The sequence below is a fragment of the Oncorhynchus tshawytscha genome, linkage group LG16, assembly GCF_018296145.1.
Source record: "Oncorhynchus tshawytscha isolate Ot180627B linkage group LG16, Otsh_v2.0, whole genome shotgun sequence".
Lineage (NCBI taxonomy): Eukaryota > Metazoa > Chordata > Actinopteri > Salmoniformes > Salmonidae > Oncorhynchus > Oncorhynchus tshawytscha.
This window is the reverse complement of record NC_056444.1, coordinates 57,184,602-57,246,908: the sequence shown is the minus strand read 5'-3', so window position 1 is coordinate 57,246,908 and position 62,307 is coordinate 57,184,602. Positions and strand designations below refer to the sequence as shown.

Genomic DNA, 62,307 nt, shown 5'->3' with positions numbered 1-62,307 from the left:
CAGAGGAGGTTGGTGTGAGGAGCTGTAGGAGGATGGGCTCATTGTAATGGCTGGAATAGAATTAATGGAACGGAGTCAAACGTGGTTTCCATATGTTTAATGTGTTGGATACCATTCCGATTTTTTTCCATTCCAGTCTTTACAATGAGCCCGTTCTCCTATAGCTCCTCCCACCAGCCTCCTCTGGTGTTGTGTATCATGCTACTTTATTTCCACACTAAATGTTGTGTCTCTGCATATGACATGCCATCAGATGAGGTTGTATGACAAATGGTAAATGCGCTACGCTTAGTTAGCGTTGGGACCAGAGGGATCCGTTTCTTTGCCAAACAACATTATGGACACACCTGTGTTTAGTACGTCTGCTGTGGAGGTTTAGGCATTGCTCTGAGCTTGTTGAGAAGTTTGTGAAAGCTTGACAAATGTAGGAAAGCAAGCCCATGGCAAACACCATAGGTCCCTTGAAAAGAGCAAGCAGAGACCTCTGTCTTGTGCCTTGACATTACTCTTCAAAATAAAGGTCTCTTTGTTTTGTAAATCATTCAAATGTATCCACATTATTTTTGTATAATTATAACTGTAGAAAATATGTTTTAGAAGATATAATACAAAAGTGTTGTGTTATTTTCAATGATAGCATATTATATATAGAGATATATTGTCATAGTGCACAACTTCACCTTTCCAATGCTTGAGTTGTCCAGACTCCCTGTTGCCTGGTACTAAAATTACATGCATGGTCAGGCTGGCTGTGTAAGGTGTTCTGATGTGTCGGATACGGAGGGATTGCACAAGGTCCTGGTCCCAGTTTTCCACATTTGACTGGCTCTGGGAACGTAGCCCACACTTATAAGCTACCAATTACCTATCCGGCAATTCTTCCGCCACAGTGGAAAAATCCTCCCAGGGTTGTTATTCCATGGACCATCGCACCTGTTCTTATCACTGGGATCACAGTCACTGAAAAGTCCAGGAGTCAGTTGCGGTGCCACTTTACGGTTTACAAGTGATCCTGACACCGTTAAGGAGAAGTCTCCAGGCACATCATTTGTGTTTGATTAGTTCCTGCACGGCTCAGCTGCTCCTCCTGAAATTGTAGCACCTTCCCTCAATGGGTCGTTGCCATCTGTGGTGATCCTTCACTGTAACAGACTACCAGAGTCTAATTCATAAAGAGTAACCCAACTTGACATGAGTGAGACTGGAGTGACAGGGCTTCGCTTTAGCGTAACCAACACTGGCGTCCCATTCATGCTGCCTGTCAGAATACATCCCCACCAGACACTCCACACTGTAGCATTTTTTATTAGTTATGAATGAATCACATCTTTAATTTCAGGGTGACATGGTTTGCCTAGAAGGCCAGCATCCCAGAGTCACCTCTTCACTGTTGACGTTGAGACTGTTTTTTTGCGGGTACTATTTAATGAAGCTGCCAGTTGAGGACTTGAGGCATCAAACCAGACACTCTAATGTACTTGTCCTCTTGCTCAGTTGTGCACTGGGGCCTCCCAGTCCTCTTTTTAATCTGGTTAGAGCCAGTTTACGCTGTTCTGTGAAGGGAGTAGTACACAGCGTTGTACGAGATCATCAGTTTATTGGCAATTTCTCTCATGGAATAGCCTTAATTTCCCAGAACAAGAATAGACTGACGAGTTTCAGAAGAAAGTGCTTTGTTTCTAGCCATTTTGAGCCTGTAATCGAACCCACAGATGCTGATGTTCCAGATACTCAGTCTAAAGAAAGACAGTTTTATTGCTTCTTTAATCAGAACAACAGTTTTCAGCTGGGCTAACATAATTGAAAAAGGGTTTTCTAATGATCAATTAGCCTTTTAAAATTATAAACTTGGTTTAGCTAACACAACGTGCCATTGGAACACAGGAATGATGGTAGCTGATAATGGGCCTATGTACGCCTATTTAGATATTCCATAAAAAATCTGCCGTTTCCAACTACAATAGTCATTTACAACATTGACAATGTCTACACTGTATTTCTGATCAATTTGATGTTATTTTAATGAGAAAAAAAAGTGATTTCATTTTTTTTTTTTTAAGTCATCACGAGTGGTTCACGACTTAAAAGAGTTGCCAAGACTTCAAATGTTATGTTGTCTCAACATGTATCTTATAATGCAACTAAGTTGACATAAGAAGGTAACTCATCCGTTGAAGTTAAAACGAGTACACATGTTTTTCTGTGTACTGTATACATCAACTAACTGTACTACAGTAGCTACGTCTTTCAGGACGGCAGCCTAGGCCGCTCGAGTTCCCGATGCGGTCCATCCTGGCTCCGAAGCACCCTGTGAAAGCTTTACTCCTGGTGGCCATGACCAGGTCCTGCAGCCGGCTCCTCTGACTCTGCACCCCGCTGTAGCTCCCTTCTGCAGCTGGCTCCCGGACGTCTGAGAGCAGAAGCCTCTGTGGGGCCTCTGGGGCCACGTCTCTCACCCTGGGCTAGCCTGACTGTGTTCGTGCTCTGGGTTGGCGCCCTCGTAGTCCACCGCAGCCAAGGTCTCCTCGAATCGCTCCAGTAGATTCTGTACAACAGGGAATTGACATGGACGTCACAATATTTCATGACTCGATTAAGTTGCAGTATCCTGGGCACTGTTTTGATCATCTACCACAGACAAACAAGTTCCTGAAGCCATTGACATGGAGGCAATTCAAAATGTATTTACCTTTAAATACAAGAAACCTTCATTCCAAAATAACTCTTTTTTTTTAAACTCAAAAACTTACTCAAAATATGGTTTTGAAGAGCGCATATTAGGTCAGACATTTTGTCTTTGACTAGCTGTTTTTAGATCACAAAAGTTTCCAGGCCATTTGTCAAACAACCATCCATCAATCTAATTCAACACAACTTTATTATCAATTCTATCAGGGGCAAAGAATCAGTGTGCCCTACCTACATCAACTGACTGGACTAGTAGCTACCTATCTCCAATTGGGCCAAATTGCTAGCAGGATAGGGTCAGCCCAACACATGGACTGCCACAGAGTCCCCATGAGGTGGCCTTCCTCGCCATGCCTGATTCCGTTTAGGTTCTGGTTTGTTAGTGCTAAGGCAGGTTGTAGTGCTAAGCCAAGCACGCTCTTATATAGGCACTTAGACATAAACACACACACACACCCACAGAGGAGACGATCTGGTGTCAGTGGCTCATCATTTTGTGCATTGTCTGAAGTGCATTCTGACACCTCTGTCTGATAAGGCTGCTGGTAAAATGTAATTTTAAGTGGCCGCTGGCTGGTGACTGATGTGTGTGTGTGAGAGGATACTCATGGTAGGGCCCGGTCACACAAACAGCAGTCTTTTTGGCCTGCGCTCAGACATGGCCGTGCGTTGCCGGGAATCCATCCACTACACAAATACTTGGCATTGCTCTCGCTACAAACCCTAAATATCCATAGTGGGTTAAAAGCATGCTCTGCTAGTCTATATATAGTGGGGGTTTATTCATGAAACATTTCTCCAGGTTAGAATATGTGTTAGGGAATGTTGATTGCATCATACTGGCTTACTTGGCAAACATAACATATATAAAGACATTACAAGACATAATGGCAAGGCAAAAATACGCAATTAGTAGGTGTTAGGTATGGTCCTAGGAAGCCTGTAGGTACCTCATTGAACATTCAATAACCTTTAGCTCTGTCTAAATGGTGTGTAAATCCACACCTTTATCTGAACAAGCACTTACATTGGCCTAGTTTAGAATGGTTAAAGCATCCTTAAAAGAAGCAGAATATCTTCCTTTGAGTGTGTGGACCCACTTTATAGTGTTTTCTCTTGGAGGAGTTTCCTAATTGTCTTGCATGGCCCAAGAGAGAGAGAGAGACCTATGAGAGGCAATGTATGACTTAATTCATCTTGAGTGGTGGTATTTACGAGTCGTCAATAATAAATAGTCGACTTGTGTTGTGGCAATAGTTACCATGCCCTCCTATCAGTATTATGGTAAAGCATGTGAATTGTCCGCTAAGGGGACTGTTGTTGGGCATTCACTGATATATGGATGAGAATCTTGGGTGCTAAATATCAGACTACATATCTCATGTCCTATCCATGTCTGGCCAGAGTCATGGGTTTGTCAACGTTGTGAAATCATGGAACTATTGAACCAAAGTATAAAGTTACACGTCAAAAATACGTCTGGATGAGTCAGAGGGGTAGCCGAAGACTATTTCCCGAGCGTTCTCTCTCCATGGTGCTGAAATAACAATAGCAGTGCCGAAGACTATTTCCCGAGCGTTCTCTCTCCATGGTGCTGAAATAACAATAGCAGTGCCGAAGACGGCGTTGAAGCAAACCTCGAATTTGAGGTTTATTCCTTGTGATTTTACTTAGAACCAAGTTGTCACTTCTGTCGTCCCCTTAGGGGCGCCAGGCTGCCCTGCATCACGCACTCCCATCATCCATTACGCACACCTGCCTTCCCTCGTCACGCGTATCAGCGATATTGGACTCACCTGGACTCACTCATCACCTGTTATTTCCTCCCCTATATTTGTCAGTTCCCTGCTCTGTTCCCCGCTGCTGCATTCATTGTTTTTTGTTTGTGGTACTCGTTTGCTGACGCTGTTCCCGTCTCGTTCCATGTCTGTTAATTATTAAATGTTTTACTCCCCGTACCTGCTTCGTCTCCCCAGCGTCAACTCATGTGACACAAGTCGTTTTTATTTGCGTCTCCCGTAACTTATTGTTCTGTGTGTTTTTATTGTTTTGTGAGGGTCACCCTGCTAGGTCTCTTGTGAGTTAGTGGGCTATGGTCAGGTCATCCCAATTGATAATCACCTGACTCAGTTTGGCTTATGATAGGCCTATGAATAGGATCCCAAGGTGTTTAGGCAAACTTCACATCTTATTATTTTCTCATTGATTATTCAGCCTGAACCTATGACTTCTGGCATTCTGTCATTTTGAATAATTCATTTTTCCTAATGGATGGTATAGCAAGTAATCAGACAAAACATTTCATGAGCAATTGGAAACATTTATTGTACACCAATGACACCATATAAAGAGAACATCTTGCATTGGTTCAAATAAATATATTGGCAATAAACAAAAATGTAATAAATTGAAAATAAATAGGTAGCCTACAGACTATAAATAAGAATATCCCTTGGTAAGTATTGACTTTGCTGTTCCAGGTAATGTGTAAGACTTCATCTTCTCTTTGGATCTGAAAATAGAGAAACAAGAAATTAGCCAACACAATTTTGTCTCTTAACATAACTCTCACAATGGATATTAGTCAAGTTAACCACGCGGTTTTGGAGTCGACTACTTGGACCCTATTTGATTAAGAGATTTTGTCTGATGCACAGTAGTCTATGATATTAACCTTAACTATACCCACTGTATTTGCCAACCGTGTTGCATCCAAGAGAGCTCATTGAGCCGATTCGGTCTAGCCTTCGCCCGAAGCAGCCCGAGTATCTCTTCGATGTTGAGTCGTTTCGGACAGTTTTCAAGTCCCGAGCCGAGAGGAACTCTCTTATTGCGGATTTGTCGAGTCGGTTTTGTTGTTGCTCACGCTCATCCTCTGCAACCATTGCGATGGCTTCGAGAGTCATGTTGTCCAACTTTTCTGTGGCGACCCGCTCGACCTCGCTCCGCTCAGGAATGGACTCTCCAAGTCGATGGAGAAGTACCTAAAATGCCAAAAGCAAGTTTCAACAAACGTTTTCAATGGTGTCTATCCTTGGGCTTTAACGTATAGGAAATATGAACTACAAGATCTATCCACAACAATATCTCTCAAAGGCGTAAGAATGAGCCTATAGGCCTATAGCCTAAAAGGGACTCACCTTTAAGACATCCATGTCGTCATTGGTCAGTAACCCGTTGTAGACAGGATATGCGCTGAGCAGCGGCAGATTTAAGAACAGGATAAGGCCAAAAAGAGGAATGTTGGAGAGCTGCATTATTCTCTTTCTTCTTCAGTGAAGGTGAAGTGGTGTGTGAAGCTTATCGATTTTCCTCGCCGTTGTCGTTGTTTCGACACACCTACCGCATGGTCTTTTATATCTAGTCTGACACGCACAGTTATGCGAGGAATTGGAGTTGCATGCCAACACCTGATTGTGATAACAGTAGCTGTCGGAAGCAACTCCTTTTAAAGCGTTGTCTTCCTAGATAATGGGGCATACCCATGACATAGGCCTAGTCAGTTCAAACCTTTCTTTAGAAACACACGTTCATACATTTTATTGTAAGAGATTGTTGACTTGGAGTAGGCCTACAGGAAGTCATAGGCTTAACACGGGCTTTGCCAACAGTGTGCCGCTGTCTAGCATTGAGGACAGACCTTGCGGCTTGTTTATTGTTACTAAATGTGGCGATATTCATGATTAAGTCAGTTCTTAGTAAACCTCAATGATTCAATGATTATATGTCATAAGCCTAAATGGGTTTTAGGTAAACTATATGCATAAAAGTGAGTTTAATGAGATATACCCAGGGGTGGACTGGGACAAAAATGCAGCCCTGGCATTTCAGCCACATCTGCCCGTATCACTGCATGCGCCCACACAGTCAGTAACGCTACTGACACATAACATAGGCAAATATAGTACACCTTTTCTCAACTTTTACTGTACCAGTGACCAGTGAAACATAGTCATCCTTTTTTAACCAGCTCATGTTTTAAGACAAATACAACATGTAAAAGCACCACTACAACTGTGTCGCTCTGTCTCTGTCTGTCACTCTGTCTGTCTGTCACTCTGTCTGTCTGTGTCTGTCTGTCTGTCTGTCTGTCTGTCTGTCTGTCTGTCTGTCTGTCTGTCTGTCTGTCTGTCTGTCTGTCTGTGACTCCTAAGTGTTAATTACTATTACATACACTATAGAGCCAACATATTAAGGAACTGGCAGTGCATCTGTGTCTCTTTGTTTTCTTCCTACCTCCACTGCACTCACCTCTGAGTTGTCTCTGCTAAGCCTAGCATCCTTTCCCACAGCGCTGGCACCAGAAGACCAGGGGACCACACTGCCTGTGCTGGGCAAGCAACATCCTAGTTGTGAATGAATAAACACATTTCTTAGATACAAAATAAAGATTACTGAATAAATGCCAAATAGATGACCATTGGCTCATAATATCTTATGAAAGTATATAAGTGCCTGGCTGTCATACATGTTCTCCCCTAATTACTGTTACATATATACTATAGAGCCAAAATATCAATAAACGGACAGTACATGTGTCAGTGTGTGTCTCTCTCTCTCTGTCTGTCTGTGCAGTAACACTTTATTTTAAGGGTCCATAACAAACAAAATATAAGACATTTACAAACCGTTTGCTCACCATTTATTAATCATTATTCCCACATTTGTAAATGTTTGTAAGCTAGTTATTCACACATGTAAATACACTTCCTTAAACATCCTGTGTTGTGTGCTTGTTATTTTACCAGGTACTGCAGGAATGTCTACCAATGGCATGCCCATATGTTTGTGAGAAATTACACTGGTCAGTCAAAACATTTAGCAAGTACTTATAAAGTATAAATACCACTCACCTTAGATTAGGCACTGCAAAAATACTTCAGTATACCTACAGTACATTAGACAAAGAAGAAAATCACTGAATCAATCCCTTATAGATGACCATTGGCTTATATAATATCTTATAACAGCCTGACTACATATTTCAATTAGTGCATGTCAAGTGTTAACCCCTGTACACTTAGTTAATGTGTGCTGGGATGAAGCGGACACAGAATCTCTTGTCAGAAACACACTTTATTGAAATACCCTTATAAATTGTTTAGTGCATTCATGTTTCCCCATATATCTAGTCATTAATTTCTCCTAATGTCACGCCCTGACCATAGAGAGCTTTTTATTCTCTATGTTAGTTAGGTCGGGGTGTGACTAGGGTGGGTCATCTAGGTGATTATATTTCTATGTTGGCCTGGTATGGTATCCAATCAGAGGCAGCTGTTTATCATTGTCTCTGATTGGGGATCATATTTAGGCAGCCATTTCCCCTTTGTGCTATATGGGATCTTGTCTAGGTATAGTTGCCTGTGAGCACTACTTTGAGCTTCATGTTTTGTTTTTTCGCTTTATTGTTTTTTCTTTGAGTTTCTTTTCCTAATAAAGAGGATGGAAAGATACCACGCTGCATCTTGGTCCACTCCTTTCAAACGAGCGTGACAGAAGATCCCACCAACAACGGACCAAGCAGCGTGCCCTGGAGGAAAGCCAGTAGTGGAGGACATCCTGGACGTAGGACGAGATTACCACGCGCATCTTGGTCCACTCCTTATAATGATCGTGACACCTAAATGTATACATTGCTGGTCAAAAGTTTTAGAAAACTGTCACGACTTCCGCCAAAGTCAGCTCCTCTCCTTGTTTGGGCGGCGTTCGGCGAATAACGTCACCGGCTTTCTAGCCATCGCCGCTCCATTTCTCATATATCCATTTGTTTTGTCTTGTTTCATACACACTTAGTTTTCATTCCATAGTCACACTACATGTATTTAGTCCTTTGTTCCCCTCCATGTCTTTGTGTGTAATTGTTTATTGTTAATGGTGTATGTTCATGTGCTATACTTTTGTTTATTGTTCATTGTTTTTTGAGCACTTAGATGTCATTTTGAGCCTATTTTTTGACCAGAATAAAAGTGTGCCTGTTTACTCTACTCTGCTCTCCTGCACCTGACTTCGCCTCCCTTACACAGCCTTAACAGAATTACACACCCTACTATGGAGTCAGCAGGAGCAGGTACCCCGGTTTGAGGAGACGACGAGTGCGTCCAGGAACATTCCGCTATGTTACATCATCTTGGTACCATGATGGATCGCGTTGACCAGACTATGGACCGCTGGGAGAGACAGGAAGTCTCCCCAGTGCCTCGACCAGCGCAACCGGGGTTACCTCTACCCGTCCCGTCCAGAGCCAGTCCCAGTGGGATGCGTCTCTCCCTTCCCAGGGAGCATGATGGGACGGCAGCACAGTGCCAGGGATTCCTGTTACAACTGGACCTCTACCTGGCCACTGTGCACCCAGCTCCCTCAGGAAGGGAGAGAGTGTCTGCCCTCGTCTCATGCCTCTCAGGAAGAGCTCTGGAGTGGACAAACGCCGTGTGGGGAGAAGGAGACGCGGAGTTGGACCACTTTCGAGGAGATCACCCGTCGCTTCCGGGCCGTCTTCAACCATCCGCCCGAAGGTAGAGTGGCTGGGGAACGGCTCTTCCATTTGAGGCAGGGGACGAGCGCCCAGGAATTTGCTCTGGAATTCCGGACCTTGGCCGCTGGAGCAGGCTGGAACGACAGGGCCCTCATCAACCACTATCGGTGCAGCCTGCGCGAGGACATCCAAGGTGAGCTGGCCTGCAGGGATGCCACCATCTCCTTTGACCAACTGGTGGATTTGTCCATCCAGGGGGCTCTGTCGGTGCCATCTTCCAGCACCCCCGCTCCGGTGCCCATGGAGTTGGGAGGGGCTGCGCGTAGGGAGACTGGAGGAGGAGCCATCACGTGCACCATCTGTGGCCGCAGAGGGCACACTGCCGGTCGGTGCCGCGTCGGTTCCTCTGGGAGTCGAGGCAACAGGCAGGGCACTCTGGTGTCACCCCAGGTGAGTCTGAACCACACTCATCCAGAGTCATCTGTTGACCACGTGTTTGTATCTGTTTGTTTCCCTGATTTTTCCCCCCCGCATTCCCAGCATAAGGCACTTGTCAATTCAGGCGCAGCTGGGAATTTTATCGACAGAGCGTTAGCCCTTAGTTTAGGGATCCCTATTATTCCTGTAGTTAGACCTTTCCTAGTTCACACTCTGGATAGTCGACCATTAGAGTCCGGGCTAATCAGGGAAGCGACCATCTCCCTTGCCATGGAGAAGCAGGGGGGTCACGAGGAGAAAATCAGTCTTTTCCTCATTGACTGTCCTGCGTTTCCCGTGGTACTAGGCCTTCCCTGGTTGGCTCAGCATAACCCCACTATTTCCTGGCAACAGAGGGCTCTCACGGGGTGGTTGCGAGAGTTCTCGGGGAGGTGTGTAGGAGTTTCCATTGGTGCTACTACGGTGGAAAGTCCGGACCAGGTCTCCACCGTGCGCATCCCCCCAGATTATGCCAATTTGGCTCTCGCCTTCTGTAAAAAGAAAAGACTCAATTACCACCTCATCGACTGGGGGATTGTGTGATAAATCTCCTGGCAGATGCTGCGCTTCCCAGGAGTCACGTGTATCCCCTATTGCAGGCGGAAACGGTGGCCATGGAGAAATATGTTTCCGAATTGTCCTTTGGTCTGGAGTCCAAATTTGAGATTTTTGGTTCGAACCGCCCTGTCTTTGTGATAGGCGGTGTGGGTGAACGGATGATCTCTGCATGTATATTTCCCACCGTGAAGCATGGAGGAGGTGTTATGGTGTGGGGGTGCTTTGCTGGTGACACTGTCTGTGATTTATTTAGAATTCAAGGCACACTTAACCAGCATGGCTACCACAGCATTCTGCAGCGATACGCCATCCCATCTGGTTTGGGCTTAATGGGGCTATCATTTGTTTTTCAACAGGACAATGACCCAACACACCTCCAGGCTGTGTAGGGTCTATTTGATCAAGAAGGAGATTGATGGAGTGCTGCATCAGATGACCTGGCCTCCACAATCCCCTGACCTTAACCAAATTGAGATGGTTTTGGATGAGTCTGACCGCAGAATGAAGGAATACCAGCCAACAAGTGCTCAGCATATGTGGGAACTCCTTCAAGACGGTTGGAAAAGCATTCCAGGTGAAGCTGGTTGAGAGAATGCCAAGAGTGTGCAAAGCTGTCATCAAGGCAAAGGGTGGCTATTTGAAGAATCTCAAATATAAAATATATTTTGATTTGTTTAAGACTTATTTTGGTTACGACATGATTCCATATGTGTTATTTCATAGTGTTGATGTCTTCACTATTATTCTGCAATGTAGAAAATAGTACAAATAAAGAAAAACCCTTGAATGAGTAGGTGTTCTAAAACTTTTGACCGGTAGTGTATACTGTTGTTCTTTTCCTCTTTTGCCAGTGTCATGAGTATTTACTGAGCAAGGTTAATTATGTGTCTAGGAAATATTGGTCAAGTTGCATTGTAGCACATTTCAGTTTCATATTGAAATGCAGTAATTTATCCTTTTGCAATCCTCCAAGTGGATGCGATGTTCAGGTGCACATGGACACTTGCTACACTGACGAGAAAGAAGTTGTTTATTTCCTTATTGTAATGCATCCTGTGTTTGAAGTTCAAAAGTCTGTGAGCTCCATATCTTGTCTGTCATGTATGTGCTTAATGGGAGCACGGGTGGGTGCTCGGCTCCATAAGTAATACGTTTTGCTGCTGCTTGTTGACCTGCAGGACTATCATTATTAAATATGTATTCATTCATTGAAATTATTCCTGTTTTGATGATAAGCCAGGAATGTTTAAGATGCTTATTAGGACAGAATATGTAAATGTGGGTATGATGAAAATGCCTCTTACATGATTTAATGCCATATTTGGGTAAAGAGCTCCATGGTTAATGGTATGGGCCATAGGAAGGGGCCATGGGTGTAAAGCTATACCTGTTTCACCTGAGGGTTTCAGTTATGTTCAAGCTCTGGTATGTGAGCTGTGTGGGGAAGCTGTCCCTAGCCTCTATAATCCAATCTGTTATAGTTGGTTTGGCAGGATAGGCCTGATTGAGGCTTAGGTTTTTGATTTGTATTCAAACCTGTATTTTGAGTGTTTATTTTGTAAATACCTTTTGTAGATTATTTAAATATTAATTAGATTTCTCCATTCACCTGGAACCACCTTTCACTGATAATAAACTGGACACTGTTTTGCACCTGATCCTGCTGCCTCCTGCTAATTACTGCGCTTAAGGCTGCTCCAACATCTGGTCCCTTTCGCATGTGCATTTTAGTACATTTTAATCATTTAGACATAATTTAGCTAATGTGTGTGTCTAAGGTGTGGTGTGTCCTGGGCCCTGGGCAGATGCTCTCTCTACAGACCTACCATATAGATTTTGAAGTTGGACTTCTGTTGCGTTATTAAATGGTGTCATATCGATGTGGAATAATAGGCTACTGCGTCTGTCACATTCTTGTATCTGAACTTGCATTCATTTTTTTAGTGTCAGTAACTTTACTTTCCAATTTTCTGGTCCAACAGCAATAGTTGGGCTTATAATGAGAACAAATCCATTAACTGTGTCATGCTACTTGACTACAAGAATGCGAAATATTGTTGATAAATCGTTTTATCATAATAATCCTCCGATTATTTGGACCTCGTGTGCTTTCATTGCAGCGCATAAACTATTCCTTGTATTGCAGTAAGTAGTTCATTAGAAGGTATGACTTGAATTGATCTCATTATCTTTCTCTCTGTGTGACAACTAATGTGACCAACTATGGGAAGGCTGTAATGTATTTAATTCATAAGGAATATATGATATGATAATTGATATGATAATTAAGAAAGGTTCCATATCTAATCATTTATTACAAATAATGCCCTCTTACAACATGATCAAACATATACATCGATTTGATACACACAAGTGAACAATACTGTACAGGCGTCCAACACATAACAAAGGCGTTGTATTAGGCATTTCTGGAGAGTGCGATTAGGAATCAAATTTTCGTTTTCGTGGCAGAAATACAATATGCATGTCCAATTGTCACTGACAGTCTAGAAACCAACCAACACAGAAATTAAGAGATTTAATTTAGCATGTTTTAATATCGAAATTATTTAGTATAAATTCGTTTATGAAATACATATTTCTCAGTTTAGGACTATTGTTTAAAGGGGGAAAAATGCATTCCCCAGAATGCCAGTGAGAGTTCCACAGAGGTCAGACATGACGCAGTTTTTTTTGACGTCCATGAATGGGTAGGCCTACGTTGTTCTTCAGTTCCCAGATATTCTCTTCTTGTTACCTGCAAATACAAATTCAAATCATATAATAATTAATTGATTAATTTCATTTTTTTGTGGTTATATTGTTGTCGAACATCACTATGCAGAAGTTCAAGGCATAGCCCTAATTTATATCAATGAATAATTCATACACAGCAATTTCTTGATTATAATAATGTAATGGAGTTAATATCGATGTGTGTGTGATCTTGCAACAACCTTTATGTTATGTCTTACAATAGACAGAGCTATGCGTAAAATCAATTCGTGCGTAAAGCCAATACATTTTACGCATACCTTTTAGCCCCAAAGTATGGACTTTTTGCACACACATTGACATGACACTACATTCTTGTGCTTATTTGTACGTTTTTTAAAGGCATTCCACTCAAATAATTGCCTTCAAATATACCAGTCTCGACGTTATTGCACCCCAGTCCGCTCCACGAGCCGATTCTCTCAATCCGGTTACCGAAACAGCTGTTGAACGATTTGGCCGTCCTCAAACCGATTAGATCTTTCAGGCGTGACACCACAGGGCTTTCGGGGGCAATTATTTTGGCTGCGTTGATTACCATTCTCTCCTTCTGCCCCCGGATCGCCGCGGGCAAGTTCTCAATGTCCTCCATATGGGCTGCGACCACGTCCTCAGACTCTGACGGATAAACGTCATTTTCCTCGTTAACCGTCAACTTGTCCTCGAGCCGCTGGATCAGGTCCTATAAGTGAACAAATGGCGCGTATTAGTGTCACATAGTCATAACGTATTACTTGGAAAGGTGATTTTAATATAGAATGTAGGCCTGTGCGCATATAATGTATGCTGATGTCACCAGTTACACTTTGTCTGCCGAAATGACACAATTCTAAGAACTTAAATGAACTTGATTGCCTTTTTTTATGTTTTTGTACTGCTTGTAACTGTATATCCTACCTTCATATTTTCCAACTCTTGAACATTCCTACTGGCATATAGATTTCCCGAGCTCACACTGTGCGTCATTATTAATACGATATATCCAAGGAAAATATGAAATTTTGCCATTCCGATAACAATCCCCTGTGGTCTTTTTGAGGTGTTCCAGATATCCCGTTCAGTGTTTTAATGACGGGATGACTAGGGGCCCGTTTTATGTAGACCCCTTGCTTCAGATAGTAGCTTACTTATCAAGGACTGCATGTTGTGACATAATTCAGCTTGACATTCCATCGCCTTGACAGTGATAAGGGAGCAGAATTGTGTGCGACGCCCGGACCGACTGCCTTTTAAGATAATATTTAGTTTGGACCATTATTTGGACTGGATAGGCTTATTTTCTGTAGAGTCGATGGTAGCTGTTGAGGCGTCATGTTTATAGTTTGTCTTTGGGGGTCAGAGGAGGAGGATGAGGATGGGAGATGAAGAATAGGTCAGCTGGAGGATGGAGAGGTGAGAAGGAAGTTGCGATAGGCTACTGACCGCTGTTGGCAGTTATGATGATGATATTGGCAAGTCAGAAACAGATGCTTCACTTGCTTGAGTGAGGAGAGCGTAAGTCTCGGTATGCCAGACCATGATTGTAAAAAAAGACGGAGACAATAAAACTCACAACAAAGTAATTTATTATGCAAAATATTTATTTCAACGCATTAGGCTACAATCTATCGCAAGTCTGCACGTTCTCTTTCTTACAAGAAAATAAATAGATAAATACATACAACAATAGTATATTATAGCAAGAGACAAAAATGAAAATTCATCAGTATACAGTTCTAAAATAATAACCATTTAAATATTCCAAATGCGAACCACAAATTTAAATATATCTCATCACAAACGCCATTGTAAACTCTCAGTCGAGACTTTCTGAGGTGAAGAGGTTCATCCTTGTTGAAGAGTTCAAGTAAGGGTCGTTTCTTGTGCTCTGATCAACAGCCCAAACCCTGCAGAAACAACACAAAACATAGAGCTGGTCTTGAGAAACAATACTGCATTTATTTGATAGTTCAAATAAAGCCATTATAATATAAATTCAACTCCAACATACTGTAGCGACAGCTTGAATGGATAATCCCATTCGGTTAGATTGAAGCAGAGGATAACTATACCTGTCCTTTAGCATCCAAGCCCACTGAATGACCCAATTCGCTCTAGCCTGACGCCGAAGCAGCTTCTCAGTCCACCCTTCTTGAACCGGCTCCACGAGCGCTTGGGGGTCGTCATAATGTCATTGAGAAGACGCGCAATTACGTCCTCCTTTCCCGTCAGCGCAGAATTCCTTGCGTCTTCGGAGTCCCAAGGAGGCACCTCTTCCGCGATGTTCTCTGTATTCAAGTCTTTTCCATCCACCCCCATCTCCTCCGACGCGTAATATGGTAAACGACTCTCCTCCTCCAGAAGCTGTTTCAAGCTCTAACGGAGAGAAACCATGGAATTATTAACCTCAATGTCACTTAAAGCCACTTGAAACAGTCTTTCATCAATTACAATAATATATATATATATATACACACACACATCACATCAATCATGAATTGGTGGAATAAGAAGAACAGAAAAATAGCAATGATCAAGAGAGTTTGGCACATGACGCACCAGCTTACCTGTAGGTTTGACATTGGGTTGGCTCCGACCAAGTTCAGAAGTACAAGCGCAGTTAAACAGAAAAATTGGATATTTGAAATCATTTTCATGTAGTTCGTCTTCTCCCCTTCGCTCTGTAGGTAGACCAAATCCTTCCTCTTGCCTGTTCGCCTTTGGCAACTAAACGTCACCAGGTGCGCTTTTATACCTGTGCGTTTCGTCACAGAGGCCCAAGAAAACATGAACCGTGATTAATCTAGAGGGGAGCAGACAATGCTGTGGGAGTGTGTAGCTAATTCGACTGGATCTCCACCTCAATTGACATGTGCCTAAAACTGTGACGCCAAGAGGGCTCTACCCAATTACCCCTGTCTCCATACCCATGTCAAGAGATGAATAAAGGGGACTATACCTCCAGCTAAACGTTTTATATGTCTCTGTGGTTCATTTGAGATCATGCTGTTGTGTGATGCTTTCACAAGGAGAGACAGTGAGACAGACATACTAACAGACAGACAGCCTTCTGGGCAAAAACTGGTTGAATCAATGTTGTCATTTCAACCCCTATGTGATGACATAGAGAGGCAGCCAGACCGACAGACAGGTAGAAAGGCAGCCAGACAGACAAACAGGTAGAAAGGCAGACATACATACATACATACATACATACATACACGGACGGACGGACATACGGACGGACATACATACGGACGGACATACATACATACATACATACATACGGACGGACGGACGGACGGACGGACGGACGGACAGACGGACGGACGGACAGACAGACAGACAGGCAGACAGGCAGACAGGACAGACATACAGACAGGACAGACATACAGACAGTCTGAGTCCCAATGCGGTGAAGTGGAGCAAACAAAGAATAAAGAAAAAACTCAAGAGAAACTTGTTGATACTATTATATGACCTTGAACAACAAAGTGAACAACAAAGACCTTGAACAACATTTTATTATTTTTATTTCAAATTAAGTGATTGTCATTCATTGAATAGGCTACATACAGAAAAGTTTGGTATTGGGAGTTATTTCACAACCTATCAGTGTCTCTTTTCAGTTTCTTTTCAACTTTTATTGAACAAAAATTGATATCCAGGACCTGCTCAGGGACAATAGATATGTGTGTATATACAGTTTTCCTATTTGGCATTGTGAGTTACCAAAATTCTACATGCATTACAATCATTCTGATACGTTTTGTCATCTCATCCACAGGAGTGAATGGGGTTTACACATCACATTTTTATCAAGCTCAAGTGATCCTAACATTGCTTCTGTAACCTCCTCCACTCCTATTCAAGTCTTGCATTTGTTCTGGCATACTTGTTAAGAAGCATATGGATGTACAGCTGCTACTCCAGGCTGGTTACATTTCTCTAACTCAGTCTGGATCCCAGTCAATGAAGATGGAGTTATGATCTCTCCTCTCCTCTCCTCTCCTCTCCTCTCCTCTCCTCTCCTCTCCTCTCCTCTCCCTCTCCTCTCCTCTCCTCTCCTCCCTCTCCTCTCCTCTCCTCCTCTCTCTCCTCTCCTCTCCCTCACATTATATCCGTGAATAGTTACTCAGTAAGGCAGCGTTTTTATTTTTGTTTCTCTCCCTATCTTTGTAGGAAAGTCCAACCAGTGTCAATCAAGAAGTCATGAAGACATGTTGTTTTCCCCCTGTGGAGAAGTCTGCAGAAAATACCTTGAAACTAAGAACATGTATTGAGATACGTCTTGGACAGTGTTTTAAAGATGTATCTCTTGGCCTTCAGATACCAACCTTACATTTAATACTTGGCCAAAGAGTCAGACATTTGCTGGTCTACTGTTCAGTAATCCTGTCTCATGCAAAAGATACTGTTGAAAACAAATCAAATCATGATTGCCCTTGTATCCATGGATACAGAAATGGATCTAGCCTCTATAACAACAATGCCTTAAGGCTGCTTCTACTTTACGTTATTGAAACATAAAGTACCAAAACTGGAGAAAGCATCTATGCTATTATGATATTCCATAATATAATACTTTTCTATACTGTTTGAACTGACTTTTTTTGGCCCTTATTGCTGTAATGTCCAATATAGAGAAGAGTTGAGAGTTCACATATTACCAGTGATTTGTCATTTCAAAATGGGAAATCTGATGATGAATGTAACTGTATGGATCTGTGATGATGCTGAATGCTTGCAGTCCATGTTCATGAAAAGAACACAATAGAAATAAATGTGCATATGTTTTCATGCAACTTTATACATACACTACTGTTCAAAAGTTTGGGGTCACTAAGAAATGTCCTTGTTTTCAATGAAAACATACATGAAATGAGTTGCAAAATGAATAGGAAATATAGTCAAGACGTTGACAAGGTTATAAATAATGATTTTTAATTGAAATAATTACTGTGTCCTTCAAACTTGGCTTTTGTCAAAGAATCCTCCATTTGCAGAAATTACAGCCCTGCAGACCTTTGGCTTTCTAGTTGTCAACTTGTTGAGGTAATCTGAAGAGATTTCACTCCATGCATCCTGAAGCACCTCCCACAAGTTGGATTGGCTTGACGGGCACTTCTTACGTACCATACGGTCAAGCTGCTCCCACAACAGCTCAATCATGTTGAGATCCAGTGACTGTGCTGGCCACTCCATTATAGACAGAGTACCAGCTGACTGCTTCTTCCCTAAATAGTTCTTGCATCGTTTGGAACTGTGCTTTGGGTCATTGTCCTGTTGTAGGAGGAAATTGGCTCCAATTAAGCACCGTCCACAGGGCGTTGCCAAATGGAGTGATAGCCTTCCTTCTTCAATATCCATTTTACCCTGTACAAATCTCCCACTTTACCACCACCAAAGCACCCCCAGACCATGACATTGCCTCCAACATGCTTGACAGATGGCGTCAAGCACTCCACCAGCATCTATCTGAACATCTCAAACTTCATCTGTCCATAACACTTTTTTCCCAATCTTCATCTGTCCAGTGTCTGTGTTCTTTAGCCCATTTTAATCTTTTGTTTTTATTGGCCAGTCTGAGATATGGCTTTTTCTTTGCAACTCTGCCTAGAAGGCCAGCATCCTGGAGTCGCCTTTTCACTGTTGACGTTGAGACTGGTGCTTAATGAAGCTGCCAGTTGAGGACTTGTGAGGCGTCTGTTTCTCAAACTAGACACTCTAATACACTTGCCCACTTGCAAAGGGTTTTCTAATGATCAACTAGTCTTTTAAAATGATAAACTTGGATTAGCTAACAACGTGCCATTGGAACACCGGATGGATGGTTGCTGTAATGGGCCTCTGTACGCCTATGTAGATATTCAATAAAACATTCTGCCATTTCCAGTTACAAAATTAGTTTGCCACAATAACAATGTCTACACTGTATTTCTGATCAATTTGATGTTATTTTAATGGACAAAAAAAATGTGCTTTTCTTTCAAAAACAAGGACATTTCTAAGTGACCCCAAACCTTTGAACGGTAGTGTGTATTAGATGCTAGTATCTGTATATCCACCACATAATAGTACAGAACAACCCTAAACATTAGCAAACACAAAATACAGTATTTGTGCTAAGGCTACTGTAGCTGTGTTTAATCAAGGCTTTGATTTGAACAAACATTAGCAAACACAAAATATATTTGTGCTAAGGCTATGTATTTAATCAAGGCTACTGCATGCACCTATTGTTCACACACACACACACACACACACACACACACACACACACACACACACACACACACACACACACACACACACACACACACACACACACACACAGTACCAGGTTCAGATCCGCTAGTGCTGTGCATTGTTTATATGATGAAGCACTGATGTGCTAATTAAAAACGTTAATGAGGGGGAACCCCCGTTAGCTGGAACAGACACATTCTTCATCGGAGTGACAGTGTATTGTCTTAAATGTCACACAACGTAACTAGCTCTGGGGTAGTTATGTCGCTCGTGTTCCGCTATAGGTTAATGTGGTTCAAAAGCTGTAGTGATTTAGAAAAGGCAAATGAAACACATGGTTCTATTAAAACTGAATTGTATCCTCTATGGTCCGCATTGTATTGCCATTTGAGAGTTGACACATCTTTGTTTCCAACTGTGATGAAACGTTGACATCATTCATTTGGATTCATAATTACACTGAGTACACAAAACATTAAGAACACCTGCTCTTTCCATGACATATACTGACCAGGTGAACCCAGGTGAAAGCTATGATTTCTTATTGATGTCACTTGTTAAATCCACTTTAATCAGTGTAGATGAAGGGGAGGAAGGAGACAGGGTAAAGAAGGATTTTTAAGTCTTGAGACAATTGAGACATGGTTTACACAAACCAAAAAAGTGTGCCATTCAGAGGGTGAATAGGCTAGACAAAATATGTAATTACCACACCAATGGGTATGGTGGTAGGTTTAAGGCACACCGATTTGTGTCAAGGAATGGAAAACGTTCCTGGGTTTTTCACGCTCAACACTTTCCCGTGTGTATCAAGAATGGTCCACTAACCAAAGGACATTCAGCCAACTTGACACAACTGTGTGAAACATTGGAGTCAACATGGGCCAGCATCCCTGTGGAACGCTTTCGACACCTTGTAGTCCATGCCAGAACTAATTGAGGCTGTTCTGAGGGCAGAGGGATTGTTCAACTCAATATTAGGAAGGTGTTCCTAACATTTGGTATACTCAGTGCCTTCAAACTATTAGCACCCCTTTTCTTTTTCTGCATTTTGTATTACAGTGGGATTCAAATGGATTTAATTGTCCATTTTTGTCAATGATCTACACAAAACACCATGTAATGTCAAAGTGGATGAACAAATTCTAACATTTGTTTAAAAATGTATGAAAAATACAACACTAATATAACTTGGGGGGTGAGTGCAATTCAATACTGAGAAAGGTGTTCTTAATGTTTTATACACAGTGTATAATTGTATTATATTTTAGCTTAGAGAGAGAGAGGGCGGGAGGCAGAGACAACCTGACCTTGTATTTTTCAACAAATAAAAAATGTGAGTGTTTGGCCTGCCAGGTGCAACTTTTGAAAAAGTTGAGTCTGATGAACGGTCTTGGTGTTTCAAACCCCTGAAAAGTACATTATCGGCAGATGCCCTGAGACCTAAGTCAATTTGGCATGATAGCTCCTTGTGCCAAGAGGCTGGTGAATTGTCAATTAGTCCCCCTCCACCTCCAAACTGTGTGCCCCACATCCGAGGCGGCGGGAGGTGGTGGTAATCGGGCTAATCGCTCATAATTTGCCCTTGGTCTCTCTTCTCACTAGGGTAGTGTGTGAGTGTGCGCTAGGTTGTGGGGTTGTTTGGAACAAGCTTATAGTCTACACACATGCATGCGCACACTTACACATATAGGCACACACATTCATACCACACCAACACACACACGCAAACACGCATTCACACGCACACACTATTTCCAATAGAAGTGAAACTTCAAAACAGGAATGTGATTTACAGTAGACGGATTCATTTGTCATTTCCCCCCATGTTCTATTACAATCCTCTAGCCTAAGCTTTCACACAACAATGTCAGTAAACTCTTTAGCACAAACTGGGAGACACAGCATCAGTAAGAAAGTTCAAAATGCTGATTTGTGACAAAATGTTGGAGATTAGGGCCAGGATTCAATATGACTGCATGAACGTTGTCAGCTACTCACCTTTTAAAAAAGCAATGTTCCCGAGTTCGTGGAGACCACATATGTCAGCTCAATTGGAAATTACCTTTAAATGTCAAGTGCACTATAACACGGATCTACCACTGATCGGATTGAATCCCAGCCTAAATTGTATTTTACAGCAAAATACAATACATATTTTGCTGTACAACCATGTCAATATATAGCTAGCTACTAATAATATACAGTGTAAGATATTATAGCTAATGAACATTAATAACAAATCATTGATGATGATTACTATGACCACGATGCTAATGATTCCCCCCCGCTCCGACACTTGAATTAAAAACATGACAGGACGAGAATTTGTCACCTGATTAGGAACAGAAAGAGGCGGACGAGAGACAGACACTGAACCACGGATGTTCTCAACTAACGCAGTCTGTCAGCACTGTCCTCTCACTCTTCCGACACACACTGATTATCATAGAGACATTGCTAAAGCGCAGCGGGAGGAACACTCATTATCCCCGATTCACTGGATGTATACCAAATGAGACCCTATTCCCACTACTGTTGACCAGGGCCCATACGGATGAGGAATAGGGTGCCATTTAGGATGTAACTACTGTCTTTCTGAGAAAGGCTTTGTTTGAATCCCTGTCCACCCCCACACAGGAAATTGTCCAGTTGAATTTTCATTGTAACATTTCTAGTGTCGATTCAGGAGTTAAATTCACTCTGTAAGAGTGAATTTAACACTCAGTGGTGTAAAATAAGTGTTGGTGTTAATAACTCGAGTTATTGTTTTACACTGTGGAGAGTAAAACAGCCTTCATTATCATATTTCCCAGCATGCTCTATTGCAGGTAACATTTTTAGTATTGTTTTTTATATATGAGTCTTTGCATATACAGTTGAAGTCGGAAGTTTACATACACTTAGGTTGGAGTCATTAAAACTCATTTTTCAACCACAGAAATGTATTGTTAACAAACTATAGTTTTGGCAAGTCGGTTAGGAGATCTACTTTGTGCATGACACCAGTAATTATTTACAGACAGATTATTTCACTTATAATTGACTGTATCACAATTCCAGTGGGTCAGAAGTTTACATACACTAAGTTGACTGTGCATTTAAACAGCTTGGAAAATTCCAGAAAATGATGTGATGACTTTAGAAGCTTCTGATAGGCTAATTGACATAATTTGAGTCAATTGGAGGTGTACCTGTGGATGTGTTTCAAGGCCTACTTTCAAACTCGGTGCCTCTTTGCTTGACATCATGGAAAATCAAAAGAAATCAGCCAAGACCTCAAGAAAAATTGTAGACCTCCACAAGTCTTGTTCATCATTGGGAGCAATTTCCAAACACCTGAAGGTACCACGTTCATCTGTACAAACAATAGTACGCAAGTATAAACACCATAGGACCACGGAGCCGTCATACCGCTCAGGAAGGAGACGCAATCTGTCTCCTAGAGATGAACGTACTTTGGTGCGAAAAGTGCAAATCAATCCCAGAATAACAGCAATAGGCCTTGTGACAATGCTGGAGGAAACAGGTTCAAAAGTATCTATATCCACTGTAAAACAAGTCCTATATCAACATAACCTGAAAGGCCACTCAGCAGGGAAGAAGCCATTGCTCCAAACCCGCCATAAAAAAAGCCAGACTACGGTTTGCAACTGCACATGGGGACAAAGATCGTGCTTTTTTGGAGAAATGTCCTCTGGTCTGATGAAACAAAAATAGAACTGTTTGGCCATAATGGCCATCGTTATGTTTGGAGGAAAAAGGGAGAGGCTTGCAAGCCGAATAACATCATCCCAACCGTGAAGCACGGGGGTGGCAGCATCATGTTGTGGGGGTGCTTTGCTACAGGAGGGACTAGTGCACTTCACAAAATAGATGGCATCATGAGGGGGGGAAATGATGTGGATATTTTGAAGGCATCAGTCAGCTCACGTCTGAAGGAGAAAAAAAACACGCCCTGTTGAGAACTCTTTTTATTTATATCTATTGACAAATGGGTTTTCCAAATGAACAATGACCTCAAGCACACTTCCTAAATTGTGGCTAAATGGCTTAAGGACAACAAAGTCAAGGTAATGGAGTGGCCATCACAAAGCCCTGACCTCAATCCTAGAGAAAATGTGTGGGCAGAACTGATAAAGCGTGTGCGAGCAAGGAGGCCTACAAACCTGACTCAGTTACCTGACCAAACCTGACCAAAATTCACCCAACTTATTGTGGGAAGCTTGTGGAAAGCTTCCAGAAATGTTTGACCCAAGTTAAACAATGTAAAGGCAATACTACCAAATACTCATTGAGTGTCTGCAAACTTCTGACCCACTGGGAATTTGATGAAAGAAATACAATCTGAAATAAATCACTCTCTCTACTATTATTGTGACATTTCACATTCTTAAAACAAAGTGGTGATCCTAACTGACCTAAAACAGGGAATTTTTACTTGGATTAAATGTCAGGAATTGTGAAAAACTGAGTTTAAATGTATTTGGCTACAGTGTACGTAAACTTCCCACTTCAACTGTACATTGGCTGATTCATCTTATGCTCCAAAAAGATAAATAACATGCATTTTTCTAAACTAAACCCAATCAGTTAGTTAGATTCATTGCACCTGTTACTGTAATGGTTGTTCCAGTTTAAATGGTTAAGGTAGTCTCTTCTTATCAACTTTCCTAATCCTGACAGTCACTCTGAATGCAGGTTGCGGGTGAATACAAATTCCAACTGTTAACCATCCTGTAGGTGGAATCTGGGTGGATTCCAGTAGGGAATACACATCACTTTGCAAGCCATCATAATAGGACTTGCAGGCTTGATTTGGGATGCAAACCAGGAATTTCCTAACACCTCTGTGTTAGGGTAAAACTAGCCCATCAAAGTAAGGTCATTTGATATATGTCTTGTATTGTCATAGATTTTAATGATAGCATTTGCCTAGATACTCAGTTGGTGAAAGCGACAGGCCTTTCAAATGAAATAATTCAATAACCATGTCTCTGTCACTCACAAATACAGTCATGGGTGTTAAATATGCAAATTAGGCTCTGCTCCATACAGTGTTAAAACAATACTCCCAAAATGATTTACTGTAACATTGCAGGTGTTCATTTCTTGCACTGAGAAAGTGTTAGTGTCAGCACTAAGCAAAATGAGTCCAGTTTACTCTAAATCAAGTGTTATGTTTTACACTGTAGGTGGTATGTAATTACTCTACAGTAGAGTTATGCAAACACCACTGTCAAACTCATTTTAACACTTTAAGAGTTCAATAGGGAGTATATTTGAGTTGAATAGCTCATTTTAACACTTTCAGAAGTTTTATTTTCACACCAGTTCAGTGGGACTCATATGTTCACTGAAAATAGTGTACATTTAGCACTTTCAGAGTTAATCAATGTACACCATTGATTTTGTTGTGTACTTCCATATCCCTTTTAAACAATCATTCATGAAAATGCTAAAAAAAAAAAACTGGCGAAACCTTTTCAAAAATAATTAAGGTAATTTGAATGACTCTTTGACCGTGCGGCATGGGCAGGATATTTTGAAGACAGTATCAGTGTTTTCGGCTATGAATTGAGGGTATTGCTCACGGCACTTGTAAAATGATTGATTCACCACTGGGGGATCATTAGCTTGGCTGTTGAGGTGATCTGGTGGAGTGTGTGTCTGTGTGTGTGCGTGCGTGGGTGTGTTCGCATGTGTGTGATCATGATCAGGCGATTCCCTGATCCACCTCTACACAGACGACACCATTCTGTATACTTCTGGCCCTTCCTTGGACACTGTGCTAACTAACCATCAAACAAGCTTCAATGCCATAGAACACTCCTTCCGTGGCCTCCAACTGCTCTTAAACGCTAGGAAAAACCAAATGCATGCTTTTCAACCGTTCGCTGCCCGCACCCGCCCGCCCGACTAGCATCACCACCCTGGACGGTTCCGACCTAGAATATGTGGACAACTATAAATACCTAGGTGTCTGGTTAGACTGTAAACTCTCCTTCCAGACTCATATTAAACATTTCCAATCCAAAATCAAATCTAGAATCGGCTTTCTATTTCCCAACAAAGCGTCCTTTACTCACGCCGCCAAACTTACCCTAGTAAAACTGACTATCCTACCGATCCTCGACTTTGGCGATGTCATCTACAAAATAGCTTCCAATACTCTACTCAGAAAACTGGATGCAGTCTATCACAGTGCCATCCGTTTTGTTACCAAATCACCTTATACCACCCACCACTGCGACCTGTATGCTCTAGTCGGCTGGTCCTCACTACATATTCGTCGCCAGACCCACTGGCTACAGGTTATCTATACGTCTATGCTAGGTAAAGCTCTGCCTTATCTCAGTTCACTGGTCATGATAACAACACCCACCCGTAGCACACGTTCCAGCAGGTATATCTCACTGATCATCCCCAACACCTCATTTGGCCGCCTTTCCTTCCAGTTCTCTGCTGCCAGTGACTGGAACGAATTGCAAAAATCGCTGAAGTTGGAGACTTTAATTTCCCTTACCAAGTTTAAACATCAGCTATCTGAGCAGCTAACCGATCGCTGCAGCTGTACATAGTCCATCTGTAAATTGCCCACCGAATCTACCTACCTCATCCCCATTCTGTTTTTATTTGATTTACTTTTCTGCTCTTTTGCACATCATCATATGCTCATTTATCACTCCAGTGTTAATCTGCTAAATTGTAATTATTCACTCCTATAGCCTATTTATTGTCTACGTCCTCGTGCCTTTTGCACACACTGTATATAGACTTTCTTTTGTTCTGCTGTGTTATTGGCTTGTTTATTGTTTACTTCATGTGTAACTCTGTGTTGTTGTCTGTGTCACACTGCTTTGCTTTATCTTGGCCAGGTTGCAGTTGTAAATGAGAACTTGTTCTCAACTAGCTTACCTGGTTAAATAAAGGTGAAATTAAAAAATGAAAGTGTGGGGTTTTGTGTACAGTGTGTGTGTGTGTGTGGCTAGCCTCTGAAAGGCCAGGGAGAGAGAGGTGTGTGCACTGACCTCATAATGGAATGGCATTTGCAGGGCAGGAGATATGACAGGACTCAAAAGACAGGCATTTGTTGGACATATCACCTCAATATCAAAGACGCAGAAATGCAAACATATCCTCTAGAACATGAATACATGTGATTAAATACTCCCAGGGCAAGGAGTTTTTCCTCACCATGTGACTCATGTCATCTCATTGTTTCTGAGTTGGCCAGAATGTGTCAGCGGTTAGTGCCTCTGACCCCAGCACATATGCCAGTTGGCATTGGTTCGAATCCGGCCCACTGCCCTTTGCGTGTCTTAAACCTATATTTCCAGCCTTTATCCTATCCTGCACAGTTACATCACGCCCCGTGGTTTAACATAGATAAGGCTATTTTAACGTCAGAAACCTCCTCGCATATATATTTAGCATTAGTTCATGCTATTTTTTTTATTGTGTGTCGCTTAAACAAGCCAAGTACATTTTTCGAAATGGCAAAAACGCTGTTGTAAGGTTAAATATATGCTGGATTTGGATGCGTAGATTAGAATTTCCTAGTCCTCAGATAATTCCCATTTTTTTGCTGAGAAAATGTCACATGCAATCTGAATTCCATTGGGGATCCATTGGGGATTTCCACAAATACACCAGGTGAATATTGGCTGGTCCACTTTATACACGTTGCTTCACCACACAACAACATAAAAGATCCATTTCAATGTACCGCTTTTACAGTCAATGACCAAATGTGCCTCCAAGACATTCTGCGCTGGCACACGAATCCAAAAAGAGCTATTTTTTCAAGATCATTAAAATCTCTTTAATGCCTCTTCTTCCCAACACTGACCCCCCGTAGCTCACTGACATATATCAATGACGTTACCCCGGGCCACACGCACCCCTGCCGTGGCTAATGTCAGAGGAACCATGCGCAGTAATGATGAAAACACTGTGTCCACTCTACGTAAGCCCCAGGCTACTTTCAGACTTTTCAGAGGTTGCCAGCTTTCTCCTCAGAGAGGGGAGTCAGGCACGGTTGGCACAATGTACATAGAATTTTTGTAAAGGTGTAATGTGAAATTGTTTTTTTAATGGCTTAAAAAAACTCACCTGAAAGACATTTAGTGTGTCCCTGTGGTAACGCATTGGCTCGTTATCAAAGCCCAGTCCACAGGGTTTCAAACTCATGAGTAATTAGCTATGAATTCTGGCTTTTGCTGTTGACATGACCTACTATGTCTGGGCTGGTGGCTTTGCATGAAACCCACCTGCGACGTCATCCCGTACAAATCTTTGAAATTATATTTTATAATTTTATATTGTGCACCAATATTGTATTCTAAAAGCCTGTTATATTAGATGAAGTGACCATTAATATAAACCACATGGAGAATTCAATACATCAGATTTGTAGTAATAATAATATCTCACTGATATGAAAGATAAGGTCCTTATGCTTCCGAAACTGTACCACAAGTGAAGCGTGCTAATGTTCAGACTGACCATCGGGGCTCTTAACAAAACTGTACAGAAGACGCCTTTGTCCAATGACTATTATGTGTAATGTTATGGAACTGAGAGCCATGATCAAGGGCTACCCTCAAAGCCGCCCCGCTCATTAGGCAGGATTAGTGTTGGTCCCATGTTTCATGAGCTGAAATAAAAGATCCCAGAAAGTTTCCATACGCACAAAAAGCTTATTTCTCTCAAACTTTGTGTACAAATTGGTTTATATCCCTGTTAGTGACAATTTCTTATTTGCCAAGATAATCCTTCCACCTGACAGGTGTGGCATATCAAAAAGCTGATTAAACAGCATGATCATTACATAGGTGCACCTTGTGCTGGGGACAATAAAAGGCCACTTTAAAATGTGCAGTTCTGTCACACAACACAATAACACAGATGTCTCAAGTTTTGATGGAGCGTGAAATTGGCATGCTGACTGTAGGAATGTCCACCAGAGCTGTTGCCGTAGAATTTAATGTTAATTTCTCTACCATAAGCCGTCGCTTTAGAGAAATTGGCAGTACGTCCAATTGGCCTCACAACTGCAGACAACGTGTAACCACGCCAGCCCAGGACCTCCACATCTGGCATATTTTCTGTAGCATACAGGCTGGAGATAAAATGAATGACAATGTAATGAGACAGACACATTTTACATCATGCAGGTTTCTAAAAAAAAAAACTAAATGGCATCCAATCAAATAAAAAATGAGCTGTCATGTTAACAAACAACGTATCCTACAAACAGGACAGCTCAAAGTAAAATGGACAATATGGAATGGACAATCACAAATGTTGTCAAGGGGTTTCACCCCATTGTCATGATCAGTGGTTTCAAGTGTTTATCCGTCCAAGCTGATCATAGCAACAAAACAAAAATACTTCTGCATTTCCGCTGTGTAAACACATTGCCAATAGGCCCACAATAACTCCTGATAAAGTTGGGTAGCTGATATTTAGAGCTTAGTCAAATTCATTAGTCACAGGAATCAGGACTAATAAAGCCAATGCAATGGCCTGTTTTACAAATGGTGGGCCTACTACATGGATGGGCATTCATAAAATTCCTTTGGGGAGACATGGTAGGCTATACCCTAGTAAACATGAGCTGTTGTCTTTTGGACATCTTGTTGTTGGTGTTTTACAAACGGTAGGCTTAACACAACAATTTCAGGCAACATTCTTTGCTCTCACCTAGTGTGGCAGAGAGTAATGTCAACTGGACCTGGCTCATTTCAAGGAGACAGAACACGAATCCTTCCTGAGCAGTATGATGGCTGCATGGTCCCATGGTGTTTATACTTACGTACTATTGTTTGTACAGATGAACATGGTACCTTCAGGCGTTTGGAAATTTCTCCCAAGGATGAACCAGACTGGTGGAGGTCTACAATTTTTTTCTGAGGTCTTGACTCATTTCTTTTGATTTTCCCATGATGTCAAGCAAAGAGGCACTGAGTTTGAAGGTAGGCCTTGAAATACATCCACAGGTACACCTCCAACTGACTCAAATGACGTCAATTAGCCTATCAGAAGCTTCTAAAGCTATCACACCATTTTTCTGGAATTTTCCAAGCTGTTTAAAGGCACAGTCAACTTAGTGTATGTAAACTTCTGACCCACTGGAATTGTGATACAGTGAATTATAAGTGAAATAATCTGTCTGTAAACAATTGTTGGAAAAATGACTTGTGTCATGCACAAAGTAGATGTCCTAACCGACTTGAACATATTGCCAAATCATGTCGTTACACCCTGCATGAATCTGCTGGGAGCTAACCAAACAGGTTCAATGTTAGCTAGCTAACATTAGGTTCCAACTACCAAAGCAAACGGTTCTGGGAGAGCAACACTTATGCAGCTCCACTACACGATAATAAAAAAAAGCCGTGCTCGACAGGAATACCAACACAGACTGATCAGCTCAAATAGACAGAAGTCCTCTATATGGCAGACCAATCCGAACTCCTCTCTTGGCATGTCCAGCCCACTCAGTATCTCAGCCAATCATGGCTGGTGGGAAGGTTGCTGGCTTTTTCAACAAGGCTTATAATTTAACAATTTTATTCGTATTTACAGATGGCATTCAAGTTTGTTATTAAGGCACATGAAAGTTCACATGATCCAGAGGCATTTCTGCCAAGAAACGCATTTCGATTTTTGAAAAATAATGTTCAAATGGCTCTCCTGTGAAGTCGTGACTTGCGACATACGCCTAGTTTCCTGAAACGGGTCACATATTCACAGACTTCCACAACTTGTCTTACTGGAGGCAGCTGTTCTATCTTGCCGATGCAGCGTAAACCCCGCCAGCAGAATGTTATCCGTGTAGTCGTTCAGCCACGACTCGTTAAAACAATAGATACGTTTTTAATGACCCGTTGGTAGGATATTCATGATCGTGTTTCGTCTATTTTGTTATCCAATGATTGTACGTTGGCTAATAGGACTGATGGTAGAGACAGATTACCCACTCGCTGTGGGATCCTTACAAGGCACCCCGACCTACGACCCCGATATTTCTGTCTCTTTCTCATGCGAATCACAGGGATTTGGACCTTGTCCGGTGTCTAAAGTAAATCCTTCGCGTCCGACTCGTTAAAAAAAATCTTTGTCCAGTGCGAAGAGAGTAATCGCTGTACTGATATCCAGAAGCTCATAAGAGACGGTAGCAGAAACAGTTTGTACCAAATATGTTACAAATAACATGAAAAAACGCACACGATAGCACAATTGGTTAGGAGTTCATAAAACGGCAGCCATCTCCTCCAGCGCCATTCTTCTCCCTGTCACAAGGAGATTTATGGCTGATTTAAGATGAAATCATCAACCCTGTTACTGTCAACCGTGTTACTTTATTTGGCACTTAAAAGACACTTACATAATTTATTTATTTCACCTCGAGATGGGAAAATGTGCATTTAATTGGAAAACACTTTTAAAAAAGGATGTACTACCTTAAAAGTGTCCAATGAATATGCATATTTTTGTTTTCCTTTTTCAAATTATTTTCTGTTTCATTATTTCTGAACACACTCCCGGGCCCTGGCTCCTGTGTTGGGACCCTGAGTCAGACACAGGGTGGTGTTTCGGCTCACCCTATCTGCACAACACCACTGCCCTTTTTGGGGTGGAATGCGTTTCACAATTTTTTTGCCAGAATGTCACACATGGAGCCTGGTGACTGGAACAGAGGTCTGAAGTAAAGAAAATAATTTAGACAAATTTCTCACTTTTAGAAGAACAGTTACCTTTTTAAAGCAGAGATGCATTAAGATATGTATGCTGGGCATGGAACACTAAGCATTGAGAAGTAACAGTGATCTCTCCTGAAATTGTAATACCTTTTCACTGGTCCTGGGCAAAAACCACTCAGTACCTGATAGACAGTAAGAAATCAAGACTCTCCTTTCCCTCAGTAGGTTCTGTTGTAAACTTATACAACATTGGACCCGTTTTAGAGGACGTACGTGAAACAATGTCACATAATATAATATAGCAGTCACAGAGAGGTGTGCATATGACGTAGATGGCAGCAAGGTCTCTGTGAGTCAGCACCTGGGGGCAGGAGAAAGAGAGAGACAGAGAGAGAAGTAGAAACAGAGAGAAAGAAACAGAGAAATAGAGGTAGAGAGACAGAAAGTGATGTATAGAGGTAATACAAGAGCGGGCAGAGAGAGGGCAGTCATCAAGCTGTCCCCTTCGTGACACCTTTATTATCAGGGCACTGCCAGTGAGTGTGGTATGACACAGAGGCGGTGTGTGTGTGTACTAGGTGGAGGAAGTATTAGAGGGGGTGTCGGAGGGAGGATTAGAGCTGGAAAGGTAAAGGCCCATCTTGACTTCTTTGAGAGCCTTTTCTATCAAATGGCTTAATTTGTTCAAGTTGATCGTTGGGACACGTTACTGTGGTATGAAGTATCAGCATAATAAGGTTGACATTTATTGTCATGAGTGCTGTTTTGGTGAGATGGCTACCATGCTGGGAACAGCATGAAGCAAACTGTGTGTGACATGCACAGATACTGTGTGTGACTGTGTGAGAGCAAAGTGTTGCATCTCACTCATCTCAATATCCTAGCCTATTTATTGATGATAGGCGCTGCTTTACTGAAGTTGCGAGACATTGCAAGCCAAGAAATTGCGAGATACAGCATTCCTTTGCTGATAGATAGCCCTAGTGCATGGTTCTGACTCCGTCTGCCTGGTGGCCGACCTGCCTAAACTGTGCCCCTCCCCTCTCTCTCTGTCCCTCGCTAGCTCACTAAAAATTCAAGTGTTTGTGTTCTCGGAAGTACGACAACTAATCAGTCTCCTCTGTTCCAAAAATACTGAATCTTAGGAGTCGATTCCTAGTGGAATCGAATCTTGACACATAGAAATGGGAGCCGTCATACAAAGAGTAGAGGAATCAATTACTTTGGAGTTGACTCTCCACCACTACGTCATTTGAAAAATGGCAGAGAACGGCAACCGCCAGCAGAGTGAAGTCCTGTATGGAAGTACGTTGAGAAGTTAAATGAGAAGGAAATGCAAACTTTGTAAGATGGATTTGAGGTACAGTAATAATAGCAGGGGTTGGAACCGATTCAGGGAACAGAACCGAAAACCGGTAAATAAATAGATAATGCCTATGATCACAAGACGCCCAGCGCTTCAAGCCAAGCCTCCTCCTCCACTCGCTCTCGCTCTCTCCCCACCTGCAAAATTTCTGTTGCATCTTGTGCCCGACACTCGTCTTTCCATCGCGCATGTAAACACTTCACTGATCTATAGCTTGCCTGCTCCATAGCATAGTATAGTGATTTAATGTCAAACTAAATCTAAAATAATCCGTTTAAAAAGGAACAGAAAGAACTAGTACTTTTTGGGGGGATTGAACCGGTTCAGGACTTTATTTTTGTTGCAACCCCTGAATGGTAGCACAGGTGCAATGCACCGAGACTCAAACCGTTGCTGGCAGCAGCACAGCTGCATTGTGAATTCACGTGGAATTGTATGACATTTTCTTATAGTTTTAATGTAAAACTCTAGATGGCAGTAGAAGAAGAAAATGTACTAGTTCAAAATGGAGATGGCCTAAATAGAGCTCAATGACAGGTTTCCCACCTGTAATTACCAGTTGGAGGGCCATTTAAATATATTTATTTCCAGTCATATTTGGTAAACATAAGAGCATGATAGAGATATAATCTTTATATATGTCCCATTATGGCATATGTGACCGCACGGGCAGCGCCATTGAGGCCCTCTCCATTTTGTAGTAGTCATTTTCTTTTTCTCTTACAACAGACTGAAAGAGTGCATACTGCCAGCTAAAATGTGTTGTTTGAATAGGTATAAAGCAAAGGTTGGGGATTTACTGCCACCTACAGTTACGGAAAGTTTGCTCAGATCCCTCCTGATGTTCCGGATGGAATCATGTGATCCTTCCTTTACCAATAGGAAGGCCAACCCAGTTTACTACTTTAAAATGGTGGTCCTTTATCTAACTCTATGGTGGTAAATTCCCACTTACCACTTGATTACGAACGCAGCATAAACTTTGTCAATATTCTTATGTCACCAGGTCCAGTCAGCCAATCAGGTGTTGTGTTGTTCATACACTTAGCTCAGTTATTGAGATGTCAAGTCTCTGGCTGCTGCTAGCAGTAATGTAGTAAATGACAAGCTTGGCATTCAAAAAGGCCCTGATTGCTTGCAATTCATTGTTGAGCCATATGACAAGAGCTTCTTGTAAATATCACCTCTCATCAGCAGGTGTTATATATATATAGCGGTCATGGGAATCAACTGGTTAGTCTCACTGGGATAAAATGTATATTTTTCATTAGGGAACTATAGTGGATGGCTAAGTGCTAATGTGAAAACATAGATAACGTGCATTCAGATTGTTGTATCCCGATCTGAAAAAGGTTAAACTTATTTTAGCTAGGGACAAGACTGTTTCCTATGTATCCTATGTCCCCATCTTTGTTAAACCAACTGTCACTGTTTCACTTATGGCTGGCCTAGACTGGATTGGTGCTGCTGTGCCTCTGTGCGTGTGTGTTTGTGTGCGTGTCAAACAGGGGTCTCTTGCTATTCCGGTTACAGTGAACCCCTCCCATCTCTCTCTCTCACTCTGGGTGTCACTCCTGGGAAGTGGCAAAATGTTAAAGTGTTCACAGGACCCCACCGCAGCACCAGTCCCAGGAGCATGTGGTACACCTGGCAAAGATAGCAGTGTCGTATTCATTAGACACGAAATGGAAGCAAATGGTCCTGAATAGTGAGGTACTATCTGAACTTGTCCAATACAAAACACTTGTTTACGCTTTCCATTGTACACCAGATTGAAACATTTTGCTACAGTGTGACAAAATGAATATCGCCCAGGTCATTCTCCCTAAAGCCAGCTAGCTCAAATGAATGACTCACACCACACCTGTGGCTGAAAAATTTATAAAATCGAGCACACAGCATTGCAATCTCCATAGACAAAGATTGGCTGTAGAAAGGCCTTACTGAAGAACTCTGTGACTTTCAACGTGGCACCATCATCGGATGCCACTTTTCCAATAAGTCAGTAGGTCAGATTTCTGCCCTGCTTGAGCAGCTCCGGTCAACTGTAAGTGCTCTTAAGTGGAAATGTATAGGAGCAACAACGGCTCAGCCGCGAAGTGGTAGGCCACACAAGCTCACAGAACAGGACCGCCGAGTGCCGAATCGTGTAAAAATCGTCTGTCCTCGGTTGCAACACTTACTACCCGAATGCATAGTGCCAACTGTAAAGTTTGGTGGAGGAGGAATAATGGTACGGGGCTGTTTTTCATGGTTCGGTCTAGGCCTCTTAGTTCCAGTTAAGGGAAATCTTAACGCTACAGAAAACAATGACATTCTGGAATATTCTGTGCGTCCAACTTTGTGGCAAAAGTTTGGGGAAGGTCCTTTTCTGTTTCAACATGACAATGCCCCAGTGCACAAAGCGAGGTAAATACAGAAATGGTTTGTCGAGATTGGTGTGGAAGAACTTGACTGGCCTGCACAGAGCCCTGACCTCAGCCCAATCGAACACCTTTGGAATGAATTGGAACGCCAACTGTGTGCCAGGCCTTATCGCCCAACATCAGTGCCGACCTCACAAATGCTCTTATGGCTGAATGGCAACAAGTCCCTGCAGCAATGTTCCAACATCGAGTGGAAAGCCTTCTCAGAAGAGTAGAGGCTGTTATTGCAGCAAAGGGGGGGGGACCAACTCCATATTAATACCCATGATTTTGGAATGAGATGTTCGACGAGCGGGTGTCCACATACTTTTGGTCTTGTAGTGTAGTTCTGGACGCAAATCTGTAATCAGAAATTATTGGAAAATGAGGAGGGCTTAATGTGCACATATAAACAGATATGTCAGTCCAGCTTGAACCAAAAATAATACTCTTACAAATGATTTTATAGGTTTCATTTCAGTGCTGCTCAACTCAGGCTGTTCATTTTCAGAATCCTGAGAAGGATAAAGTTTTGTTTTAGGATAAACAGAACTTCAGCCATTTAGTAATGCACCCTAAGCTCGTACATTAGCAAAGGGCTCAAATGTGATCAAATTGTGGCCCCTTGTGGCATATTGACAGAACAACTTCCACCACTTGATAAACTACATGATTTATACACATTACCTGAATGCTCGCCGGTCAGTCTCTCTCCCTCTCAATATGAGGAAGGTGCTCCCAATGTTCAGTATACTCTGTGTATATTTGTTTCTACTGCCCTTTTGAATAAAACTTAATTTATTTAAAATATTGTAATTGTAATAGCGTAGTGAATTGTTGTTTTCAGGGCACCATTGCAAATTAGACCCTGTTCTCAATGTGTTTTCCTGGTTAAATAAAAGTTAATAAAACAATTATGATAATACCATCCTTGACAGAACAACTTACACTTGACAAGCTACGTTATTCATACACAGTACCATCCTTTATACAGACAGTGTTTCACTAACATGATTTCTGAACTCAAAATCCACCCTTAGCCGCTATCCGAACTAGGCACTGCTGTAGATCTTAGGTTAAAGATGGAGTATTTGCTTTGCCATGCGGGAAGGGTGGAATTTTGGCCATATTGCTTATTTTTTTCACATCTACAGTGCCTGTATTCAACAGTGCTAATCTAGGATAAGTTTTGACTTTGAGATACAATTAATTATGATTATATGGACAGGGGGAACCTGATCCTAGATTACCACTCCCACTAAGATGCTTTTTGAGGGATTAGCCTACGGTGATATTTGTTGTCCTCAGTGTGGATCAAGGAGAAGAGGCCAATTCAGACTATTGAGATGTACCCTTCAACTGGAACTTTTTTCCACTTTGAGCAGCCTACAATTATCTTAATTTGATGGTCAGGGTTAACCCTGTTGGAGCAGTGGTTGTCAAGTTAGCAGCATTGCACTGGTTGTTACAATATATTAATTCCTAAAAGTCTAAACTGTTGGGGGGTGGGATCCTTTCCCTATTTGATTTTAGGACCCCTTTTGGTATCAAAAAATATATAAAAAATGTTACGATAAAATATTGAATTTCGCCTTTACTACTATTGCCCATAGAAACACATTCATAAATGGCAAAAAAAAGTAAAGCATAAGGAATACGGTTTTGAAGTGTCTGACCTATAAGTAGAAGTTGTTTTTTTTTTACACATATTTAACCCCTTTGTTTTTAGTAGGTACAAAACTACCTTCATACTTCAATGTATTTTTTCAAACCGGTACAGGTTACCTTCAGACGAAAGAAGCGGAGACCATTATGGTGTTCATATGAGAGTCTCATCTTTCCAAAGAGTGGTCTTATTAGTTTGTAGGCCAAAACAACGTTTTAGTGAGAAGGGAGATATTCGGGATGTCTCATGGTCTGACAAACACAGCTGCAGCCCGGATATCTCTAGCTTAAACTGACGGATTTTGAGTGGGAATTTTTTATTATGTTACTTAGATTGACGCACCGGTGTGTCAATAGACTCTAGGGAGTTTTAACTTGTATCGTATTGTATTCTTCCATAAATGTAATCACATTCACCATAGAAATGTCGCTCCCCTCCAGTGTCTTCTTGTTGCGGGCAAGATTTGGGTTCCAGTGACACACCAGGCTGTCCTTCTGAACACTGTAGTTCTTGTGTCCGATCAGCCAATATGTGTTATTTTGCCCTTTACTATGAGAGGGGAAATGCTGTTTTATTTCATAATAGCTCAAACACAAATCACAGTAAGGATTAGAAAACAGGAAATTCAATTCCCCCTCCCCCCCCCACCCATTGCTTTGAACAGAAATCTCTCACGCACTTATTAGAGGTAATCTGATGACTTTTGACTTGTAAGTTAATTAGCTAGAGAGTTTGGATGGGTCCCAAATAATTATACACTTCACCGGCACTCTGGGAAAATCCACAGGGTCTATTGACAGTTCATTACACAGTACTTCTCCCCTCTATGTCAGTGTGAGGACAGTTGACCTACTAAGTATCCTAATGATGTTATAATGTTCAGTAGATTTAATAAATGAGGTGATGATCATGCTGTCAAACTGTAACTTAGTCATTCAACAGTCATGATGTGAGCTTCTCCATTCCACTTCGATGGAGACAGTATATAGAGGACATGAATAGCCAATGATTTGCTCAGAGTAATAATAGTATTTTAGTGGCTGAAACTAGACATTTCTCCAAAAGCTATATATATATATATATATATATATATATATATATATACATACACACATGTATATATATGAAAAAAGTCTAGAATAATTTGGTTTTCCCAAGGAAACTATTATAAGGTTTGCTCTATTCCCAAACAGTCTCACCTTCACCTCGGTCTCTCCTCTCAGATGGAGCTCGTAGACACAGTCCTTCATCAGGGCCAGGTAGGTGGCTGAGCTGGCGTGGATCCTCTGAGCTGACGCTGACACACACACAGCATTGGGAACAGGTGCCTGCATACTGTACTGTATGTGTATACCTACGCAGGCTGGTGGACTCCATTCTGGAGGTGTGTTGACAGTATCTCCAAACAGGCAGTATCTGGGCATCTTGTAGCTGACAATACCTGCCACACATGGACCTGGAGCAAGGAAAGCAAATGAAGAAAAAGACAAGCTTCTATACCATATTTGACTCACTGATCTTTACATGGGCAATAACTCCATACAATAATCCCAAGTTATAAAAAGGCAATCAGGTTATAGACTTATATCAAACCTACCACAACAATACATATGCAATGTATATTACCACACATGAAGTTCCCTCACAGGAAATAACATTTATTTCAATTGAATTCAGTATTGCTTGCATACACAAACTGTACGTCTCAAAACTCACAGCATCTGCCTGTTAGGTGAGATTATCAGGTATCCATGTTTATAGATAATATACCGACGCACAGACAGCGCATTGGGCAAACACAACAACTCTTGCAATATCAACTGTAATTACATGGCTCTATTACTGAACTTTTTGTTGAAAACAAATATTTGAATGGTAAGAGTGTCACTGGGAAACATGGTTACAGACCCAACAACATATAGAATCCGCTTCTCGTGAAGAAAAGCACGAGCTAATTTATACAATAGCATACAATACATTTTTTTGCTGTGTTCACTTGAACAGGAAGGTGGAGCAGTGATTCTTCTTGTGGGCAAGTTGTCATCAAATATACATGAATATGTAAAATTATATTTCAGAATGTAGCAATACTCCACTGTAAAATAGTTGTGGCTATTTTGCTTCCACTGGTCCTGGGGTAAAAGACATGAATTTTACCCAGTACCAGGAAATTTTCGCCAAAAACCTGTCGGCCTCTGCTAAGAGGCTGAAACTAGAACGTGCTTTCCATCCGATCCTGCAAACTATGTTACAAGAATGTGGTATGATTTTGTTTGCTCTGGACTCCAGAGAAGTGACATGATATTAGCTGATAACATGAACAACTTTCAGCTCCAAACTCAGGTGTTAAAAGTAGTTTATTTATGTAGCTTATCTTGCGTTTTGAAAATGCATCACCATTTATGGCTATGTGCGCGCATATTCGCGGATGCACACACGCAAGTGCGTGCGGGGTCGCAGATTCGCGGGTCAAATAGTTTGCGAACTACTGGGATACATGATAGTGGCTACATATGCAGTCTCTGAGCAATTGTATTAGTATATTTTTTTTTTTGAATACAATATATCTTATTTATTTTATGCAATCATTTTTTGTTATATTTATCAATGGTGTCAATCATTTCGGACCACACTAGTTTCAGTAAGTAGTAGGCAAGAACGAGTCCAATCCAATCTCCATGTAGGCTACACAGTCCAGTCTTAACTTGTAGACGTTATAGGAGTCGATGCGATTGTCGAGCACATGTACAGATTGTTCAGCATCCCCATAACTCGCAGAGGGGTGCAGGAGGCCGAGATAGTGGTGAAACCAACAATATCAGATAAGAAAATAGTGACCTGTATAGAATGACAGGAAAAACAAGATGCCTCTCTTAATTCATCATATGGTAAATTGTGCGTGCAAAGTATGCTGTGCATGTGAAGTACATGTATATAGTTGACTCCATTGTGATTTAACTCTCGTTTACAAGACAGACAGTGGTCCCAAGTAAACATGGGTAAATGGAGTAAGTGTAATTTGTAAGTGTACTGTACAGTTCTATTGTATACTTATATGGTCTCTTTGTCTAGCAGCTGAATAATGGGGGTTCCTCAGGAGTCTGTCTTATGACCTTTCCTCTTTAGCTTATATGACCTTCCTCATGTGTGTCATGATGTTGATAGCCAAATGTATGCAGATAATATTGTGATTAGTGTTCCATTTTGAGAATGTTACAATACTGGGACTCAAAGGCTGCATTTAGACAAGCAGCCCAATTCTGATATTTTTCCATGAATTGCTATTTTGACCAATCAGATCAGCTCTAAAAAAAGATCTGATGCGTAAGATCTGATGTGATTGGTCAAATGATCAGAATTGCGCTGCCTGTGTGAACGCAGCCATAGAAGCCTGTGTCAAAACGGACCACATCCCCTTTGGTAGCCAATAGCCCTGAGCAAAGTGCTTTTGGCCCAGCTGGTTCAAGCCACTCAATGAGATGGATGCAATTTTCACCCGTGTAACCTGTTTTATCTCCTAATGAATATGGAACACCGTAATTACAGGTAATCATGACAACAATAAGAACAAATAAACCAAATGTAAGAGTTCATTCAGCACAATGGTTTGGTGATTTTTGACAACCTATTTCACCAACAGAGTCCCTTAACATGACAAGGCTCTCACAGTAATTTGTTTAAATTGTAAAAGTGATGAGGGAGAGAAAAGGTCTCATCTTGATGCTATTTAAGTTGGTTATAGAAATGTCAAGGAGTTTCTTTAAATGGAAAGTTGTTGTTAGAAGGTGCCATGCCCTCTAAGAAAGCATGGGTTCTTGATAGCAGTGGTGTAAAGTACTCAAGTAAAAATACTTTAAAGTACTACTTAAGTAGTACTATTACTATTTTTGACAACTTTTACTTCTACATTCCTAAAGAAAATAATGTACTTTTTACTCCATACATTTTCCCTGACACACAAAAGTACTCATTACATTTTGAATGCTTATCAGGGCAGGAAATAGACAATTTCACTCACTTATCAAGAGAACATCCCCAGTCATCCCTACTGCCTTTGATCTGGCGAACTCACTAAACAAACATACTTAATTTGTTAATTATGTCTGAGTGTTGTATTGTGCCCCCGTAAATAAATATAATGGTACTAATAAGGAATTTTAAATCATTGCTACTTTGGTACTTAAGTATATTTGATTAATTACTTTTACTTTAGCTAATTCAGTATATTCTGAACCAAATACTTTCAGACTTCTACTCAAGTAGTGACTTTCACTTGAGTCATTTTGTATGAAGCCATCTTTACCTTTACTCAAGTATGACAATTGGGTAATAAACACACAGGAATTCACTTGATGGAACAGCACAAAATGGAATTGAGCGACATGATTGAACTGAAGCCCCACATCTCCTCAGATCAATCAAACACACCTTCTCGTAGCTCTCTGCCTCCACGTGCTTCTGCTGCCACAGCTGCTTGGCCACCATCTGGTGCAGGAGGTCCTCGGGCAGTTGTATCTGGCGCTTCAGGTCCTCGGTCCTCTCTCGCAGGCTACGTGCAAAATTCTGGGTCCACGCCGTCATCTGCTTGAAGGACATCAGCACCAGTGGATAGATCAGGCAGGCCAATGTCAACAGAGTGATCTGCTGGCACCACCCCGTCCAGAAGACCCGCATGGGTGTCCCTCAGGGCCTGGAAGCCAGTCTGAGAGCCTATGAGGACGCCCACTTTGACCTCCATGTCTAATGCTGAAATCTGCCAAGGGGCAGAGACGAAGACGTATGCGTTGACTTTGAGGCTGTTGGTCAGGTTGAGCTTTAGGTGAATGTTTTCCATCCAACAGTCATGCAGTGTTTCTGACGAGAGCTGGGCAAAGGCTAAGCGGCTCAGTGTGTGGATCCACTTCTCGTGAAAGTCAGCTTGGGTTCCAATGGAAGAGAGTTCACTGAACTGGTGATTGAGTTCCAGGAATGTGACCATCAGTCTCAGTGAGAGGACATCTTTCCAGTCTGAAAACTTATTGACCTGACTAATGTCCTGGAGTCTGACAATCGTCAAGAACACAGGCTTAACTAGTAGAAAGAGGAGGAAGGGAAGCGCTACTAAGGTACACAATAGTACATTTTGGTAGACAGAAGGTGCTCTTTGGTAAAAAGGGTAAATTGGTCATCAAAAAGAAAGGAGGAACAAGACACTTCATATAATTAATTAAAATGCCTTTATTTGTAGGGCATGTTCAATAGAAACAAAGTTTTAAAAATTCGACATATTTCAGGTGCATGGCCTTCGTCAGGGAGTACAAAGAAAGAGTACAATGTCCTCTTATGAACAACTTTTCCAATTAGCCCTAATTAGAAGAGGGCATGGTTACAAAATTGATTGGACACACCTAGTAAGCAATACTATACACATTATGGGGAGCTGATGACAGCAAATAGACCTATCACGAACCTACAGGAAGGGTGAGAAATCCAGGCCACTAAATACCCTGGTTGAAAACCAGATCTGGATTTCTCACCCTTCCTGTAGGGTCGTGATGGGTCCATTTGCTGTCATCTAGTGGACATTTTGCTCAATTGCCCTCAGCTATGTTTAGACTGTTGTTGTTCATGTTTTGCTGTGTTCTAGTGTACTATGGAATATATTGCTTTCGTATTCTCGACACTTCTCCCAGTCATATTTAAGGTTAGAACTACCTTTCTAAGTGTTCTGATACTTCTAGCTTGGAGTTGTATTTTATGATAACATAGCTACAGTATTTCACTTTTTAATGTGTATAGTATTGCTTACTAGGTGTGTCCAATCAATTTTGTAACCACGCCCTCTTCTAATTAGGGCTAATTGGAAAAGCTGTTCAAAAGAGGACATTGTATTATTTCTTTGTACTCCCTGGCGAAGGCCATGCAGCCAAAATGCGTCGGATTTTTAAAACTTTGTTTCTATTGAACATGCCATACAAATAAAGGCATTTTAATTAATTATATGAAGAGTGCCTTGGTCCTCCTTTCTTTTTGGAGAACACAGGCTTGTTGTTGTTGTCCTCAGCTCATAATTGTTGTTGTCCTCACCTCATAATCACAGGTAAAATGTCAGTCAGTGGTCTTGGCTTGTCTCCTTACTCCTGTACCATGTGCATAGACTTCTTGTGTTTTGGAGTTCACCTATGAGTTGGAGAATAGCCGTGGTCCTACGTGAAGTCAGCTCGTCGAAAGCCGCCTTTGTGGCGCGCAGCAGGTCCAAGTTAGAGCTGAGGTCAACGGAGACTGAGCCAAGCAGAGCCAGAAACTAGAGCAGACAAGCAGTTAATATGCGACGAACAGTGCAGTTACTGCCAAGACACGGAGAGGGAGCACCTGCAACAACAAAAAAATATATGAAAAAAATATATACCTAGATAAGGATCTATGATTACATAATTTAAAAAAATGAAATAGACGTATTGTAAATATGAAATATGATTATTAAATAATGCAATTATAATTTTACAACCTTAATAGATACAAGTGGGATATACATGTTTATGTTTAATAATACTTTTAAAAAAAGAAAGAAATGAAGCACTTTTCATAACACCCAAAGTCACTTTACAAACACAAGAAAACCACATGAAAATAAGCAAGTATATAAAAGTACCCTTAACATGAGGACAGGCTCGCCATGGACAACACCAAACATGGCTGACTAACCAGGGAAGTGAACTAGATAGCGTTTATCCTCGAAAACAACAGATAAGCCGGTGTGAATACATTGGTATACGTTTGTTTTATTGTTCTGCTTAAACTTAGTGTGGGAAAAAAGTTAAACGAAATGCATTTGTTTATTGGATATAATGTTGATATTTATCATGGTTTTTACAACAAAAAATAAGCCTTTTAGCTAGGCTTACAAGTAAACCAAGGTTTTGTAGGCTATTAACGTTTAACAAAACAATACTCACAATTGCCTGCAAATATTCGCATTCGCTGTCGGCTTCCTCTTGCGTCGTTGGTGCGACTCTCCTTTTATGTCTGCTGTTCTGAATTTTGGTAAATATTATTTTCAGAGAAGCCGAGGACAGAGTCAGGGATGCGAGGCATTCCTTTTTCATGTAACGTTACTCCAAAGATGACTTGGACTCGTCGTCCCGAAAGTAAAATGCGGATATCAAAGTTATGATGTAGTCCTATATTTTTATGATGCAATTTAAAGAGAATAGAAGGCAGACATTATGTGAACAATTATTACAAACATGTCTCATTTGGCCCCGCAATATTGCTTGTTCCTGATATCAAAGGCTTATAAATAGGATGCAACTAGTGACGTGTGTTGGATAATTGTGTGGTTTAATTTCTGCAAAGGGAGGAATACATGCCAATAAAGTCTCTCACCTCATTTCACCCAAGGCTTTTCAACAGAAAAAAGTAATAAATTGAGTTAGAATTTAATGTATCTTGCTTCTCTTTGAAATACATGTTCATATTGACATTTTTGACGACATTCTACAAAAAACGGGCTAATCAACAATTTCCCATCAAATTAAGATTAAAATATCCTGTGTTATTACGCTCAATATATTTCGTTCCAACATACATTTTGAGGTAACAAGTTGGCTACTGCTGGGCATAATCTTACCTGCGCGCAAATCTATGGACTCCTATTGAGTTTCTTGCTTATTTAATCGGAAAATCTTTATCGGAAAATCTCCTAAATTAGTTGAACATTTGTGTTTCCATGAAGTGGGGAAGTAAATCTGCAATATGTAACTTCTTGGGAAACCCAACCAAATTCACATAGAAATGTGAGTTACACATCTGTCATTCGCAATGAAAGCAACTGTAAGAAGTAGACATGTTTTATGTGCAATATTTCTATCCTTCCTGTGCGTAAGTTTAGTTTTTGCATCTTCTACTTTCGGTTTTGTACTCCAGATTCTCTACACTATACTTGATTGTTTTGTCACACAAACTGAAATGAGCAAAACCAGTAGAATTTTAGCAACCAGGAAATGGAGAAGCGATTTCTGCATATTGCATCTTCAATGAATAGTGTGTAATTGCTTTTGCTGTATATGGGTCTCAATGACAGCTGCATCCACCCTTGAATATTTGCTTATCTATTCTTGAATACTTAAATAAAAAGGGAAATAAGGGGAAATTACAGTATGCCGAATAATGGAACAAGGCACCAAGGGAAATTATAACTAGAATGCAGTTATTGATTTTGCCTAATTCAGTGTCGGCTCCATAATAAAAGGAAAATCAGAGAAATACTTATTGTCATGCATTTAAACCCCACGTTGCATTACTAATTAAGCCTTGTGGGTTTTGACCATCTTTGATATAATTGTATTTTTGGTGGGGTGAGAGAACGCAAAGGACATTCAATTTTGTGGAAAACAACATGTAGTTTAAGAGCTATATACCATCCTTTAGTAATTAAACCAATTTAATTAAAACCATAATTAAAACCCCTTCACACGTGCATAGAGCCTAATAACTTTGATTAGAAATACAGATTTCACTTTCAATTCACAAACAAGTTAATGTATACTGTCAGAAATTGTTTAACATATTTACATCTCAATTCAAATTCTTTGTATACATTTATTCTTTATCCAAATTGAAATCAACTTACAACATATTTTCCCCCAAATCACATTATCATACAATATTCAAATACAATCCAACCAAATTCTAGGTGTAATCAGAATAAATTAAACTTGTTAAGGCACACTCAGTAGTTAGTTACAAACAAAATAACTGATGCGAAAAAAGCCCTTAAAAATGCTATATAAACAAAGATGAACAATAAATGCAAAAAAAAACCCACACAAAAACTGAAGAAAACAATTAAGTCACACTTCACAATAAATCAGAGTTGTAGAAACTCAGCTTATCTAGTAATTGTGGAGTATTTAAACATTAAGTTAATGTGCATTATTTCACTAAATCATGGTGGATCAATTAACATAATGTGCTGCAACCACACATTTAAATGTTAAGAGTAGCCTATATGAAGTAGACACATCTACTACATGTCCAAATGTAATTCTATTTCAGTTTTATTGTGTCAGAGTGATCAGTGTGAAGTGGCAGTGGAAACTGGAAACATACAGGCTACAAAACCCATTTAAGTAAACCAACTAAACGAACCATGGCTCATTTAAATGTCAATGTTTACATCTCAATCCATTGTTACTGGAGATGATTTTGTAAAGCTGCAATAATAACCACTTGTGAAGTCGTAAATACCAGTTGGATGTGTTCACATGCATTGAACTCGTTGACAAACGCAGATTGACTAATGGCCAACAAGCTGAGTCAACCACAGCGTTAATAGCTGTACTTTTAGTTGATCAAATTACGGTGTTCAAAAACAATATTAATAGATTGCTTTTTATAAATAATGTTTTGTTGGATTAAATTGCCGAAAATGTTGTTATCGAGGTCATTTCCTTAGTAGGTGACGTCAGAGGTCAGCATGTGGGAGAAGTAGGAGCTCAGGGATGATACACAAGTTTACCTCTAGTAATTACCAGTTGGAGGGGCATTCAAGTGGATTTTCCCCAGTCGTATGCGGTAAATACCACCTTCCCACTTGGTTATGATCGCAGGGTAAAATATATATGTGTGTAGCTTGGGTTAGGTTTCCACCATCTTGAAAAAAGGTGAAGGGATAACTGACATTTTTCAGAATTCTATATGGTAGAAACAAAACAGAGCTATGTCTAGAACCATATAAATAGAATCCCTATTCTTCGTTCAAACCGAGGGGGTCATCCAGCCAAAATAAATGGAAGCATTGTAAACAGTGACAGACTTTCGTTAGCCTTGCCAATGAAAGAGGTCATCAGGTGAGGTGAGCTTCATTCTCTGAATTCAGCTTCAACATGTTTCTCTGAATTCAGCTCCAACATGTCAAAAGTCAAATAAACATTGTTGACCATCTCAATACAAATCATTGACAAACAATGACATGAACAGTAACACACTTTATGGAAATGTAATTTGTCTCATGCTGCCATCGCTGGCTGCTACTCTGCACCTGTGATGTCATGGCTGCTTCCTAAGCTTCCATTTCCTCACTTGGCTTCGTCACCTGGTGAGGTTAAAGGGGAGGGTTACAAACAGGAAGAGGAAACAGGAAATGCAAGGCTGTTTACTGAAGCAAGCTCCTACTGGCTGACGCCCCAATCCCAAATCGACAATAGAGCTAATTTAAACCAGGGCTTCTACCCCCTGAGCAAATGTGGAGATCTGAGAGGATTGGAAAGGTGTAAGAAATATGGCAGCAATTCCACCTGGCACATTAGAAAACAATGTTAAGCTACTGCAACATTGCATTGGCCGTCGTCAAGACCACAAGAGCATAGGAGCTAGCGGCTAGGAATTGGTTGGGGATAGGCCAAATACCTATCCACACATACGTATGAGAAACAGCAAGCTCTCTGAATATCAGCGAGAACCAAGTCCTTCTGTCAATTTAATTTCTTAATTTAGTCAGAGTGAATCAATAGAAACCACCATCCAAAAAAACAGCCCAATCAAAACAATGTAACATGGTGAAAGGGATTTACTGGCAGCACTCAGTCAAAACTAATCAAAGGCAACCACTTACAGTAGAAATGTTCCTACTTTGTAATGCCCATAATTATAAAACAGAGACATCTAATTTTGCAACCAATGCTGTAGATAGATGGGTATTTGTACATGATTGGAGACAGGCATCAAGAAGCTTTCGGATAATTCCCGGACTAGTTCGTACCACCACGTTGGACCCGTTTGTGTTCCAGTTTTGGTGTCTCTCTTTCTAATTTTGAGACATAGCACAGACAGTTCCTTAGCCTAGCCTTATACTGAACAAAAATATAAACGCAAAATGCAACAATTTGAAAGATTTTCCTGAATTACAGCTCATAAGGAAATCAGTCAATTGAAATAAATTCATTAGGCCCTAATCTTTGGATTTCACATGACTGGGCAAGTGCACAGCCATGGGTGGGCCTGGGAGAGCATAGGGCCCACCCACTGGGGAGCCATGCCCAACCACTGGGGAGCCAGGCCTAGCCAATCAGAATGAGTTTTTCCCCACAAAAGGGCTTTATTACATGCAGAAATACTACTCAGCACCTGCTCAGACGATCCCACAGGTTAAGAAACCGGACGTGGAGGTCTTGGGCTGCCGTGGTTACACGTGGTCTGCAGTGTGAGACCGGTTGGACGTACTGACAAATTCTCTAAAACGACGTTGGAGGCGGCTTATGGTAGAGAAATTAACATTCAATTCTCTGGCAACAGCTCTGTTGGACATTCCTGCAGTCCGCATGCCAGTTGCATGCTCCCTCAAAACTCGAGGTCTGTGGCATTGTGTTGTGTGACAAAACTGCAAATTTTATTGTCCCCAGCACAAGGTGCACCTATGTAACGATCGTGCTGTTTAATCAGCTTCTTGATATGCCACACCTGTCAGGTGGATAGATTATCTTGGCAAAGAATAAATGCTCACTAACAGGGCCGTAAACAAATTTGTGCACAACACAGAGAAATTAGCTTTTTGTGAGTATTGAACATTTCTGGGACCTTAAATTTTAGCTCATGAAACATGTTCATATTTTTGTTCAGTGTACTTTAAACCTCTCGAAATTAGTATGCCGTGTATCAAATTGAGGTGGTAGTAACTAGGCTACAATAGAAGCGAACAGAACTGAAAAGATTGGAAACCCACATTTACACCATTGTTGATTGAGAAGAGACTTCAAGGCACCAGTATAGGGATTAAAAAGAGGGTGAACTCATCTTAAACAACATACATTAGCTACACTAGAGGCTTATGGTTGGGGGGAAAAAATATTTGTTTGCTTTCACACAGACGGGAAATGCTATAGGCTACATTTGGAAATATATGTAAGGGTTTGGAAATCGATGGATTAAAACAACTTGCATTACTGCATGTAGTGAAATGTTGAGAAACAGAACTGGGATGGTCCACCACTTTAAATGAGGACTAACACTGGTGCGTTCAATGACAGAAGTTTTCAAATAAAATTTGAATGTTAGAATGTATTCCTAATAGGCTATGTATTGAAAAATAAATTGTGCCTTACTTTCCGATTAGAGCATGATTAGAGCATTTGTCGTCAAATGTCTTCACAAACTGATTCATTTCACACAAAATGAGAAATCACCAAATAAATGATTGTTTGTACGGAAGACAGCAGAAAAAAAGGGCGAGGCTGAGCACAGCAATTATGCAAATCCACTCCAAAAAACATCCCAAGCACACATCCAAACTATGTCCCTGCTGAGACAGAGAAAGACACCCGAAGAGGAATGAAAGTGAAAGGGAATTCTCCACCACACACAAACTAAGCGAGAAGAGCACAATTTGGACAGTTGTTTTGTTCATCAGTTCAAAGCAGTTTGTTGTGTTTGTGTTATTATACCTTGCTCCTGAAGAGGGGCTTGGCGCTGGGGCCGCAGTACTCATTGTAGATGAGTTTGAAGAGGAAGAGGTGGAAGAGGGTGATGAGAGAAGCCACGCCGAACCAAAAGAGGAAGGGCAGGCCCGGGTCCTGCTTGGCCATGTGCTCCTCGTGTGCCAGGATGGCTTTGAGGTGCAGTGTGTGCCGCAGGTCCTGCAGGTGGCGCAGGTCTGTGGATATGTAGAGCAGTGGTGTGATGGGCTGCGTCACCATCACCGGGAACACATGGCCCTTGGACTCTACCATTGACGACGTCAGCTCCACCGGCTCGTTGAGGCAGCCCGCCTCGCAGGCATACAGCGCTACGGGTTTCTCCTGGGGCTTGACCGACACATGCAGGAAGGGTTTGACCGACACGTGCAGGAAGGGCTTACCCTCTGTGTCCAGAAGCACAGCCAGGTTGATCAGGTCCTGGTTGTAGTGGATGCCTCGCAGCGCATAGCTGTTGTGCAGCACGTCCGGGTCCGCCTGGAACTGCAGGTGGTTTTCGTTGAAGGAGAGGCCTCCGAAGCTGAGTACGGCACCCTGCATGACGCCATGGGCACCTGCCGCCACAAGCACCTTGCAACCCCTCTTCTGCAGGGTGAGGGTCCACAGGGTGACCAGCTGCAGGACTTGGGCCACACTGCTGACCCGCTCCGGCCACAGGTTATCGGCATGCATGGTGGCATGCCCACTAAAGCAGTGGTCGGCGTAGTTGAGGCTGGATTCCAGACGGGCGCGTTCTTCAGGGCCCAGGCGGCGGTCTAGCAGGGGTGCCGGCGAGGCCGAGAGGACGTAGTAGAGTGTGGTGTTGACCGTGGCGCTGGACGGCGTATGCGCATCAGTGATCTTACGCATCTCCACCCCTGCAGGAGACACACACACAGTAGATTTGGAAACAGAAAATGGCTACATAGTCATTTGATCTAGAACTACGTAATTCATTAGTTAGTCATTCATTATCATCAGATAGAATGCTTGTATTTTTGTAAATACTGGGTTGTGTTAATATCATCTGGGTCGTTACATTTGATTTCAATCTCTTTTTGACCGCACCCCTTTTGATTTGAACAAAAAATTCTAAACATAGTTTCCCATGTTAGAAGTGGTCAGAGTAATTGTTTGGACCTGAATGCCAAAACATTTAGGATATAGGTGCTCAAAGTTGACCCATTTTGCATACCCCACCCTACCATAAAGCATCCATGTCTTCATTACTGGAAAATATAAAAGGTTGAGTTTCATATAATTTACAAGCTTCCAAAACAGGGTTGCCAAAGTATTTTATAATTTCTTGGAAAAAAAGTTAAATAATAAGTTTAAATAACATTAACGTAAATGATCTAAAAACACATTTTTAAATGTACACTGTCATTCAAAAGTTTGGGGTCACTTTGAAATGGCCTTGTTTTTTTGGCCATTAAAATAACATCAAATTGATCAGAAATACAGTTTAACAGGTAGCCTAGTGGTTAGAGCATTGGGCCAGTAACCGAAAGGTTGCTGGATCGAATCCCTGAGCTGTCAAGGTAAAAATCTGTCGTTCTGCCCTTGAACAAGGCAACTGTTCCCCGGTAAGCCATCATTGTAAATAAGGATTTGTTATTAACTAACTTGCCTAATTAAATAGGTTAAATAAATAAAAATGTTGTAAATCACTATTGTAGCTGGAAACGGCAGATTTTTAATGAAATATCTACATAGGCGTACAGAGGCCCATTATAAGCAACCATCACTCCTGTGTTCCAATGGCACGTTGTGATAGCTAATCGAAGTTGATCAATTTAAAAGGCTAATTGAGCATTAGAAAACCCAGCTGAAAACTGTTGTACTGATTAAAGAAGCAATAAAACTTGAATTTTTTAGACTAGTTGAGTATCTGGAGCATCAGCATTTGTGGGTTCGATTGATTACAGGCTCAAAATGGCCAGAAACAAATAACTTTTTTTCTATTCTTGTTCTGAGAAATGAAGGCTATTCCATGTGAGAAATTGCCAAGAAACTGAAGATCTCGTACAACGCTATGTACTACTCCCTTCACAGAACAACGCAAACTGGCTTTAACCAGAAAAAGTGGGAGGCCCCAGTGCACAACTGAGCAAGAGGACAAGTACATTAGATTGTCTAGTTTGAGAAACAGACACCTCACAAGTCTTCAACTGGCTGCTTAAATAGTACCTGCAAAACACCAGTCTCAACGTCAACAGTGAAGAGGTAACTCCGGGATGCTGGAAATTTACCAGAAAGTTTCAGACCCTTTGCAACCCTAGTTTGAACTATACAAGCGATACTCGCTTAGCCACGTTAGTTTCACCCTCATGTGGGTGCTAGCAAACAAGCTTGGTAGTGCTAGGTATCAATAGCCATTGTCAGCCAATCCAGTAGGGTCTGGAAGCCATGGTGAGCTTCGACTGGTCACTTGCCCCACAATATCGTGGAGAATTTGCATAAAGTTTGTCTATTGCCAACTTTAGTCCCACCCTACTCAGCTCCCTCACCCATGCTCACATTGCTCAACGGTTCCCCCCGCCCAGTCCGCTTCTCTCGCTTTCCTTCCAATGAAAGTGAATGGCTTCTGATATTTCACTGTACGATGCTGCTGTATATTACGAGAAGCAGCCGGGTAAGCTTAGTCTCAACCGATGGTGGGCACAACACAAACACCTTAGATGATGTAAATAGGGTCTACAAAACAACATACTTGAAAATTACATTAACGCATTTTCTGATAATTGACGTTAAAGAATTAAAAAGTACATTTTTATATAAAAGCCTGCTTAACAAAATTTGTATTCAAATCAAAAGGTGTGCAGTCAAAAAGTGATTGAAATCAAAAGGTACTACCCATCCATTAATTGTTTAGTCCTGTACAGTCTACGAGAAAACTCACATACTAAATACCACAGTATTTGCACTGTAAAGAGAAAAGACATGGCATCTCAGCGTTGACTTTTACTTACCAGAGATGAAGAGGTCCATCCAGGCCTGTTGGTGGTCCTGGACCAGATCTTCTATGTTAGCCCTCAGCAGCTCGCCCAGCTCTTTCTTGGCCCCCTCTCTAAGCCTAGTGAAGGTCTCCTGTAACTTGGTCGACTCAATGGGCTCCGATGTCCACACCACCGACAGCACACTTTCTGCGTACTCCGACTTGGCCGCCACCTGGATGCGGCTGCCCAGCTTCTTGGTGGCCACCACCACCAGCAATATCTGGTTCTTCTCCGGCAGAACCACGCGGCCCGACGACAGCACCACGTCTTTGTCCTCCACCTTCTCCACGCTGGCTGAGAACTTGCTCCCGAACAAGGACGGTTCAGTGGAAACCTCCAGGGTGGCGGCCCGCTCCGAGGGGTTGTTGACGTGGATCCTCTGGAGGTAGACGTTGGGTCGGCTGCGGTGGGCAATGAACTCCTCTCGGACGGTGAGGCAGTCACGGGCTGACCCGGAGCTGTCCCCCGGGAGGACACAGTGGACGGACAGGACAGCCCCTTTGCGGAACCAGAGCATGGTTGCACTCGCCTCGGCCCGCTTCCCAGGGAGGTGGACACCCACTATGGGCGAATACTCAGTCTGGTGGACAGGGGCCGAGCCGGGCTGGGAGGACGAGGCCACCCACAGTCTGTTGGAGTCAATGTCCACCAGGAAATGGCCGTTACCTGTGACAAAAGGTGTGACCGCTTTCTCCTGGGGAGTGCTGTAGATTCCCTCCCCCCGGTCCACCAGTGACTTCCACCTGTGGATCTCAGTCTGGAGGCATTGTCCAGCAGGCCCCCCTGATTGGCCTGAGCCACTAAACAACCTCAAAGCGCCCTCTGAGCTAAGGTACCAGTAGAAGATGAGGAAAACCAGCAGTCCAATGAGCATTCTTCTAGCCCAGCTGCTTGACAGCACACCTGGTAGGCCCTTTAGTCTTTGCTGGAGCCACATTTTGAATTTAGGCTTAAGAGTCACTTTAACTGAAGTTTGCAACTCGTGTTAATGAGCTAACTAGCTTACGTTAGATAATGACAACAAACAAAATGGACGGTCAAAGTTGGTTCTCCATTCTAATCTGACCAAAACCAACGTTAACAGACTAGCTAGATTACCACTTAAAGTATTTCGCTAAATGTGTGAAGTGTTGTATTTCCTGTTGACAACTAGCTAGCTAACCTTTCGCTAGCAACGCACTGGTGAAATTAGCTAAACTGGTAGCTAGCTCTTTACTAGCTAGTTAGCTAACTAGTAAACTGGTACTCAAATATTGTATGACTAGCTATGTTGCTATCCAACCAAGAGCAACATACATTCCATGTCAAACCTTGCTTACTGTCAAATCTAACAACGCTTACAATAACAAGCCACTGACTGTAACAACCTAACTATTACTATTTAACGTTAGCTAGCTATGGTGGTTGCAAACTAGCATTCTTGCGATGCAAATTAGGCGACACTTTGCATTTGTTTCTCACATCGTGGCAATACGTCCATTGAGTGCAATTGTTGCTCATTTGTTTCTTGTGTCTAGCAGTTGTGAGATTTCATTCCTTGTTGAAGTGGATTACTTTGTTCAAGCAACTCACCAATCTATCGTTGACACTTTTGGATTTACTGAAATTAGCGTAAATGATGTTGACAGAAACCGGAAGTGTCGGAATTGGTTCAGTCGCATGATCATTTTTACGACACTGAAATGTTTTTTTATTGCCTTTAAAGTTCTAACAATAATAGCTAGTTTATCCTCGTTTATCCATCGAATCTATGCTCCTACTGATGAAGCGGGTTCTGATATGTAGTCTCTGATGATACAACGTTTTGAGTTGGAGAGCGTCTGTGAAAAGAGGAAGATTGGAGTTAAGAATTCGGAACTGAATAAGAGGATCTCTGAGCAGCCTGAAGCAGGAGAACTCTGAATTTAAACATGATGTTTGTGAGCTCAGTAAAGAGTCCCTATCCTGTCCCTCCACTATGGCCATTATGAGCTGTCTTCCCCTCAATAGCCTCCTGTGGTGCACACCCCTTCATATTAGTAGATTCTGCTATTTCAGCCACATCCGTTGCTGACAGGTGTATACAATCGAGCACACAGCCATACAATCTCCATAGACAAACATTGGCAGTAAAACTACCCATACTGAAGAGCTCCGTGACTTTCAATGTGGCACCGTCATAGGATGCCACCTTTCCAACAAGTCAGTTCGTCAAATATCTGCCCTGCTAGAGCTGACACTTCTAGGAGCAAAAACTGCTCAACCACAAAGTGGAAGGCCACACAAGCTCACAGAAGGAGACCACTGAGTGCTGAAACACGTAGCGTGTAAAAATCGTCTGTCCTCAGTTGCAACACCCACTACTGAGTTCAAAACTGCCTCTGGAAGGAAGCAATGTCAGCACAATAACTGTTTGTCTGGAGCTTCATGAAATGGGTTCCCATAGCCGAGCAGCCACACACAAGCCTAAGGTCACCATGCACAATACCAAGCGTAAAGTTTGGCGGAGGAGGAATAATGGTCTGGGGCTGTTTTTCATAGCTTGGGCTAGGCCCCTTAGTTCCAGTGAAGGGAAATCTTAACACTACAGCATTCTAGACGATTCTGTGCTTCCGACTTTGTGACAACGGAAATGGTTTGTCGAGATTGGTGTGGAAGAACGTGACTGGCCTACACTGAGCCCTGACCTCAACCACATCGAACACCTTCGGGATGAATTGGAACATTGATTGTGAGCCAGGCCTAATTGCTCAACAGCAGTGCCCGACCGAATATAACAGCAAAGGGGGCCGCAACTCAATATTAATACCAATGATTTTGGAATGAGATGTCCAACGAGCAGGTGTCCACATAACTTTGTACATGTAGTGTATGTTTATTATATTGTATTCTTAGCTATAAATTGTATTTTTTTTTTTAAATTAGTAGCAATAATTAATAAATAGCATCTTACGAGGTTCTTTATGGAACAAATGTTGGTTCAGTTAAGAAGAACCCCCGGGGTTGTATATTTGGTTCAGTGAAAGAGTGTAGGCCTATTAATGGAATCATTCTGTCTTTATATATAAAAAATAATGTGAGTACTTTGGTTAACATGCTTGTTGTTCTTTTTTTACTTTTCCATTTCATATACATTACATTTATACATCTTTTAACTCCGGTACATCCAATGTGAAGAACATAAGCAACTGTACACTTTCATTGTTGACACATCCATTTGATAAATGCTATTCATATTTACAGTATAAAGACCTTGAAACCCCCCACAAAAAAATTCCAGTACAAAGGCAGGAGAGACGAGACAAAAGTAATTTAAATAAACATACCTGGCAATGTCTACATACTTACAGTCCAGCTTTCTCAGAGCAAAAAATATATACAGCTCCGGAAAAAAAATTAAGAGACCATTGCAAAATTATCAGCTTTTCTGGTTTTACTATTTATAGGTATGTGATTGGGTAAAATGAAAAATTTGTTTTATTTTATAAACTACTGATGACATTTCTTCCAAATTCTAGATAAAAATATTGTTATTTAGAGCATTTATTTGCAGAAAATGACAACTGGTCAAAATAACAAAAAAAGATGCAGTGTTGTCAGACCTTGGATAATGCAAAGAAAATAAGTTAATATTCATTTGTAAACAACACAATACTAATGTTTTAACTTAGGAAGAGCTCAGAAATCAATATTTGGTGGAATAACCCTGATTTTCAATCACAACTTTCATGCATCTTGGCCCGCTCTCCACCAATCTTTCACATTTGATGTTGGGTGACTTTATGCCACTCCTGGCGCAAAAATTCAAGCACTATTGGCTTTGGTTGATGGTTTGTACCAACTCCATATTAATGGCCATGATTTTCGAATGAGATGTTTGACGAGCAGGTGTCTACATACTTTCAGCCATGTAGTGTATATGGATGTTACATGAAATGGACAAGCGTTTTGGGGAGACTGAACATATTAGCAAAAATCTGTGAGTTTTAAGTCTTAAGTCAAAACATGGATTGCCATTTAGAAGGAAAATCTGTCTGAAAAACAAAAAACACCCTCTGCTATGGATGTTACAGTCTGAAATAGACAATCAAATCTTAATATTGTAATGATCAACATCTGTCACAACACATTTAGTCATTTTGTCATTTGAAATTTTTTCAGAATGTAATCAGAAGGCGCAGTACCTTAGGATTGCAGGTAGCCTGAATAGTATACACACTCATAGTTATTTCTTTAATCACAATATATGTCAAAATAAAACTTTACTAGTTGAATTTAGACACAAATATAATACTTTTTTGTATTTGTTTTTGTATTTTTTTTACAACCCACCACTGGTGTGCGTGGCCAAAGAGCTCTATTTTCATGTCATCTGACTATAGGACCTGTTCCAAACCAAGCACCGATGCCGTTTAGCAGACCCCAGGCATTTGCATTTGTTGAAAATAGAGCTCTTTGGACACACACACCAGTTATAGACCATATAAAACCTTGATGAAAGTTAGCTTTACAGAGATAGTTTCAAGATGGTCCGATGTAAGGTGCATGTTTGTCAAACGCTTTTCCTAAAAAAAAAAACATTATGGATGTGGCATTGCCTGTCCCAGTCACCCCTCTCTTTAAAAGACTGTAGAACAACACAAACACAACTAAAGACACAACCTGACACAAGTTGTGAGCACTTTCTAAAAGCCATTAAATATTATTGACTGAAAATACTTTTTTGAACACGCAAACAAAATTCAAGACACTTCAATTTGGTCAGTATTATTGCTTCATTAAGGTCTTATACTGGGAGACAGCTGTGAATAAACCTGTTTGAGTCTTGGCCACCTACTCTGGTCAAAATGGATGAAATGATCTATTGATAAAGTAACCTTAAACTTTTCAAATAAAGCCTGAACTCCCAACGTTTAAAGATTGAGGATAATTATGAATGTGGTTTCATAATTAAAAAAATAAAACACTTTTGAATCCATCTATGGTACATTCCATGTCCACCAGGTGGTAGTGTAGGCTAGCATTGAGTAAGCATTTTGTGAGCGCAACCATAGACTAGGCAATTCAGAGTTTTTGAGCAAGTTCCAGGGATATATTCAGCCTCATTATTTGAATTGAGCCCCCCCCCCCCATTACATCACACACAGTGTGTGTGTGTGAGAGAGAGAAGAGCACACTGGCATGTAATGCTATTCTCACATAAGCAGATAATATGCGTTACTAGGCCCATCGCTCACCCTTGACCTTAAGCTAGGGTCATGACCTGGGACAGGTTCAGGTACATGTTTCAAAAATGGTGTCTTGGTTGCTAAGAACGTTGAACTTTGTGGCAACGTTAACGTTATGTCACAAGATGGATTGGTGGATAAGTGGGTTGCGGGGCTAGTGTGATCAGACGCCCTTGCAGCAAGTTAGCTAATCAGACAGGTAGCTGGGGATTGGCTGTAATTTCCTATAAAAGCCCTGTGTTTTGTGGTGCTCGGGGCTGGCTCAAATGGTGGATGGAAGAGCGCGCTTGTTTAAAATGGAAAAGCGTCGCGGTAGCTATTGATAAAGAAGACCATCAAGACGAAGCAGCTACTTTACAATTGGGATGCACTGTTGAGCGCTACGTGCTGATTGTACAGAAATTGTGAGAGCTGGTAAAATGGTGTCCCTTGAGAAAGCAAGAACAAGATGTATGTCACGGGAAATGCAGTATTATTATAAGGAGACGTATACTTGGAATACGGAGAAGGAATGGAGGGAAAAAGAAAGGCAGAAGAGGTCGTAGAGAGAGAGCTAGAGAGAGGGAGGGTCAGCTTGAGTTGGTTAAAAATGGTGGAAGAAAGGGAGATGGTTTGTTAAAGAAGAATGCTAGAAAGTGTAAGCAGAGTCAACTGAAGACAGGAGGAGAAATTGAAGTGAACGAGGGCGAACAATCGGAGGTGGTAGGTGTGGTGAATTTCTCTGAGCCCTTGAGGCTTGCACCGAGGGTCAGGATAAAGATGAGTCTGTGATAGTAGGAGTGAAGTTTTTGGAAAAAGTGGACCCTTGCCTTTTAGCTGATCCATTTGTGGTTTCAGGGTGGGTGAATACAGAGTTTGGTGCTGTGGAATCGGTGAGGGTAATCAGAAGTGGTCTTGTGATAATTGTTTGTGTTTCTGCTGGTCAGAGGGAGCAGGCACTCCACGTTAAACGAATGGGGGCAAGAGATGTGAATTGTTTTGCTCTCAAGAAAATGGCACAATTGAAAGCAGTGATTACTGGGGTAGCGGTAAATGTGAAATTTGACCAAATGGGGAAAATTCCCAGTGTTTGTGATGCTCGTCGTTTGGTGAGACTCAGACAGAGTGGCATGAGTGGTGAAACATGAGTCGTCTGTTCTTTTGAGTTTTGATGTTGTCTTTGCCCGACAAAGTGATGTTAGGATATATAAGTTATCCTGTACGAGCTTTTGTGCCGAATACATTACGTTGTTACAGGTGTCAAGCTTATAGGCATGTGGCAGCAGTGTGTAGGTGGGAGGTTCCTACGTGTGAGAAGTGTGAGAAAAAGGAATGTGTAACATTGGGGAAGTAGTGGTATGTGTTAATTGTAGCATTGCCCATGGAGCTGGGGTCAGACATGTCCCGTGTGAGAGAGGCAGTTTGAGGTTACCAGGGTTAGAGTAGTGCAGAAGTTGTGGTATGCTGAGACAGTGAAGAAAGTAGAGGAAGATGGGTCAAGGGGGAGGGATCCTGAGAGGAGTAGAATGAGTAGTAGATCTGTGCCAGTACAGAGGGATAAACCAATATTTCCACGGTTATCAACTGCACTGCAGGGGAAGGAAGTCGCCGAAAATTGAGGTTGTGTTGGCAGCTGCAGAGAGGTACAGTGGGGCAAAAAAGTAATTAGTCAGCCACCAATTGTGCAAGTTCTCCCACTTAAAAATATGAGAGAGACCTGAAATTTTCATCATAGGTACACTTCAACTATGACAGACAAAATGAGAAAAAAAATCCAGAAAATCACATTGTAGGATTTTTTATGAATTTATTTGCAAATGATGGTGGAAAATAAGTATTTGGCTAAGTATGGCTGTGCATGACTTGATGTCAGAAGAGTTACAGGGTGTGTTAAGTGCTGGCCTGAGGTAGGACTAAATAGATTTCAATAGTGGAGTAGGGTGGTTTTTATTAAATGTTTTATTTTAGTGAGTGTGTTGTTAGATAGTAGGGTATTTGTTTTTCATTGTTTTCAAGCAAAGTACAAGGGAGTTTACATTAATACTATGCATGCCACTCTCTTGGCTAAGAGTTGAGTTGAGGAAAGACTGCCACTTCTTGTTTTCATAAGAAAATTGTGTTGGCAATTCCAAACTATTTGCCTAGTCAACACACAACACACACACACACACACACACACACACACACACACACACACACACACACACACACACACACGCCACCAGGGGTCTTTTCACAGTCCCCAGGTCCAGAACAAATTCAAGGCAATGTAAAGTATTATACAGAGCTATGACTGCATGGGACTCCCTTCCATCTAATATAGCGCAAGTGAACAGCAAACCTGATTTCAAAAAATAAATAATGCAACACCTCACGGCACAACACCTCTCCCCCATGTGACCTGCTTGTTGTGTGTATGTACTGACATGTATGTGTAACTGAGATGTGCACACACACTACATGTTAGTGTTTTTAAATGTATGTAAATTGTAAAGTATTTTGTCTGTAATGTATTTTTTGTTATACATCGGACCCCAGTTAGACGAGCTGTTGCTATTGGCGTCGGATAATGGGGTTCCTAATAACTCAAATCGAATTAAAACAAATGGAAAAACCAAAGCCTGTAACATTTTGATCAAGTGCTGACAACGTACAGAAGAGCTGTGTGCCACAGACTTTACAGCCTTTCTTCTACTTGTGGTGTAGTTCAATCTAATCAAATGTATTGCACACTGATACATACCAGAATCAGGTTTTATTTTATTAACAAGATTAAAACTCTACATTTTAGTACAAAGTACTTTGGTTCACAGTGCACACAAATAACTGAGTCTGCGTTTCCATCAAGAATCCTCATCCTTGCAGCCATGATGCCGAATGCGTTCTGACATACATACTTTTGAAATAAGCAACTGTACACTTTCATTGTTGACACATGCACTTGATAAATGCTCTTCAAAATTACAGTATAAAGACCTTGAAATCTCCCCCCCCCAAAAATTCCAATACAAAGACAGGCGACGAGAGAAAAGTAATTTAAATAATCATTACAGAGCAACTTGGCAAGGTCTACATACTGCAGTCCAGCTTTCTCAGAGCAAAAATATATATACAGCTCTGGAAAACCACTGCAAAATTATCAGCTTCTCTGGTTTTTACTATTTATAGGTATGTGTTTGGGTTTTCCAGACCACCCCCTCAACAGTCTTTACTCTGCCTCCAACCCAATGGACATGTATTTATTCAACACTGCTACAGTTATGATGTAATTTCAATTTCTATTGTTTTTTATTACCATTTTCATTATTTTATTTAACTTAATCCTGCATGAGCCTGAGATTTTCACTGTTCCCTGCAGTCACACCTGCAACCCTGTAAAAGACGTTGAAACTGAATCTCTCTCTCACAAATTCAAATTGCTCTATTGGCACGACATACATTTGAGTAAATATAAGCCATGAAACAATCGAGACATGTCAGAGGATGAATGGGCAAGACAAAAGATTTAAGTGCCTTTGAAAGTGGTATGGTAGTACTGTAGGTGCCAGGCACACTGGTTTGTGTCAAGAACTGAAACGCTGCTGGGTTTTTCATGCTAAACAGTTTCCTGTGTGTATAAAGGATGGTCCACAACCCAAAGGACATCCAGCCGACTTGACACAACTTTGGGAAGCATTGTTGTCAACATGGGCCAGCATCCCTGTGGAACGCTTTCCACACCGTGGGGAGTCCATTCCCTAACGAATTGAGGCTTTTCTGAGGGCAAAAGTTTTTTTTTTTCTCTCTCCCCCATCTGTCTGCAGTACCGGAGAGTCCTTTAACGATGGCCAGTGTCAAGAGGACTCGTCGTAGCTCTGTGATGGCCCTGCAGGATTCAACGGACCCAGATGCCAGTATGCTGAGTACACACGTCACTAGATAGTGGTGTCCACAGGGTTTCTCTGAGTCCATTTAAAACAGTGGTCAAATTCTGGCTCTGTACTCAACATGTCTGTACTGTGTGTGTAGTTTGATGACAGCAATCTCAGTGCTTAAGACCTTGCTGCCACGTCATCAAAGTTTCTTGTAATTGTGACACTCCCTGGAACTTGAATTATCAAGGTTTGATGAGTAAACTCCCTTGTCAGTTGACGGGGTCCGTCATCAGTTCTGCAGACAGCCAACAATGTTATCAATGGGAATGGTGGCGATTCAGGAAGTTTGGACTGCTGGCCGAACAACAAAGTGGTGCTCCAGTTTTTCTGTCCCTAAACCGAGTTCAGAGAATGGATACCGGAATACTGGGATTGTTAGAACAATGGGAGAGGTTCTGATGGTGATGGCTCCGGTTGTTCTAGCTCCATTTATTTGGGTGCCAAAATAAATCATTCTAACCTTTAACAGCCACATTTCCATGTCCTTGCTTTTTTATGTAGATTTGAACGCTTATCACTGTTAGCTGGGCCATTGATCCCTGTTGGGATGGTCATAGTTGATCATTTCTAAATGTTTGACTTTTTCCACTTTGCCACTTAGTCATGCATTGATGTCCATGGGAGAATCATTTCAAATATGAGACTTAAAGCCAGTGAACGAGGGACAGGCTGTTTGATATAAGTGTGATCTCACAGCTGTAAAGAAAATCCTGAAAAAATTGTTCTTATTCAGACAACTTCCTTACATGCTGAATTATAAAAGTTGAAACAGATTCATTATTTGTCAGACACACGCGCACGTGTGCACACACACTATCCCGTTTAAATGGAGCATCACTCAAACCATTGATTAAGCCATATTTCACATTCCATGTTGTTCATCATTTCCACACCGGGGAGTTGTACAGCTGAGGACACTTGGAGAAAACAACATGCCCCGATCCCAATAGCTCACCAATAGCTCACCAATAGCTCACCAATAGCTCACCAATAGCTCACCAATAGCTCACCCCTTGACTCTTGAGAATAATTGACCTGACTTCTGGAACACACCTTGAGACAGCTTTCCAAGCTCTGCCTGAAGCTGTTGCTATCACTCAGTAACTTCCCTCAGGTGTGATGTTTGCCTAGACTTACTTTGTCAGACAAACAACTCCCTAGATGTCTTTGCCTGGACGGGGCCCATGAGTGGAAATCTGTGGTGAAAGACAAGGTGTTTGGTTCTAGCACTTTTAAATACAACGGCAATGGACATTTCCTCTCCCTACAAATGCTTGTAGCTGATTGAAACTCTCCACCATGCTGTTTCATGTGGCTTTAATCCTCATCCAAACATCGGGTCACTCTTTACCCCCCTAGGCCAATCACAGTTAGGTTTACTAACAGTGGGCTTCAAGTGACACCTTTCCTAGTAGTGATGTCCCTCAGTGGATG

At 41.5% G+C, this 62,307-nt stretch overlaps 4 protein-coding genes and 1 pseudogene across 4 annotated transcripts; all 5 read right to left on the bottom strand.

The window, feature by feature from the left end:
* Positions 1–2,009: 2,009 nt before the first annotated feature.
* LOC112215193 lies at positions 2,010–4,613 on the bottom strand (annotated as a pseudogene).
* A 381-nt stretch (positions 4,614–4,994) lies between these two features.
* On the bottom strand, positions 4,995–6,037 carry nppb (natriuretic peptide B). Its single transcript, XM_024375515.2, has 3 exons — positions 5,829–6,037; positions 5,378–5,672; positions 4,995–5,200 (listed from the first exon to the last, which is right to left on the bottom strand). Exons 1-3 carry the CDS (start codon positions 5,943–5,945, stop codon positions 5,184–5,186), a joined length of 429 nt encoding a protein of 142 aa, XP_024231283.1. The 5' UTR covers positions 5,946–6,037; the 3' UTR covers positions 4,995–5,183.
* A 6,448-nt stretch (positions 6,038–12,485) lies between these two features.
* On the bottom strand, positions 12,486–14,053 carry LOC112215982 (ventricular natriuretic peptide-like). The gene is made up of 3 exons (XM_024375513.2): positions 13,868–14,053; positions 13,346–13,652; positions 12,486–12,953 (listed from the first exon to the last, which is right to left on the bottom strand). Exons 1-3 carry the CDS (start codon positions 13,976–13,978, stop codon positions 12,925–12,927), a joined length of 447 nt encoding a protein of 148 aa, XP_024231281.1. The 5' UTR covers positions 13,979–14,053; the 3' UTR covers positions 12,486–12,924.
* A 759-nt stretch (positions 14,054–14,812) lies between these two features.
* On the bottom strand, positions 14,813–37,680 carry LOC112215191 (C-type natriuretic peptide 3). Its single transcript, XM_024374129.1, has 3 exons — positions 37,546–37,680; positions 15,046–15,325; positions 14,813–14,856 (listed from the first exon to the last, which is right to left on the bottom strand). The coding sequence occupies exons 1-3, from the start codon at positions 37,678–37,680 to the stop codon at positions 14,813–14,815; spliced, it is 459 nt and encodes a 152-aa protein (XP_024229897.1).
* A 7,232-nt stretch (positions 37,681–44,912) lies between these two features.
* Positions 44,913–53,614, bottom strand: LOC112215980 (uncharacterized protein KIAA2013 homolog). The gene is made up of 3 exons (XM_024375511.2): positions 51,747–53,614; positions 48,766–49,652; positions 44,913–46,421 (listed from the first exon to the last, which is right to left on the bottom strand). Exons 1-3 carry the CDS (start codon positions 52,708–52,710, stop codon positions 46,389–46,391), a joined length of 1,884 nt encoding a protein of 627 aa, XP_024231279.1. The 5' UTR covers positions 52,711–53,614; the 3' UTR covers positions 44,913–46,388.
* Positions 53,615–62,307: the final 8,693 nt, after the last annotated feature.

Excerpts from the sequence above, each read along its gene's own strand:
- LOC112215982 (XM_024375513.2), bottom strand. The coding sequence starts at position 13,978 with ATGGCAAAATTTCATATTTTCCTTGGATATATCGTATTAATAATGACG. Across the intron at positions 13,653-13,867 it reads AAGAGTTGGAAAATATGAAG|GACCTGATCCAGCGGCTCGA; the intron begins GTAGGATATACA and ends GTTCACTTATAG. Across the intron at positions 12,954-13,345 it reads GTGCAATAACGTCGAGACTG|GTAACAAGAAGAGAATATCT; the intron begins GTATATTTGAAG and ends TTGTATTTGCAG.
- LOC112215191 (XM_024374129.1), bottom strand. The coding sequence starts at position 37,680 with ATGCAGGCACCTGTTCCCAATGCTGTGTGTGTGTCAGCGTCAGCTCAG. Across the intron at positions 15,326-37,545 it reads GAGGAGAGACCGAGGTGAAG|AGCTTGAAACAGCTTCTGGA; the intron begins GTGAGACTGTTT and ends TCTCTCCGTTAG. Across the intron at positions 14,857-15,045 it reads AGAGCGAATTGGGTCATTCA|GGTTTGGGCTGTTGATCAGA; the intron begins GTGGGCTTGGAT and ends TTGTTTCTGCAG.
- LOC112215980 (XM_024375511.2), bottom strand. The coding sequence starts at position 52,710 with ATGTGGCTCCAGCAAAGACTAAAGGGCCTACCAGGTGTGCTGTCAAGC. Across the intron at positions 49,653-51,746 it reads GATGGACCTCTTCATCTCTG|GGGTGGAGATGCGTAAGATC; the intron begins GTAAGTAAAAGT and ends TGTCTCCTGCAG. Across the intron at positions 46,422-48,765 it reads AGCCCCTCTTCAGGAGCAAG|GTGACGAAGCCAAGTGAGGA; the intron begins GTATAATAACAC and ends TAACCTCACCAG.
- nppb (XM_024375515.2), bottom strand. The coding sequence starts at position 5,945 with ATGCAGCTCTCCAACATTCCTCTTTTTGGCCTTATCCTGTTCTTAAAT. Across the intron at positions 5,673-5,828 it reads ACGACATGGATGTCTTAAAG|GTACTTCTCCATCGACTTGG; the intron begins GTGAGTCCCTTT and ends TTGGCATTTTAG.